Source organism: Callospermophilus lateralis, chromosome 17, assembly GCF_048772815.1.
Source record: "Callospermophilus lateralis isolate mCalLat2 chromosome 17, mCalLat2.hap1, whole genome shotgun sequence".
Classification (NCBI taxonomy): domain Eukaryota; kingdom Metazoa; phylum Chordata; class Mammalia; order Rodentia; family Sciuridae; genus Callospermophilus; species Callospermophilus lateralis.
In genome coordinates, this window is record NC_135321.1 from 13,318,512 (window position 1) to 13,390,600 (window position 72,089).

The following is a 72,089-nucleotide window of genomic DNA, read 5'->3' on the forward strand; positions in this document are numbered from 1 at the left end:
TCTCTAAGAGAGGTGCCTTTTATAGCAACTCCCAAAGTTATCTGTCCACAAAATGAACAGCTCATGGCTGAGGCTCCACAAAACACATTTTGGAAGGTCCTGAACTAGATTCCTGGGTTTCATGGAACCTGCCTGGCCAGTTGAAGTTTTCCAGCTCTGTTACAGTTAAGTGATCTTTAAGAATCACTTAAGATCCTTAAGATCCTGTTTGTTTCCCCACACATGGTTGTGCTTAATGGTACCCTAACTAAGGACCCTTCTTCATCACCACCACCAAACCAAACAAAAAATACCATGGGAAGAATTCTTTGTGAATGATTTCAAAAGGAAGAGAAAACTAGAATATGGACATGTCCATCATGTGTCCAGAATGTATCAATGAGGGCAAAATTGCTAGATTTAGCAAATAAAAAGACAGAATATTCAGTTAAGTTTGAACTTAGGATAAACAAGGAATAATTTTTAGTTTATATGTTGTTCTCATGCAACATTTGTGAGGTACACAAGCCAAAATCTTATATATTGTTTATCTGAAAATGTAACTGGGCAGCCTGTATTTTCCTGGCAACTCTGATGGGAGCTTGCTTTTTAGGGAATGCTGTGAGGTCTTTGGAAGGCAGTTCTGGTGGAAAGTGAATAAATTTTTGAGTCAGATAGTTCTGGTGGGACTAGTTTGAATGCTCAACTAGCAATATGGGTGAGTTACTTTACCTCTCTGACCCTTGATTTTCCCAGCCACAAATAATGCTGGGGGTAATATTTTCTTCATAAGATAGCTGATAGGATTAAATCTGAAGATGCATGAAATCGACTTTACTGCAGTGATTATTAGCACACAGTAGTTGTTTCACTAATATCAGTTCTACTCTCCTCAAACTGTTTCCTTTTGTTTGAGGGACGTATGATCAAACAATTTTGTTGGAGTCCTAAAGGATAAGGTGAATTTGTGGGGCTTCCGTAGTTCTAAGGCAAGGAGCTAATGCACAGCTTCTCGTTACTCCCTGCACAGCCCTTCACACCTGAAGACCTTAAGAGACACACCCAGAAGCCTTTCCAGGGAGACTCAACCAGCCCTGCGTTTCCTAGTAATCCACATGTCCACGAGTTCTACTGGAGACACAATTGACCCAAATCTTCCAGAAGCTTCTGTGTTTCATTTGCAAATGCTGATTTTACAGGCAGTGTTTTGTTCTCTTGGCTTTCCAACACTGCTGGATAACAGGCCGTGGAGGACAGAGGCAGCCTGCCCCAGGTGGTGCTTCTCCTCTGTGTCTTTCTCTGTCACTCTGTTGCTGAACACATTTTCAATTTCCCAAGCTAGTGAAGAAGAACTGCAAAATTGATGCTCCAAAGAGCGGGAGCACTTCAAGCTGTGCGTATTCTTCTCTATCCTGGCTTGTATAATTATTTTGATTACCAAGCTAATTCTCTAATTACGTTGCATTTGGACCAATGCTAATTATTTAACATTAGTTTGTAGCCTGTGTGGACTGACTGGGAAACAAAAATCATTGTCTTGGGCAAATGAGGGGAATTAGAAGGAAATTTGGGGCAACTCACTATGCTAAATCTGTTGTGCATTATTCTAAAAGTAGATAATGGATCATGTAGACAGATAACTTACGAAAACAAAAACAAAAGCAAGCCATTTCCTAGAAGAGAAAGGAGATCAGTCCAAGGCTGCCATCGTTCTAATTATGGCTCTGGTTTTCCCCAGAGCACAGGAATCTTCACATTCTTTTCAAAATGCGGTAAGGAAGCAGAGAGGTTCCTGTTAATGAAAATACAACCTCATTTGAATGTTTAAAAATACCTCTTGAGCATAGGACCAACTGCTATCTTACCTACTGGGTAGATGATAAGGATGTTGTTTGTAACAGTTTTAATTAAGTAATAAGAAGGAAAAAGACATAATTTAAGAGTGTGATTACCCAAATTACCCAGAAGAATACTTTATCTCTCCTTATTGATTTTTTACATAGATCTAAAACCTATAGAACCCTTGCTTTTAGGAAGTAAAACAAAATGAGCAAAACAAACTCTGTTCATCATTAGCTAAACTATTTTTAGAATCAATTTGTGGAAAATTCCAGGGGCTGGCGGGGATGTGGAGTGATCACATTGCTCTGCTGCACACACACACACACACACACACACACACACTATGCCTCAAATTTGTTAAAATCCAACTGCCAAAGTGGGCAATGGTGTTAGGAGGTGGGACCTTTGGGGTGATTAGGCATGAGGGCAGAGCCTTCATGAATGGAGTTATTTTTCTTATAAAAGAGGCCGGGGGTGGGTGTGGAAGAGGGCCAGAGAACAGCCTGGCCCCTCTCACCATGTGAGGACATAGCAATAAGTGGGCCGTCTGGGACCCCAAGGGGCCCTCACCAAAACCCACTGTGCTGGCCCCCTGATCTTACTATTCCAGCCTCCAGGACTGTAAGAAATAGATTTCCATTTTTATGGGCCACTCAATTAAGTGGGTTTTTTTGTTTTTTTTTTTTTAGGGGGTGGGCTATGAAGGGTTTTTGTTTAATACTTCTGAAAAGAATGAATATACAAAGAATTAAAACAGGAAAAAGCATTGGTTAAACACTAATGAATCTACAAGATTAGGATTTGGGGAAGGTGGAAAAGATTACCTAAACATTTTTTAAAAACTGGAAACTGCAATCAAATAAGCTGGGAAAAAAATCCCTATTAACTCTTATGAAGAGTCTCTACAAGACTCTTGCCATGATTTTCATTAGAGAATATCAGTGGGCTAGGGGGCCTCATATGCAAAACAGAAATAAGGGGATTCCCAACTGGTCAGTCCCCTTGTTGGTAAATGTTCTCCCACGCTATCCACATGCCTCAGTTAAGTTTTAATATGGAAAAATTTAATTTCTGGAGCGACCAATATGTATTTTAACTTTCATCATATAAAACCCCTTCAATTTTATGAAAAAGAAAAATAAAACTGCTATTTTGTTATAGCAGCCCAAAGGAACTAAGGCAATATACTTACTATACAATCCAGTTACCTTCCTTGGTGTTTCTCTGAAGGACATAACACCAATGTTCATAAAAATGTTGAGAGTGATTTTATTCATAACTATCTTAAACTAGAAATAACCCAAAGGTAGCTCACTCGTAAATGGATAAACGAGTTATAGTACAATCAGGCAAAAAAAAAAGAACACCATATGAACAAAAAATCCCACCCAAAATGATACTACTCAGAAACAAAGGGAACAAGCAAAAAACACAACTTACGCTAAAGTGAGAGAAGCCAGACCTAAACACCTACACACTGTACCATTCCGTTGATATGACCTTATGGGAAAGAGAGATAGCAGATCAGAGGTAGCCAGGGGCTGCGACAGGGGAGGCATCTGACATCAGAGGAACAGGAGGGAGCTGTGAGCAATGGTGAAGCGTTCTGTTTTGGCTGCGGCAGTTCCAGGACTCCATGCTTTTATCAGAATACAGAGATATAGACCTTTAGATGGTGCATTTCACTGCATGTAAATGATACTGACTCAAACTTATTATTTTAAATGAGTCATTTTGTGTCCTCATAGGTATCATGCCAATGGTGAATAGATTTCCATTAAAACCTGATGCAAGCAAGCTTGGGAAGGAAGGTGGGCAGGTGGCAGGAAGGAGCAGGTCCTCCCCTTTTCTTCAAGTAACTAGCCAGCTGCTGCCCTGCCGCTCCTTTCTCTGTGTGAGCAACAGACAGATGCACTGAGCTGACGGGGCCCGTGTTTGAAGGTAGTGTCTTGGAGAACAGTGGCCACCGTCTGCCCGTGATCGTAGATGTCTTCCATCCTACAGACACCTGCTCATTGTCCACACCATCCATGGATGTCCAGACCTGAAGTGCCAAGTAACTTCTGAGTTTTTATTTGTTTGCTCAGCTTTAGAGACCTCTCAAGCATGTCACAGTGGCTGTTCATTACGGATGCTGTAATGACTGCCATCTTGGATACAGATCTATAGGGCCCTGCAGCCTACAGCTGGTGGGGTGCAATAAGGATAAATGCCCATCAGCTACTGCGAGGGGGTTGCTCACCCTTCTTATATAGCATATCAATATCTGCTTGCCCGAGCTGCTGAAAACAGAATGATCAGTATCATCTCATTTACAGAAAGGAATCTTTTCTGGGGTATAGAGCCAACTAACTTTATGTGAAAGATATTGTACTGGTCCTGAGTTTCCGGAGAAATAGAACCAATAGGATCTATCCATTTATTGACTGGGAGAAATTTATTACACAACTATCAAGGATGAGCAGTCCCACAATCTGCCACAGGAAATTGGAGGCTCAGGAAAGCAGGAGGTGATTAGAGGCCTGAGAGCCAGAGCACTGGGGACAGAAGGCTGAGGCCCAGTGTGAATAGGTATGATGCTGGGGATGGGAGCCTTTGACGAGTGACAGTAGCAATAAAACTGAGCCAAATAGAACGGACACACAGGCAAACCCTGAGCTGGGGGTTTAACCTCAAGGAGAGAGGAGACAGCACTGAGAAAGAGAAGGTTGCTCTTGGAATAAAGAAGGGATGCACCTTTTGTTGGGTAGCTGAGGTGGGCCAGGGTCTGGTTGATCATTATCTCAGTTTGGATTTTGCTAAGTGGATTTTAGCAAAAGATCATTATCTCAGTTTGGATTTTGCTAAGTGGATCTTTTGCTAAGTGAATTCCTTATTGCCTGAGGGGGCAACCTAGTTCCCACCAGATGATTGCTCCTGCTCAGAGGGGTAGCCTCACTCCTGTCCTGGGGTAATCGCTCCCATTTGGGGAGTGATCTCATCATGGGGTGGTCTGTCTAAGGACTCTGCTGTTCCAGGAGGGTGTAGGACAATGACTGACGACTTCTAGGTCTCTCTCCCGGGCATCTGGAACAGGATGTTGTGAAAGCAGGCAGCTGGATGTCCCTGAAAATCTTGAAAATACCTTAGCGATTCTTATCTTGGGGTCCTCGGTTTTGAGGGGGGCGAGATAGGGTGAGTAAACTTAGTGATAATAAACAAACCTTATATTGCCAGTTTTTAGACAGACATTCCTTAAGTTTGACAGGTCTATAGGTGGAAGACCTCGGAGTGCCTCTGTTCTTTGTCCTTGTGTAGTCCCTAATGGTCCCTACTGGGCACAGTGAATTCAACCTTTTTCTACATTTTGTGTACTCAGGCCCTCGTGGTCTGGAAGCTGCCTACCCACCCTGGGAAGGCCATCTGCTTGGCTCAGTCCACTGACTCAAATGCCAGCCTCATCCAGAAACCCTCTCACAGACACACCAGGAATGACGTTTGAGATCCGGCATCCAAGGCCCAGTCAAGTTGACACAGAAATTAACCACCACAGATACAAAATTTCTAGTGCAAAATTGTAGGACTTACTAATTAATTTGGAAAACTAATGAAAAGTTGGAAGTTTAAAAAAAATATTTCCATTGTTGACTCTCTCTACCTAAGTTCAACTCTAGTGTACATCATTTTTTTTATATACCTAAAAGCAGAAAATTTTGGGTATAAACATGACCATTTACCCACATGGTCATTATAATGGCCACTGAAAATTTTGAAGTTTGGGTGCACACCCCACTGCTAGCTTTGTGAACTCGGGAAATTTGTTAACCATCCAAGCCCAAGTCCTCTTTTAAAAAGATAATAATAATCACTCATAGATTTGCTGTGATGATTCAATGAGCAAATATTCATATAGCAATAGGTGCACTGGGAACTGGTAGCTGTTAGCCATGGCTGGCATGAAGGGGGCCCTCTCCTTGTCTTGAGTACACTTTACATTCTTGTTTTCCTCTCTAATAGAGCTGCCAATGGTTGCTGCTGCTGCCCCCTCCCCATCGGCAGCCACCAACAGTGGTTTAGGTCAGGAGCAGAGGCCACCATCAGTGCCAAGAGGTCTGGACTCAACATCAAATGACAGCTTAGTGTCAGTGAAGGTCCTGACCCAGAGCTCAGGGTCCTGGCTCTGTTGCCACACCACACTCCAGTCATGACATCTGAACCCTTGCATGGCCTAAGGTTCGTTTCTTTTATTGTCAGAAATTGTTGTCTTGTCCCTTCTTGACCTTCTGACTCAGAGTCAGCCCGGGGTTAATAGAAGTAGAAGGCAAGAAATAATTTTGGGTATAAACATGACCATTTACCCACATGGTCATTATAATGGCCACTGAAAAATTTGAAGTTTGGGTGCACACCCCACTGCTAGTTTTGTGAACTCGGGAAAAAATACCTGTTTTAAAAGGGGAAGGACATACGAAGAATATTAAAACAGTCCTACTTGCCCCCCAACGTCTTCCCAGAACAACCTTGAATTGCGACCTCTTCTTGCTGTGGCGACCACCTAGAAAAATGTATCTTGAGACATTGCAGATTGTCATGGGTAAGCTGTACCATTAACAGACCAAACACGTTTGTGTCTTTCCACAATGTCAGAACTTATTGAAAAACAATAAATTCACAGGCTATACCACTTTTAGTGATGGCAGTTCACCAGATATTCATGGGTTGCCTGCTAGTCATAAGCTGGGTAAGCACAAGTTTTTTTTATTCCAATTTTAATTACTAATTATCTATAACATTCAAGTCACACATCCCACTTTACACAATGAAATATATAGGTTACAGACAGGCAGATTTTGCTTGCTCTCTCCAGACCCTGACACCATAGATCAAGCCCAACTCAGCAGCTGGAAGGATGGGGGACCATGCACAGAGAGCTCAGGCTTGTCTGGCCCCACCCCCAACTCGCTGCACCTTCAAAAGCAAGCCCCACCCAGCAGGGCCCAGGCCTAAGAACCACCCCAGTTGAGTTGATCCAACTATAGAACCTTGAACTAAGTAAGTAGCAGTTGCTTTAAGTCACTACATCATGGGGTGGGTTGTCACACAGCAAGAATCCTTTCCCTGTTCCATGTATCACATCTGAACTACTCCTGACATTTGCAAGTAAAGAAACTAATTCTTCCTTTTTCTAGCAGCTGAGTAGAACACAAGTAGGAAATAACACATTTCATTTCCCTTTAAACTCTCTCACTAGGTGCCAGGCTGTATTTAAAATAATTTTCTTATGAGATTAACAACAAAGAGTGTTTTCTCTCCCAACCCTGTTGTCAAGGGAACCACCAATAAGACACAATAAAACCAATGTTTGACACCAGAGCACACCATGGAGATCAGGAGGAAGTTGCATCATGATTCTATAAAGAGTCCTGTTTTAGCACGACATGAAAAAGTAACCTTGTGTGGTCAAATATAAGTTTAATAATCTCTTTATCATGTCCCCCAAATAATTTTTCATTATTGTTTTCATTTCCTTCTGATTCCATTTGTCACATACATCTCTATAATTCACAGACACAGACCTATATTTGCTACACATTTCCTATCACTTAATTGCCTGTGGAACAACACAGAATTAGTAGGGATCCATGTGGGAAAGAATGTTACCTTTTTTCTGAAAATAGACTTTTAACATATTTATATAGCACCTCACACTTAAGGAGCTCAAGGCACTTTGGCGTTCACTGTAGCATCCTTTTGATATCTCTGGGTAGGGAAACCATGATAAATTATCATCACTGCCTTTTTATAGAAAGAAAATGAAAGCACAAGAAGGCAAAATCATCTCAGTGAGATGGTGACAGTCACAGTAGAAATGGGTTTTTAGCTCAGCAGCCTACTCTGTAAACTTATAACTTTGTTTAATATATTCCATATCAAAAAGTACAATGGGGAAAAAAGTACAATGGTTTCTTCCATTTGTGTAGCATCTCTCTTTGGATGGACTTTAATTAAAAGAGTAAGACAGATTGTAAATTCCCACCAACACATCATCCTGGCACTGCAGTTATTTCCCACAGTTCTTTCTGCCAGTGAAGGAGCCATTCTCCGCTTCTCCATTAGAAATCACAATCAACTGCCCCCTCCCCATCGCTGGCTGCCCCAGCCTTTCTAGGGGAACTGCAACCAGGAAGGTGAAGCCAGGGAGGGATGGCCATTCTCTTTAGCTGGACACTTGTGGTTGGTAAAGTCTGCACAGCAACCACTACCAGATATGCAAAATAATTTTAATTTGCTTAGGGGCTTTACCTTTTCTTCAGTGTTTGAAGAGAACCAATGCTCATTGGCCACTAAAGTGGGTAAATCCCCAGTTGACTCCTTATGGTCTGACTTACACTGTTTCCTCTCAAGACAACCAATGCCAAGAGACGCACCCGTAGGAAAATAAATTTCCCTGTATTCACAACACAGGGATTTGTTTGTAATTTATATGCACTGAAAAATAGCAAGAATGTTTTCGACTTCTACAAGTCTAAATCAGAGATGCACAGGATTGAGGAGGAAAAGAGGGCCCAGTGCCAAAACACATTTATGGCATTCATATCTAGAAAGAGAAAATGCAAATTAATATGTCAACTTATTCATTTTTTTCTTGAATTTTCCTGGCACCCTCCTTTCACTTTGTATGCAGGCTGGCCTTGTGTCCTTACTCATTTTCTGCATCCTTTCCAGCGAGACATCAGGAATAAGAGTGCCAAGCCACAACAACTCGGATTTTTACATATTTAGTTGCCAAGTACCTGTTACCTCTGCCAGTATGGACAAGTAAATCTGGTAGTGGGCAAGGCCAGGCACTGAACTTAATTCTGCTCAAGGATCTATACAGATTTAAAAACATGGTGTCGGGGAGAGGGCTGGGGGCAGGAGAAATGGAAGTTACTCCCAATTACTCAGGAGGTTGAAGCAGGAGAATTGGAAGTTCGAGGCCAGCCTCAGGGAGACACTTTCCCAAAATAAAAAAGGACAGCGGGTGTAGGTAAGTGGTAGAGCACCTCCTGGGTTCAATCCCCAGGATCAGGGATTGGGGTGGGGGACATTGAGGGAGAACATTTGATTTGCCATTTTCTTCCTTTTAGAAAAAGAGAACATAGAATGTCTCTCTCAGAAAATGCATCCCTCCACTTGTTCCCTGCACCTCATTCTAGGCTTAAAGTGTCTAGCCTTCCCCTCAAAGTGCTTAGAGCCCTCAGGGAACACTGTGAGGAGAGAAGAGATGCGAAAGAAATTATGTAAAGGAGACTGTTACCTCCAGGATAATCTGGGAGAAGAGAGGGCAAAAGTATCAAGAAATATGGTATGAAAGAAAGTGAAATATAAATATGGGGGGGATAGAGATCTGGATGGCATGAGAGAGTCATAAAACATGTCAAAAGGGACAAGTTGCGGATTACAAGATAACAGGTGGCGGAGGGGGAGGAGTCACAAGGTAGTCACAGGTGCCCAGCGCAGATCACAAGGTGCACCTGCGCGGAGAGTGGACCAGCCGCTGTGGGCCTCGGCGAGAAGTCACGATCCATTTACTGTTTTGCAGTCACTGGTTTTCCGAAGACCAAGGTGGGCAGAGGGTGCCAGGTCACTGTGCACAAGTGTACCGATGCGTGGCGGGGGTTCCTGGCTCAGAGCTGCGACCTCAGGTGCCACCGCGCGGCCGGAGGCGACACCGGGCGTCCGCCGCAGGGCTGGCCTCGCTCACGCGGCCGCGCCCTGCTCCTGCACCGGCCGCGAGGCCTTCTCGGGCCCCGGCGCGCCCTGCTCCTGCAGCCCCGCGCCCAGCCGCGCCTCGGCGCCCGCGCACGAGTCCGGGAAGCGCGGCGCGTTCCCCGCGAAGGAGTCGCGTCGCGCCAGCGTCTCTTCCTGCACCGGGCGGCCCACGGGCTCCGCCGCGGCCCCCGGCCCCGCCGCGCCCTCCTGCGACGTCTGGCTGACGTAGACCACGATGATGTCGCCCTTGAAGTTCATCACCTGCCCGCTGGAGATGAACGTGGAGTTGCTGTTTCCAGTCACGTTCCCTGCGGGAGGGGAGACACGGAGAGGTTGAGTCAGCGTCGCCGCTGGGGACGGGCCCCGAGAGAAGGCGCCCCTCGCAGGCTGGCCCGCAGGGTCTCTAGGAGGGAGGCCGGGCACTCCCTCCCTCTGGGGAGGCCCCTGCGCCTAGCGGCCTGCAGAGGCAGAGGAGGGAGGCAGGAGGCAGGAGGCCGCGCTCATGCCCGGCACAGGGACTGAATCTGGATTGCAGAACCTCAGACAAGAACCAAAGGTTACAAAGGCGACGTGGGGGGCGCAGCAAGCACAGCTAATGGCCCAGCCGTGTCACTGGGCAAACCTCAGTCCACCGGAGGCTTCTGTCACCTGGGGGCCTTCATTCCTTCTTCCTTCTATAGAGGTTCCTAGCAGCTCAGTCCTGGAGGACCATGGGGTCAAGTGGGCTCAGTTTTTAGCGGAGGTTAATAAATTTTCTTAACATTAAAAAGAAGAAGTTACTCTAAAAGAATGTTTTTTTTTTCTTCTGTCATGCAAAGGGAAATAAGCCTATTCCCCAAACTAAAGGTCAAGTATTTTCTCTGATACGTGAAGGTAACCCACAATGGGGAAGGGGTGGATTGGACAAAGGGGAATGAAGGGAAGGGAGGGGGAATGGGAAAAGGAAAGAATCTGACATAACTTCCCTTTGTACCTACATGAATATACCACAGTGACTCACCATCGTGTACATCCACAAGAAATTAATTAAAAAAAAAAACAACTATGGGTAAATGGCAGAAAGGTCAATAGGGGGGGGGGTAGGGGAAGGGGAAGAGGAAGGAGAAGTACTGGGGACTGAATTAGAACAAGAAATATTTCATGCTTTTATAATTATATCAAAATGGATTCTATTGTCATATAAAACTAAAAAGAACCAATAAAAAATAATGTTTTTTTCTTTTCTATGACAACATTCTTGCTGGTTCTGTTGTCTTCAATATCATATAAAACTACATAAAGGGTAAATCTAGGCACTGGATGAATGATTTATGATTTTGAATTTCATCACATCTCTTCTTTTTCCTCTTCATATTTAGATGTATCTAGTTGTGTCAGGGTGTATGTGATTTATTCACCATTTAAATTTTTTATTTTCCAACAAATCATCATGAATCCATCATTATTTACTACTTCTTTGTTAGAACCTTAAATTAGTCTAAGCTGAAGTTAAAAAAAAACCAAAAACCTGTTTTGGGGGCATTGTTTTGCACATGAAGATTTGTGTAAAATTTTGCATCTTAAGAATTTCATTCCATGCTGTTGCCCCATGGCAAACAATTCTTTGATAGCCATATCCTAAAATTTCTATAGGACTAATTTTCTTTTCAGTTTTCTATTTTTATTTTCAAAATAGAACTCAAACCCTTTAATTTAAGGGATATATTTTAACATTCAGAATCCTTCAATTTATAGACTGGATAATAATCTTATTCTTGGAGGGCCATAGGGAGGTGGCAGTGGAGTAGACAATATCAAGCTCTTTAAATTCCTGACAATTAAGAAGCTAACTTAACTAGAAAGAGCATGAGACTCTCAAGTTTATTCGTCAAGTGTTTCTTTACTGAAGATATAATTTATGACAAAACAACCTTTGATCAAGTCCATTGTGCTGCCTTTTGTGAAATACAGTTAAACTGGTACAGATTAAACTTTTTTAAAAAAGAGAAGTTGTACTGATTTGCCAACAACAAGTGTCCTCAGGGTGGTCTTCATGGCTGTGTGACCTGCACGGCTGCATGGAGCCTTGAACTCAGAAAGGCCCCAGGATTGTTTGAATGCTCTGCTGTCATCATCTTGAAATTCCTATTAATTTTTGAACAGGAGGGTCTTGCATTTTAATTTTTCACTAGCTCTGCAAATTATATTGCCATTTCTGAGGAACAGGCAAGTGTTAGGAGTATTGATCTGAGTTTGTCTTTAATATAGCATCACTTTTTTGGGAGGTAACATCTCATAGGTTGGACATGTTTTAATTTTGCAGAAGTGTTTGCCAAATGATTTTTTTCTACTGATGAAGTAAATATTCAGCAAAACACTGAATTATAGAGGTTATCCATTGGTGCTCTTAAGATACAGACTCAATTTTGTGTTTTCTGGATATCAAGCCTCCTACCACTTGCTGGAATCTCGTGATGAGATACGTGGACTCTCAGGAGAGAGGAAAAGAGACCCTTAGTAGACTCAGATCTACAGGCAAGAACTACTCATGCTTGTTCCTTTAGTTAGATGAACAAAGCTTCCAGCGTATGCTTGTAACACATCAACTAGGACAAAAACAAATCAATTTAAATGTCACCAGATTCAAAGACTTATACAAATGTGCCCACAGATGATCTATAGTCAGACTGCTTAGCCAAAAAGAAACATTCTAATCCCCAAATATCAAATTATTTTCTTGGAACTTAATTCTCAAGAAAAAGCTTGTCTGGGAACCTGCACTTTTTTGGGGGAGGGGGATACCAGGGATTGAATCCAGGGGCACTTAACCACCAAGCCACATCCCCAACCCTTTATTATATTTTATTAGAGACAGGGTCTCGCTGAGTTAATGAGGCTGGGTTTGAACTCACAATCCTCCTGCCTCAGCCTCCCGAGACACAGGGATTACAGGTGTGTGCCACTGCACCCAGCTCCAGGAAAATCTTATATGTAATCAGAGAGTTCAAGCTTGGGGCATCACTTGTCTACTCCTCTCTGAGACAAGGGGTGCCCACACCCTGCTTTTGGGGTATGTACATCTTCTCTGTCCCTAAATAAATCCTTGTGTGTGCCTTATTTTTGACATGTACTGGGATTCTTTCAAAAGTCAAGAACCCCCAGGCTGAATTGAGGTTCATTCTCCTCTTTGGAGGGACCTTTTCAGACCCCGATCTAGTGACATGGATGCCAACTTTTTGACACAGAAGTGAGTCCTGTCCCTTGGAGACTGGACTGGTTTTCTGACTATATCTATGATACCTTTAATGTCAAAATAGAACAAAAACAAAGTCACTTGCCAAACAGGCTACATGCACAATTCTCCTAGAGTGGTATTTCCCCAATTTCTCATATAGGTCTCTTCCACCTCAACTTTAATAGCAAAATATTTTCAACAACTCATTCTTTGAATCATCCAAAAACATTCAACAATTTTCATAGAAATGATCCTCATGCTTATCAAACTCATTTTTTTGCCAGTTTATATAATAATGAAAGTTTTAAAATGACACCAAGGTCAATTTACACCCACAGGACTGGGCACACCCAGGCATTATGGAAAGCATGATCATTCATCAGTGGGGGCAGAGGGCCCGGGAATCCTAGGGTAGCCAAAAAGTTGTGAGTAATCAGTGTGCCAAGGGCTTTGGAGGACCTCATTCACAGAGAGGAGAGTGAGGGTTAATCTGAGCCTTAAATGGAGATAGATCAAGAGCATCCACTCCAATAATAAAGGTGATAGAAACATTACTCCAAATCCAGACTTTTCTGCATGCTCTCTCCAGGCTGTTGGCTGTATTCGGACACCTGCCTGCAGATGCTTTGCATGTGAGCACTCCTGGTGGTTGGCTGGCTCATCCCTCTACTAATTGACATTGTTTTCAGGGTGAAAACTGTCTTACAGCCTTCTTTTTCCTTGGCTTCTCATAACCCAGACTCACCTGAATAATCTAATAACATCAATATCATTGTGGGGTTTCCATCTCTGGGGATCAGAGGGGAGGAAGTTTGACAACAGGCATAGGTGTATTAATGGTGCCTGAGTACAGGAGTGTAAGAAATTGGGTAAAAAATAGGAGAGAGCAGGAGTCCAAAACATATTGGTTCTTGTCCCAGCTTGGCCCTCATTGGTGGTGAGAATTTGAGACAAACTACCTAAAAACTACCTAAAAACTCTTCAGGTTTGCTCATGTACAAAATGAGCATCAATGACCAAGTCATGCTAGCTTGGCATGTGCAGGCATGTCATATATATTTGTTAAATAAATGAACTCATAAATGTGGCAATCTGGTGGGATGGCACAGGGTTAAACAAGATGGTGGGTTTGAAAATGCTTGGGAAATGGCACAAAATTAGTCACAGATACAATGACAGCCCTGCTGTAGCTATTAAGTAGCATTAGCACTCACAAAACCCCAAAAGGCACAGAAATTTGTGAAACAGAGACTGAGTGGTAATGTCCTTTCCATCCATCTGGTTGGAGGCTCTGCATGTGTCTTAGAGATTGAAAGGGTGCTTTCCTCTGGAAATCTAGCCAACGTTTGTTTTCTTTTCTGAAATCATCAATCATGATTGCCTCTGGTGAGAACACTCATCTATATAAATCTACGCCAAGTCCACAGTCTCAATTCTTGTAGCACCAGTCAGCTGTGAGTTGAATGTTTGCTAGATTAGAGAGAGGCTCAGAATGAACTGGTGATAGCCTCACCCTTAAGTACAGCTCAGTCCTGAACTGTCCCTGCTAAAAGCAACAATTTGCATCCTACATCTCTGCACAGAAAGTTTCCATGGTTACGTTAGCTGATCTGAGAGGGCAGGACTCTGGGATGGCAGCCTCCTTAAGACACCATGTGGGTGACCTGCCTAATCTGGGGTGTTGTGGAACTGCCTCTCCAGCACAGTGGCCATGGTTTCTGCAGTGGCTAAGTGCCCTTGAAGGGTAACTCTTTACACCAAGGGCCCGGGAGCTACTTTCCCCAGGATGCTGTGTTGTCAGAGTAGACCTCTCCTTTGTTGGGGCCAGTAAGGGAGAATGTAAAAGGGGAAGGAAGATTTGGATGAGGCTTACCCATGATGGCCTAAGAATGATGTGAGGATTAAGAGATTGAGAAGATAAGCCACAGAGTGGGCAAAAGTATTTGAAAAGCCATGTCGAGTAAAGGACACTTACTCAAACTATTCAATGAACTCTTGAAACTCAATTTAAAAAAAGAAAACAACCTAATTCAAAAAATGGGCCAAAGACCTTAACAGACTCATCAAAGAAGATATATTCAGATGACAAATAGGTGTGTGTGTGCATGAAAAGATGCTACACGTCAAATGTATTGAAGGAAGTGAACATTAGACCAACAATTAGATTCCACTACACACTTACCAGAATGGCCTAAATCCAGAACACCAATGCCACCAATACTGGTAAAGGTGGGGAGCAACGAGAACTCATTCTGTGCTGGTAGGAATGCAAAATGGTACAGACACTTTGGAAGTGAATGGGCAGCTTCTAACACAACTAGATGTTACAAGCCCAGGATCTTCCTCTTTGGTATTTACCCAAAGGGTAAAACCTTATGTCCATAAAACAATCTGCAAGTGAATGATTATAGCAGCTTTACTCATAACTGCCTAAGATGTCCTTCAGTAGATGAATGCACAAATATTAACTGTGGTAATCCAGACTATAGAATATTATTTAGTGACAAAAAGAAATGAGCTATCAAGTCATGAGAAGACATGGAGGAAACTTCAATGCATGTTACTAAGTAAAAGAACCCAACCTGAAAGTGCTGTGTGCTGTTCAATTCCAGCTAGATGACATTGTGGAAAAACTATGGAAACAGTAAAAATATCAATGGTTGCCAGAGGCTGGGAGAGGGGGAAGGAGGGATACACAGTCAGCATACAGAGGATTTTTAGGGCAGTGAAATTACTCTATGCTACTGCAATGTGCCCTTATAATTTGTCAAAACACAACACCATGAATGAATCTTAATGTAAACCATGGACCTTGGGTGATAATGATTCACGGTAGGATCATTAATTGTATTAAACGTGCCCACTCTGGTTGGGATGTTGGTAATGGGGGAGGTCATGCATGATCATGCATGTGTTGGGGCAGAAGCCATATGGGAAATCTCTTCTTCTCCTACATTTTTTTTTTCCTTTCATGAGTCTCAAAAAGTAAAGTCCGTAGTTTTTAAAAGGCCCGAGGCCCATCTATGTGCCATTAGGCCACAGAGCCTTTAGGAACTGGCAAAGCCAAGGGCCTGTCACTCTCTCTCAGCCGCTCTCCTCAGGCTGCCTTTCCCACAGTTTTCTCCTTCAAGGCCACCCCTCACATGTATTTTATTTCACTTGAGAAATAAAAGATGGAGCCTTTTGAGAGAACTTTCCCAACAAAAGAATCAGTGATGGTTAAAACAGAAACTTCCAGAGGCAACTGGCAGCAGACAAGAGTCTCATTATAAGACAAGGAACTGTCCCTTACTGCACATCTCAGTGTCCCTTCCTGCAGAAACTTCTGGATCTGGCCTGGCCTGGCCACTGCCCCTCACTCAGCCAGAGTAGCCATTTATCCCAGGCCTATAGAAACTGAGGATTCCCCAAGACACAGTGATCCAAGGAAATCAGTATCCATTCAGGAGGAGATGGGTGGTGGCTGAAAGGACAGGCATCATCCCTGTCAGCTACTCGAATCCTGGCTTCGTTGCTTCCTAGCCCTGTGATACTGGGCAAGGACTTTGCCCCACAGGAGTTCTGGGGGGTAATTAAAAGGCTCATCACAAAGCACTTCATCGGTGGCTGGTAACTAATAACTAGAATACCACAGATGAAACTGTCATCTTCAGGATAGCAAAACCACCTTGCGGTCTCTGCATGCCACGTAACAGTAGAAAGCTACTTGAAGGCTACCCAAAAGTTGATCCGAAAACCAGAATGACACGGGGATTTTTTTATAAAGTCGGGGATTTGAACATTTAGAATGGATGAGCTGACTGAACATTAGTATTTAATGAGATTTAACTAGAAAAATGTTCTGGTAACTTGAGAGTGTTAAAAATAGCATCTAAGTCAACAGAAACAATAAACAAATGATGTGTCCCATTATGATCAGAAAGATTTATACGTTGCTAAACCCATGCTTTATATAGCAGGCTCTGTGGAATCTGTTTTTTCTCGGGCAGAAAGAACAAGCTTAGGTTTAAGAACACAATCCCTGACAGAATTTACATTTTTTAACAAGGTAATGCACACTTTGCTTCTCAAAAGCTCATTACAGTTGTTTAAAATGCATAACATATGAATATTGAATCACCAGAACTATGCCAAATAATACCACCAAATTGTCATGTAGGTTTTCTTCCAAGTAACAGAACTAAAAATATACACAAATACACTCAGATTACCCAGGCTACATTGGGTTCTTTGGGAATTAAAATAAAATAACATAATATATTTAACCCATATGCTTCTCATGTGATTTTCCTTTTTATGGAAATGCAAGCTCTGTTTTAGGTTTGGAAGAAACTGGGTATATGAAGATAAGGGAAAGGAAGCAATACTTAATAATTCCATTCTGAATCATGCTTGAAAATTACTTAGAAGATCTTAAGACCAAATCCTTCCAAAATGAGCTCTAATAATACAGAAAGAAGGGAGGTGGCACAAAATTAAACAAGGTGTATACAGTGGACAATTTAAAAATATATTTTGAAATAATGCATTGACTTTTGGCACCAATGAATGCTGAGCAATTATGACCAAGTAAGCAAATTATGAAATATTGATTTTAACTTAAAGATTCAGGACCAGTGGACTAATTAGTACCCGCCTTACAACACTTAGCTAAAAGTGAAAAGTTGGTGCATGGCATTTATTCTAAGGAGAGTGAAGAAAGTAAAGGCTAGAGGCCTGTCCACTGCTGGGGGGCAGTAAAGGGAAGGGAGGAAAATTCAGATAGGAAAACCTTTTCCTGTCCTTCTAGGATGGAAATGGATGGTCAAGAGCAGTCATTCCCAAAGCAGGTGGGCCCAGGGATGGGACTGAGGATGGGGGAGCAGCGGTGAGTCAGACAGGTGTGTTCACCCTCCAGTCATCATGGCCACCAGGAAGCTCTGGAAGAGTCTGTGCCACTCCGATGGATTGGCCCATCTTTGCTCTGTGGATTTTGCCTCCTCTGCTCAGGACAGCACAGTGTGCCCAGGGTGGTCACTGCCAGTCCTTCCATCCTCTGCTTCTCACCCAGCCTCTAAGAGCAGACCAAAGAAGTGGGGGCCTAAGAGCCCACTGGGAATGAATGAGGAACTATGGTGCTTTTGGTTGCCTGCCTACTTTGACTGGTGGGATGACTGTGCATATCCATATTGATTCCCTGAACATACCACGAAGCCACCTTTGAGATACTAGAAAGACCAGGCATGACAAGATTTTAGAAATCCCTACTGACTGTTTATGGCTACTAAGACTGGGTTGTGTGATAGACTCTAGGCTCAGTTAGAAAATGTCCAAGACTCATTGCCAGAAAAAACAGTGAACAGTGCGTGGGGCAGGCTGGGGAAGGATCCATACTTTGGAACGTATGGATTCTTTTTGAGTTTCTTCATTCTCTAACATCAATCCCTACTTGTATTCCAAGATCTTCCAAGTCACTGTAGCTCAAGAGACCTTCAATAAAGGTTTTATAGAAAAGCAAATATGTCACCAGAGTTCATCAAGAATTGCTGGGGGCCCTGTAAATAAGCAACTCTCCCCAGCTCAGAAGTAGCAGAACCTAGCGACTAACCAGAAGCTAATGCCAACTTGTTGGCCAACCATAAACACATTAATTATAAGCAGTTGCTATTTTTTCCATATGAAGTTACCATTCTCTAGTGGCACAGTAAGAATTCTAACTCCACGTGAGGAGCTTATAACCAAGATAACCATCCTGTTATCAGGATCAGGCATCATCAAAGACCTAAATTAAGGCAGGGCTGTTTAAGACATAACCAAAAGCAGGTATTTCCCCCTTCATTGGTCTTTGCTAATAATTCTCACTATTCCTTAAGATTTAGCATCAATAAAATAGCCTTAACAACTTTGGGTATTTTTTTAAAGTTGTCTACACTTGTAGGTGCTGGCACAACGGAGAAACAATTTCCTGTGGAAATGCCCAGACCTTGTCATCAGAAAGCACTTGGTTTGGTTGTAAGTTTAAATAAACAAATAAACAAAATAATACCTGGGTGTTAAAAAAACAGAATAAAACAACAACAACAACACACACACACACACACACACACACACACAAAATAAACCAAAACAGTGGAAGAGGCCACCTCGCTCTGGTCTTGAGAGCACGAGATGGAAGGGGATCAGGCCCTTCTCTCATGTCTCCTACAAGTGCCATCTTCTTTCATGCATTCTATAGGACATAAATTATAACAATTAAACAAAAAAGAACGGAAATGTGGTGTTTTGACCAGAAACCAGCCTGTTCATGTAGACATAATTGTAGAGAGAATAAAACACAGCCTCTAAAATCAGTCTGGCTGCCGCTTCTTCTCAGGCAAAAAGGAATTTGGCCCAGTGGCTGGTGAGACACAGCAGAATCTCCATGGATGCCGTGCGTGGCCAAGCACCAACTGAAGATGGAAAAAGCAGAGTACACTCTTTGCAAATTAACACCACTCGGTTGATGACACCCTATTTATTTCTTTCCTCTGAGCCTCAGTGTTTAGCACTGGAGAAATAAAAGAAGCAGAGGAGGACACTGTTTTTCACTCCTTCTCAGGACAGCAAACAATTTGGCTTTTGGCTTCATGACACTGAGTGTGTGTGTGTGTGTGTGTGTGTGTGTGAGAGAGAGAGAGAGAGAGAGAGAGAGAAGAGAGGAGAGAGAGAGAATCTTTAAATTTGCCCAAGAACTGATGATGTTTCTCCCACAGTAGCAAATGCCATCTCCTGGTGTCACCAATTGAAAAACTGGTCTGTCCTCGGTACTGCCAGGACCCAGCTGCTGCCACAGACTGAGCTGCAGCCTTCTCGCTCCCCACAGCCTGAAGAACTAGTGCTCAGTGTCTGTCCAGAGCCAACAGAACCAAAACAAATGGCTAGAAAGATGCAGAACAATGCAAACAGACAGCAGAACCGGATTCTTCGTCATGGAAATTCCTTAAAATCTTCAAAATATATTCTAAAGTCTTCAGAAGGAAAATTCTACCAGTTCTTTTAAAAATATTCTCAAATGTTATCTTCTTTCAGTTTGACTGGTAATTGATACGACAGAATTTTTAAATCAGTGCATTTGAGTAGCTGCAGTCACAATGCTTGGGAAACACCAGCACAGCTGTTTGGCCAAGGAGCCTGCAGCCATTGTTACCGGGAGGCAGAGCAGCCTCTGCGCTAGGCTGGGATCTCACAGGCAGCTCTAGCGCCACTTACAGTCTAGATCAAGAGACCTGAAAGAAAAAAGCATCTCTGGAGAGGGGTGGCCTGTAAATGAGCTATTTTTTTTTTTTCTTCTTAGAGTTGGAAGATTTTGTGAAGTCCCTTAAATAGTATGCACCATATATTCATTTTTTTTTTCTGGAAAGAGTGTCTGTAGCTTTCAGAAGACTCTTAATGAGATCCCTGACTCCTTATAGGGCTAAGGATTCCCAGAGCCAGAGGAAGCCCTCCCTGTTGGTCGCAAAGTCCTTTGTAACTACATAATAAAACAGATGGTGTTTTACCCTCAGGAAAAAGAGTCATAATGTTATCATTGGTGCCTTGTTCCTGCTCAAGCAGTGTTGCAGTGATAAATTTCCATAATGATGCTAAATTGTAAATCATCCTCCCATTCCATAACCATATTACACGTAGTGGTGATAAAGGGCCTGGTCCTAAAAAGCATTAAAAGACACTTCTCCTGCATCATTAATTTGGTACAGAACCAGAATGCTGCTCAATAAATATTAGTTAATTGAGGATCAATTAAACAATTTTGTTTGTCCTCCTGAAATTTATAAGAGCCTGAGATTTATAAGAGCTTCCCTGGGGGACCTTTAAGAGGCCTAAGTTGCTTTTTAAACAAAACCCCCCCAAAAAACAGAAATCGGGGTGGGGGGCTGGGGTTGTGGCTCAGTGGTAGAGCGCTTGCCTAGCACATGTGAGGCACTGGGTTCAATCCTCAGCACCACCACATAAAAATAAATAAAGGCATTGTGTTCATCTACAACTAAAATAATAATAAATAATAATAATAATAATAATAAACCCCATAAATCTAAAGGAACACCTTGATTTAGCCAGTCCCGAGGTCAGCGTTGACTTTGTCCTTCAGCGGTCAATGCTGGGGTTTGAGGAATACTCTGACCATAAGAAGCCTGATACTAACGTGTACTGGATATTCATAGGTGCCGTAATAGCCCAGTAGTAGAAGATGAAGCCACAGAGCAGTGGGCACAGCCTACAAGCCCACACACAGGTGCATCAAACCGAAACCCCTCTGGAAAAACACTAATTAAGAGAAAATGGTCAGGCGGAATTTTCCCATGCCAATTTCCTTTTCCCTAAATGGCCCCATAACTGCCCCCAAACCTTAGCCCAAGAACAGGGGCTTTTGCTTACTGTGGGAGACCAGGAGAATTACTTACCGGTGGCAGGTGGCAGGTCACTGGGGGCGGTTCCAGACCCAGCGCTTCCCCTTGCTGAGCTGGGAAGCCTTACACCAGCCCCGTCCTCAGGCTTGTCTCCCCACTCTGCGCCACCAGCCACTTCTTCAGAGGGAGGGCCCATGCCGTGCGCACACTGGGGCAAAGGTCCGTGTTTCAGGGAACCCATAAGGGGCTCCTGGTCCTCCCCAGGAGGGCTCCCACAGCCTGTGTAGCTGGCATAACTGCCACCCTCCACCTCTTTTTGCAAGTACTTTTCGGGGGACACGGGGATCCAATCAGTTCTGCACGGGGGCTCCGTGAAGTGGCAGCTTTCTGAGTCCACTGTGCTCTCGGTCCCGGTGAAGCACTGGCTTAAACTGTCATTCTCCCCCACCTCCAGGGGTTCAGGGAAAGGGGGTGCGGATTTGCTTCCAGCCTGGGTCAGGAGCTGTGAACACTCTGGGGGCTGCGGGGGCCTGTCCATGTACTCGTCCTCCATGGGAACCTGCCTGCTGCAGTCCGCCTTGATCTCCACCTCGCTGACCAAGGAGAACAGCCCTGCATCTTCGCCCTGTGCACCGGGCTCACCTCCGACACACGCACCCCCACAGACACCAGCTCCATCTGCACAGCACATAGCTTCTGGAACCATCTTCTCCAGCGTCAGCAGTAAGACACCTTCACACACTTCACACTGACTGGAGGCTGCCGAGGGAGCGCTGAGACAGCTGTCGCCTGAGGACGCCTGCGGGTACAAATTCAGAAGGCAGAGGCGTTAATACCCAGAGTTATTAGAACATGTTCAGCTAAACACTGCTGAAAACAGTGTTTATACTAATTATTTCCACCATAACAAGTACAGATGGCACATCCACGCGATACTTTATTTGTGCTATTCAAAATTATCGAGTGTAGGAGAATCCTAAAATGGAACACAACCAGAAATGAATGGATCTTACTGCATTTCAAAGGAATAGCATATCCACACCGAAGGGAGAAAAGAGCTAACCCACATAATGTTTCAACACAGTATTTTGACTCTATACCCTCAATATAAATATACGAAAATGACATCATACTGGATACTGTAGTTGGTTGCTATACTGGAAGCTCCAGTCGGTAGCTCTGTGCTTTGCTGTGGTATAGGTTAGTAATTCTAAACCTACTTTCTGCGTGTTCTAGAACTGAGCAAATGAGTGAACACACTAAGAACAAGTGGAACCAGGTGTCCTACTGTAGAGACAGAAGATCCAAATATGAGAAACGTGAGACAGGAAGGACCCTGGATCCCAAGTTCCAGATCCTTGATCCAGAGAGGTCAGCATAGGGCTTAAAGTTGGTAGATTTTTATACCTAAGAAAATAAATCTAAAGGACAAAATGGAATTTGAATATTCAATATGGACTGGGAGATAGTATCACACCACTGTAATACTACCTTGATTTTGATAAAGGTACCATGGTTATATATGAGAGTGTCCTTGTTCTTAGAAAATACACACTGATGTGTTTAAGGATATGGGGACACACTGCCTTTATTCACTCTACAGGGATTCAAGAAAAAAAAATGTGCATTTTTATAGGCATGCACAGAGAAAGAAAAAGAATAAAGCAATGTGATAAAATGTAAACACTTGTGAATCTGGGCTGTGGACATTGGTTGTAATATTCTATTTTGTTTAATTTTGAAATCATGTCAAAATAAAAAGTTACCAAAATAATTGCAAAGTAAATGACAGTGGTAGCTCATTCCTCCTAAGAATCTATTCTAGGCAATCAAGATTTATACTAAAAAATAACATATGCACAGAGGTGACAGAGAGGAATGAGGACTGGAGTGTGGTCCAGTGGAGAGCGCTTGCCTAGCATGTGCCTTGGGTTTGATCCTCAGCAGCACTAAACAAAACAAAACAAAAAAATTAAAGGAAGTGCTGGGGCGCTAAGGCACATGCCTATAATCCCAGCGATTGGGGAGGCTGAGGCAGGAGGATCACAAGATCCAGGCCAGCCTCAAAATAAAATGCAAAAGGGCTAGGGATGCAGCTCAGTGGCAGATGTCTCTGGGTTCAGTCCACAGTACAAAAAAAAAAAAAAAGCAGAATAAAACATAAAGAAAAAGAGGCATTTAGAACGAAGAATGATGGGTTATGCAGTAGGGATCAGTGGTGGGATTTGAGGTTTGCACATCATGTATGCAGTTACTAAATAAGCAATGGGGCTCAATGTTTGATGAGTTAGAGTTGAAGCAGTCTAACTGTTCCAAGGACCTAAGGAAGACCCCAAAGAATTTTAACTTTACCTTATTTCCACCTATGTGACGGCAAGCATCATTGATCCAGTGCCACAAATTAGCTAGAAAAACAAAGCAAGGATAAGGATTTCATATTATAATTTCCTATTTCTTTATCTTAAAAACAAAAATTTTTTGATAACTTTGATGTTATAGGACAAATGTAGGTCTCAAAAAGTTTCTAGAGGGGCTGGGGTTGTGGCTCAGGAATAGAGCCCTCCCCTAGCACGCGTGAGGCCCTGGGTTCGATCCTTAGCACCACATAAAAATAAATAAATAAAATGAAAGTATTGTGTCTAACTACAACTAAAAAATATTTACCAAAAAAAAAAAAAAAGTTTCTAGAGTGAAGCAAATTAACTTATCCATCATATCACAGTGACCCATTTTGGGGGGTGTGTGTAACAGGAGCTGATATGGACTCATTTCACAAAAATCCTAAATACAATATTGTTCTCTGGACTTGTTCACCCTACATATCTGCTATTTTGTATCCTTGATGTACAACTCCCCATTTCCTGTAGATGGAACTTTCGGTTCTTTTCTTTTATGAGTCCACATGTAAGTGAGGTCAGCAATACTTTTCTGTTTGCGTGGCTCACTATTAAAGATCACAAGTCAGTTCAATATTATCTTTACACATCCTTCACTGCAAGTGTTTCAGTGACCATTCCTGGGTGTAAAAGCACTTAAAAAATAAATCATCTGGGGCTGGGGGCACATAGGCTAGGGGTAGAGGGCTTGCCTGGAGCATACAGGCTCTGGGTTCCATCCTTAGCACCATATATATAAGAAAATAAATAAATAAACAATTAAGTAAATATATAAATGAATGAACTGCTCTAAAGGCTACAAAGGCATCTTACTCCTATTAAAAACAGAGCTTCCTGTCTTGTGTAAAGCAAACCATGAACCACTAGTGTTCTGCTAAATACCTGTGGGCACACCTGGCGCTCCCAGAGCTGCTGTGATGTCTACAGGTGTTCTCATTCCTTTAACACATTTTCTTTGACTTTGAGGCATGGTAAGGTAAAAAGAAGATGTCCAGGAGCTCAAATATATGTACAATAAAAGGGAGGTGCCTGCTAGAGAGCTAAGCATCAGACGCACTGAGTTCTGATGGGTCCCCCTTTTCTACTATGCCTTCTTGCTTCTCAGAATATGTTCTGTGGCATATGGAAAGGACACTGCCATTAACTTTTATAAAATAGAAGTGATAAAGTCTAAAAAGTCAGATCCATGAATTTTTTTTAAAAAAAACTATGAATTCATATTATACAAAGATAAAATTTTATCCCACCTCAATGAATATTCCATTTTAGATTAGCAATTAAAATTGAAGCGGAGTCATCAGTTCTTTGGTGGAAGATAACTGCAGTTCATAAAGATGCTAATCATCTCATACCTACTGAGCCCTGAAACGTGCCCGCATGGTGCTAAGCAGAGCATACACGTTATCTCGTCTATGCTGTAGACTATTATGTGACCTTACACAGTTTATCTAACCTCTCTGGGCCTCAGTTTCCTCAGCAGTACAGGAGGAAACAGTAGTGCCTGCCTCGTGTAGTGCTTTGTGAAGATTCCCTGAGCACGTGTAAAAATGCATGAAACCATGTGGCGCACAGTCAATAGCCAACACATGTCAGTTATCACTCTCATCACCACCATTAGTCTTCTTTCTTTCCTATAATTTTGAAATTCAATCAAAATAAAATTACCCCTCAATAAAAGGACAGTCGCAGCTCTTTCCTTGCAGGATTCAGTTTTAGACAAGCACAAAGGGTACTAAAAATAATACTTGTGCACAGATCCACCATGATCGTCTCTCCCCTGGAAAATGGACAGCAACAGCTTTCCAAGATGGTGCACCTGCATCCACTCTTACTGCACCCCCAAATTTGTTTTCTACACTAAAGCAAGAGTGTTGTCCTTGATGTCCTTGGCTAAGAATAAGGAGAGAACTTCTTAGCGGGTCTGAAGGGCTGTGGCATCTGGCTCATCTTGCTCCGGGTCCCCAACTTTCTGCTCCAGCTTCATGACTCTTCCACCCCCCTCTCACCATGCTCCCCTTCCCACAGACCTCTCAGTGGGTGTGCTTGGGCTCCTCCTTGACTCCCTTCAGGCTAGTAGATTCCAGCTGGTCTTTCTGGTCTTAGCTCACCTGTTTCCTCCTCTGAGGAAACTGGACAGACCCTCCGCCACCTCTACCTGGAGCTCCACTCCTACCATTTCGGTCTCAGTTTCACTCTGAGAGCCCAACATGTACCTTGCCTCTGCCAGGAGTGCACTGGTCTGGGGTGCTCCACACTGAGGCCCAGCGCCAGTCCAGTCCTTGGTGGCCAATAAACATGTGGAATGAATGGATGAGGACAAAGCTAAGAATCATAATTCCCCAAGTCACTGATAGGTCTATTGTTTTCTCAATAAGATAGGGTGGGAAATGTTATTAAAAGTAACAACAAAAAACAAAATATCAGGAAGTCTGTCCTCTTGCCTCAACACGACTGTTCAAGTGGTCCTCATCATCTGAACAATGGGGCCTCACCATCCAAACCCCCAGCTATGACGTCAAGGAAGTAAAATTGCATCACTTCCCAGGCCACCCTGGGCAGCATTTCTGCTATTTCATCTAAGACACAGTGTGGACTCTACCATTTCCTTCATCTCTCCTCCATCACTTCATTGCTAAAACCTTAATACCATGAACCGTTGGTTTCCCTGGACTCTGGCCTTTCCTCTCCTCACTTTTTGACAATAACCTTTAATTCCCACAGTAATGAATGGCCTCTTTAAAAGGGTGGGCCCCACTCAAACACTGCTTTCTGCTTAACAGTGGCATCTTCAATTCCCATCTGGTTTTTTAATTAATATTTTGACTGCCGGTGTTATATTAGGCAATGCAAATAGTAATAAAAATAGCAAGACATACAGGGATCCACGAAGTTCACGGAGAGCAGAAGTGGACGAGGTAAATAGGTGAGCACCAGGAGTGGAAAGGAAGGGGGAAAGTCAGGTGCTCCAGAAGAGAATGATCTGAGCAGTGAAGTACTAAGAAGCATCTTTAGCAAACCTAGGGGAGCCGTGAGTCCTTGAATAAAAATGATTCTTTTAGTTTTGTCGAATAAAAGCCAAATACGATGTGATGTTTAAAGATACCATCCAAATTAACACTTGATTTTCCATTCTAAGAAGGAGCACGTCATTTTGACTAAATGTAAGGTAAGTCATTTTCATAATTTTAGATTCACATTTCAAGATAACACCCTAATCAAAACCTCACCTGCCATTTATCTGCACATTCTGTTTCACATGGGTCCATGGAAAATGGATACATTCCAGGATAAAAGCAAGCAACCCCCTGCATGTGTGCTGCTGCATGATCTACAGCTTAAACACAAGCTCACAAGTCATCAGTTTCCTGATGGGATTTTCTTGTTAGCGTTTATACAAATAGGCACAATGTTGGCTTCTTGTTTTGCTTTTATTTTATTTTGCTAGAGAACAATGATTATGATACAAAGGGTGTTTTGTCTTTAAGTACAGTCATCTCAAGGCACTTATTTAAGCAGGTCCCATAGACAGTCAGTGGACAATGTACTCCTATTCCAAAGCATTTGCCTAGAACTGTATCTATTTCCTTGAAGACTATGTCTCAAGCACCAGCATAGACACAATACCTGTTAGCGCTTTCCCTTTTTTCCTATGGTAAATGCCAAAGACGACGATGGCAATTAAGGCCACAGATATGAAGAGAAGCAGAATAATTAAACTGGGCAAGTAAATCCGTGGTTCTGCATTGGAAGAAAGTGAGAAATATGGCATTAAAGATTATGTAATTTTATTACATTTAAAAACAAAACCTTATAAATCTAATCCCAGGATCAAAGATGTGGGTGTAGGATATCAGAAGTAGGAAGCTCCCCACCCCGAACTGCATTTGCCAGGGAGCACTCACAGTCTGAAGGGTTGACTCCCCACCTCGCCCACCCTGCTGGTCTGGCTTCACTGCACTGGAGGCTACCCCAGCGCATCATTATGTCTCCATGATTACGTTCTTAAGAACAACTCTAGTCACATGCACCCACGATCCTGCTTCATCTCTGCTTGCCTCCAGAACCCCTCACTGACCAGCTGGAAGACCTCATCACACTGCTGTCCAAATACCAACATGGCACCAGGGTTTTGCTGGCTATGAGAACACAACAGCCCCTCTAGGAAGCATTTCTGCTATTTCTCTATGATACAATGTGGATGCCTCCACTTCCTTCATTCCTCCCTCCTCCATCGCTTCATTGCTAGCACCTCTATATCCCACACCTTTGGTTTCCTGGACCATGATCTTTCCTTTCCTTCTCTCATTTCAGAATAACTTTTAGTTCCCTCCGTTATTTTTCATGCTATCTTCACAATGGTCTTTTAAAAAAACTCTCCTCTGAGTGTGTAACTCCATATCCAGATACTTTAGTGCCCTTCTGCTCCTGTTCCCTAGGATGTCAAATCTAGACCTCTGATTTTCTGGACCACAACCTGTTAGCTGTATTGTCCTGTAGCTGGCATTCTCTTGATTTAGTAGAAAGGTCTTCTTGCCACTTCTGCTGTCTCTTCCAGTGTGCAGACTCACTGGCACACTGACCCACTCACCCAGAGTAACTGGCATCTTTCTGTCCGTCTTTAAAATTGTATAAGATTTATTGGTTCCACAAATAATGTTCCACAAATAATGACTGCTGGATTCTCAGAAATTGCTTCGTCTGGTTGATGACCAGTTTCCCCATGGATACTCTCACTGTGACCACCACCACCCTTCCATGTCTGGGCATTTTCATTTATGTTTGCAGCTCTTTCTTTTCTTTTCTTTGTACACTAATATATTATCAGTTATTCCATTGTAAAAAAAAATGATCAAGTAGCCTAGTAGGCACAAAGTCCTGGGTTCAGTCTCAGCACTGCAATCCATCAATCAATCAAATAAAAATCAACATATCTGGAATTGAAATACTGATACAAATGAAATATTGAGCTGACCGTGGTCAGGATGAAATGAAAAGGGACAGCTGAACCCCTGCACTTGCAGCCTGGGATTCTGGAGAGAGCGAGACAGCTGACCATGCTGGGCACGTCTACCCTCCCACAGACTCTGTCAAGCATACCCTTCGGTGGTTTTCTAGACGGCAGGGAAGAACTGCAAACCACGTCTGATTTCTCTGTTCCGGGATATTCCTCTATCTTTCCAAGGATGGTACAGCTGCGGAAAGAAAAGCAGTTAAGTGCTTTGGTTTAATATTCTTGTTTAAAACACCAAACAATCTACTGCAGTAGATTGCCAGTTCCTTCAGGAGGGGACTCGCATCTTCCTGCAATTCCAAATCCCAGGACCTTCCTCAAGGAAGTGGAATATCACAGAGGAGGACAAATTTCTGAGGACTCCTGAGGACATGGTCAGCAAGGGCATAGATGGGGCTCCGATAAAGTACAACCAAATGCTTCAATTCCTGTGGCTCAGTGATAAACGTTAGACAAATACTCTTTTGAAGTTGAAAAACACTTTTCAACATAAAACTTGGATAAATGGATCAGAAAATTAACATTTAATCAGAATATATGAGAAAGTGAAAGAATCACTACATTGATTATTAGTATTCAACAACAAGTATGCAATGACCCAGGACCCAGAAATTCCACTACAGACAGACTCACAAAAGGGTGCCACTAAATATACAGATTGAGCATTCCTAACGTCTGAACTGCTTGAAAATCTAAAATTTTTTGAGCACTGATATGACACCACAAAGAGAAAATCCCAAACCACTAAATTTAGGTTTACTCACAAAAATAATTGAAAATATTGCAAAATATTACCTCCGGACTATATGTATAAGGTATATGTCAAACATAAATGAAGTTTGTGTTTAGACTTGGATCCTCTCCCCAAGACAAACTCATTATGTAGATATATATAGCTGAAATCAGAAATAATTCTGGCTCCAAGCATATTGGATAGGAGGTTCTTAAACTATTTATGGGATTATTCATTACAAAATTAGTTAGTACTGTAAGAGACTAAGAACAGTGCAAATCCCTCTCAGTTCCTACTGAAATTCTCTATTTATTAAACAAATTATGGTACATTTCTACGATGAAACACTATTCAGAGCTGGGCATGGTGGTGCACTCCTGTAAATCCAGTGTCTAAGGAGGCTGAGGTAGGAGGATCATGAGTTCAAAGCTAGCCTCAGCAACTTAGCAAGGCCCTGAGCAATTTGGTGAGGCCCTGTGTCAAAACAAAATATAAAAAGGGCTGGGGATGTGGCTCAGTGGTTAAGCACCCCCGGATTCAATATTTAATTCCTGGTACCCCCCAAAAAAGAGCAAGAAAGAAACACTATTTAGCTATAAACACACACACACACACACACACACACACACACACACACAAACTGTGAATAAATATAGAAAGTGCTTAAAAAAATAAGTGAAAAAACTCAAGGTGAAACATTTATATAGCTAGAAAGTTTCTATACGTATACACACAACACATACCCACAGGTTTCTGGATGAATAAACCATGATGACATTGGGAAGTTTGGAAAAGCAGTGGTGGTAAGTGAATAATAATAAATGTCACAAATTGGGCTGGAGGTGCGGCTCAGTTGAATGCCTGCAGAGCATGCTGGAGGCCCTGGGTTCAACCCTCAGCACCACACACACAAACACAAGTTATAAAATTATAAATCATTTTCAACCAAACAAGGTTAGAAAAAGGAAAAAAGAAACTGCAACCATAAGTTACTATTGAATCTAAAAAGGGGCATGAAGTGCCCATACACACCCGGATGAAGAATTGGCTTGACTGGTTTGTTTTTCCCACATTGAATTGACAAGACAGTGGAGGTTGGATTGTTTAAAACTTAAAAATTCCTTTGGTCCCTTTGTGGTCACTTACTTGGTCCAGGGTTTGCATTTGTCCGTGGAAGAAAAGGCATCTGAGAAGTAGCCTACGGGGCAAGGCTTGCACACCGTGTCCATGTTGAGCTGCACTGTCACAAAAACCAACAGAAACAAGCAAGGACACTTAGAGATCAGTCAGATGTTCCAGAAGAGCCGCTGCCCCCTGCTCCCTTCTCCCCTCGGGGCCTTGCCACGGGTGTCTAATGGCTCTAACTCCCCCTCCCCCCAAGCCCCTTTCTTGGGCCTAGGAAGCAGTTCTGATACCAGGGGTGAGCTGCAGAATTGTGTTCAGAAAGGCAGGGGTCAGTACTGCCACTCTCTGAAGTCCAGGTCCAGGCGACTCTGGTCCTGAGCCTCTACTGCTCAGAAGACCATCCTGAGCACCCCGTGCTGTTTCCTGGCCTGGGAGCCTGTGTCTCCTGTTTTTGCCCTCTGGCTCTGTTTTAGGCAGGCACCTCTGCTATCCCCTTTCTGCCTTGACAGATGGCTAACCCAGCCTTCTTCTGCAGGGGATGTCAATTCTATTACTGCTTTTAAGGGAAATTTATTGTTCTGATTCCTTCTTGTAAGCTTAATCTCACATGTTCAAATATTACTGAAGTGTCAAAAAAGGTTTCTAAAACAAAACAAAACCCTGTGGGTCTCTCTTTTAAAACAAAAGTTTTTGGTGTCCAACTTTTGCTGCAAAGGGCTGCACAGTGGAGCCCTTGTGGTCTCTGCTGCAACTACTCATAGCACAAAAGCAATCATAGACAAGATGTAAAACAAATGGATATTGCTAATTTCCAATAAAACTTTATTTATAAGCACAAATGGTGGGAGGGATTTGGACCCCTCCTTAATCCACAGAGCTCAAAGCAGGGGTTGATCCTTGTTAGTAAACTTGACTTGACTCACTCCTAGTCCTCATAAACTGCATTATTAAAATGAGAAGTGCCTCAGATTTCCTCAATTACCTTTACTGCAATTGGCACATGACGAGACGACCCTTTGGTGGCTATTATAAATCATAATCGGGCAACTGGTGGTACCAAAACCACAAATTACTCTTGAAATTAGTAGCACTTCTGTGATTTATTTTCATGAACATAACATGAAAAATAAGGAATTAAACTTTCTTTGTCCAAAGTCAAATAGAAAGTACATTCTTAACTTCTGCAATTTGGCTCAGTAGGCAAAGCAACCTGTCCCTGGATTTGGCAATATAATTTGCCTTGATATTGATTCAATAAAGGCCAGTTAACATCTAGTAGGTCACATTAATTCAAATGTGAATTAATTCAAATTAAAAGATGAATACAATCTAGAAGATTCTGAGAATCCCTCAAAAACAAAGAGGGTTCCCAAGGCATTTCCAGGAATATAAAGTTTTGAGGGTATTGATTCCCACACACTGGACTTGGTAAGACTGACAGGCCAGAAGCATCCTGCAGACTGCTCTTTCCTTCTCCCTCTTACAATCATGCTTTTCCTACCTACAAAGGAAGGCATGCTTTGCATCTACCCCAAATCCTGCCTGGTGCCAAGCTTCAGACATGTTGGACAGAGCAAAAAAGTAAAAATACTGGTGATGGAAAATTTTCTGTAGCCCGTCCAGCGTCTGTCTTTCCCTATCTATTCAGAACAAAAGTATGGTCATACAAATGGAGAATTGGGGACCAGGTTGAGCCTGAATTTAAATGTGTGCAAGGTGGGGCAGAAAGGAAATTTTCATTCATCCACTTTGGTCCCTCTATTTTCTACTGTCAAATATACATTATTCCCAAAGGTGAAAGGCAGACAACGTGGACCAGGAACCTGCAGGTGGCAGCACCTGTTTCAGGCAGGTGACAAACTTGTGCAAAGGCTCTGGGCTTCTTCTGAGAATCAGAATTCAGAGGGAACTAACTGTGATAGGAAGGTATATTTTAATAACTTAAAAATTAGGCTTTTTCTAAGAGAAAGTATATGTGGGTTAGTCAATGTATTTGAAAATAAGGGCTGACTGTGCCAGCTGAACTCAGTGATAAGCCCTTTTTTATTTTTTATTTTGAGACAGGGTCTTGCTAATTTGCTTAGGGTCTTGTTAAATTGCTGAGGCTGGCGGCTTTGACATTTTGATCCTCCTACTTCAGCCTCTGGAGCCTCTGGGATTATGGGTGTGCACCCCTGCATCCAGCAAGCATTTTGGTTTTTAAAAAAGTGCCTCTGAGTTACAGATGAACAGTCATAAATAATCATCTGTTACATCTTGAAAAAACTACTTTGTTATGTTTCCTAGAAACAAGGAAAGCAAATGATTCTAAGAAATACTTTTATAAGTCTAAAGGATCTCTATTTCTTTTAACAAAAGTGAAGGACTCAATTGAGTTCTCAAATGATAGATCATTAAGGATAACTTAGGTCATGTCACTTTATGATAGTGGACACTCCTATAACATAACTCTTTCTTTCTAAAACAACAAAAAGTGGAAACAGAATTGATGTTCAATTCTGTTGCATTTTAGCAATAAGTAAATAATATTCAACTGTGAATATATAATTGGGAAAAAAGCCCACTTGTGAAGTTCAAAAGCTTTTGACTTCTTTTTAATATGCATATACTAAGAGTTTAACCCACCTGTGCTTTACCATTGAGCTACATCCCAGTCCTTTCCTTTTTTTTTTTTTTAATTTTTTTTTTATTTTGAGAAAATAAATTGCTAAATTGCTGAGGCTGACCTTGAACTTCAGATCCTATGGCCTCAGTCACTGGGATTACAGGTGTGTGCCACTGCTCCCAGCAAAAAGTTTTTACTTTTATGACTATAACATAGCAAAACATATTCATTTTTGACTAATTGTATAATAGTAAATGTGGTGACAATCAGTGTGGGGTGGAGGGAATGTTTTTAACACTGAGAAGTTTGTCCCAATAGTTTTTTTAATTGAGATTTTTAAATATGCACCAATTTTTTAATGTAAAGGAATATAATAGGGTGATTAGTGTAAGCCCTCCAAGCACAAGAATATACTAGGATAAAATTCTGTAGGGAAGGTGGCGTGGCTATCAAGGAAAGAAAGGAGCTTTCAAATTCCCAACAGTTAAGTAGACTAGGGCCTGTTTAATTGGATGATGGTGGGTATCAAATTGCTGTTTTGTTTACATTCCAAGGACTGTTTAAAAAAGCATTGTTGCAGTTGTAATTCCCTGAAAAGTCACTCTTGAAATTTGTAACAAAAATTGTAGATGTCAACCTCAAAACGTGCCCAGAGGAGCATGTTTGTTTTAAATTTCTTCTAAGGATGTGCACAATTAAAAAATGTTGGAGGATCCCTGCGCTATCCTGTTTGTCCCTATGTGGGACAACCCGGAGTGCCACAGTGGCTGCTCACATTCTCGCTGGGAACCCGAGCTGGGGATCCATTCCCAGGTCTTGCGTGCGCCTACAGCTCCTGGAAGATCAAAGCACCGCCCTCCCTTCCCGCTCCTCCGTTCCCCCCGGCTCCCTGGAGCCTTAGTGACAGGTGTCAGAGCTGCCTGGGGCTCCCTTTGCCCGGTGTAGCCGTGCCCTAGTGGCCGCGGTGCGCGCGTTCTGCAACCGTACAGGGGTGCTGGGCGCCGAAGCCCGGCGCGCACTCGGCGTTGCGGCGGCAGCACTCGCAGTCCTGGCTCCAGTGGTACCCGGCGGTGCAGGCGCAGCGCCGCGGGGCCGTGCGGTTGCCGGGGTCCACCGCCACCAGGGCCTTGCCTGCGGGAGACAAGAGACAGGTCAGCAGCCCCCAAGCGCCACCAGGGCCTTGCCTGTGGGAGACAAGAGACAGGTCAGCAGCCCCCTGAGCGCAGGAAGGCTCTGACGCCCGCCCCTGTCACCCAGCTGTCACCCAGCCCGAGCCACCCCAGCAGGCCGCCTGGCTGGCTTACAGTGATTCATCAGGACACGGTTTAAGGAAGTCCCCAGTTCCTCCTCGCACTTCCTGTGTGCCAGCAGGTCCCCCCCCTTTTCCTCTCCCTAATAACCACCAGTTTTGTGAGCTGTCTAAAAAGTCAGTTTTCATGTTAGTAGCAAGATTTAGGACTCCTAGCAAGATTGAGCACAGCGTCTTGATTTTTAGTGCACTCAAATATCATCAATATTGGTGGAATGAGACGGACATTCCTACCCTGTGTATGGGTGTGATTGCACCAAGGGTGACTCTAGGTCAGGTACAACCAGAGAAATGAAAAGTTGTGCTCCATTTGTATAAAAAAATTTTTTAAAAAATCATCAATATTATTAATAGCAAGGCTAGTCTGGACCCAAGAGAACAGGGTTCCTAGAGATTCAGGACTCATCCTGAGTTCCTAAAGGGGGTTAGGTAAGTGGAGAAAGTACAGAGGTAAGTGGGAAGCTAACACATTTTTCTCTTTTTTTTCACAACACAAAAAGTGCTTGTCTTTTTACTCCAAATCTCCTGGCCCCTTCCAGTTTTTCTGGAATACAGTCACATGGGAATTTATCTGTTATAAACTACACGCACACACCTAAACACACACACACCTACACACACACACACACACACACATACACACACACTATCTTCTTTATAGATTTGTACTTGTGAATACACCTATTTGCTAAAATGTATTTGTAACCCCCAAATCAATACTCAGCACTTCTGCAGTAATCTGTGGATGTGCGCAGAACCATGTAAATCTCTGAGTCACTCCACACACAGGTTCCCAGCAGAGGTCAGAGGAGGGTGCCCAGCCTTCTCATTGCAGCTCTCCCACTGGAAATGAGAGTCTCTCTGTTTTCAGTCTGCCACGTTTTATCCATTTTTGTGTGCTTTTTGTTGGTGATTTCCCTGTTTAACATGGCCCTAGGTAGTGCTGAAGTTCTGTCTAGTGTTCCTCAGTGCCAGAAGGCTGTGGCGGGCCTGACAGAGAAGACACATGTGTTGGATAACCGTATGGCATGCGTCGTGCTGTTGGCCATGAGTGCAATGCTAACGGTCAACAACACATCAAATAAACAGTGACACACATAAAGCCAGGTTGCACGTTGGTCAGTGGATGAAAGTGGGTTTCAGGGACCCAACCCTATACTTCCCCCAGGGGCAGTGTTTCAGGATTACCCATTCAGTGTTTATGGTGACTGTAGATCGTAACTGCTTTGACTAGAGACTCAATGTACCACGCACGTGCGCGTGGGCACACACCCACATACACCCACACACTAAAGAGATATAACATCATTTAAAACAGACCTGGAACCCCTGTATGACTCCACTCACTTGGATTCTTCAAATGGCCTTTGTACCTTATATTCCTGAATACATATAGGAATTCCCAGGGAAAAAGAGATGAACAATCCATTCCTTGTCTCAAGTTATACCAGCAAGTCGGGGACACTCTGTTTCCATTCTTTTTAGACTTAAGTGTGGTGAATCCAGAGAAGTTCTCATTGCCTTCTGTGCTCACTTGGTACTCACTTGGGTCCACTGTGCAGTACCAAGGCCAATATGCAGAAACATGTACATAATATATGGGAACATATATGGACACATACCACCTCTCTGGAAAATTCTAAGTACTCCCAGTCTTGTACTCAACTGTAAAAATGTAAATCTGTGGGGTGGTGAATAATTTTGAAATATATTAAAATATTTTCATGCACCCAGTTTTAGGTTTTAATCAATTTTGGCAGTAGACAGAATGAATCTGTATTTCCAGGAGACAGCAGTGAGTCAAAGTCATTACTAAGCAGTGGGAAATAAAAGACTTGATCAGATGCTTCTGCTCAGTGGAGTTTCCATGTTACCTTCTCCAACCCCAAGTGTGACAGCTGCCTCTAGCACACTAGAAAAATCATGGTTTTTAAAAGTACTGTTAATTTTTTTTCCCAATGGCAGGGGGAAACCTGTAAACAAGAATTAACCCAGTAGCAATGGATTCTTAGCAACTGCACTGAAGTCACTAAATAAAATGTTGCACTAAAAACAATCAGGAATCCTTGGAGAAATGACTGTTCACAGCTCTGGCAAGAAATGTCCAAGATAAACCTGGAATCAACAGAGCCCTTGACCATGCCTGGAGTTGTACCAGAAAACATAGGGCCACCTCAAAGAGGTGGGGTACTTTGAGCACCACCAAAATTAACAGTGACTGGAATGGGGTGAAACACCTCAAATATGTTTAAATTCACAAGTTCATAATACTAACACGAATCCCTGGAAGAAAGCTCAATGATGGAGTCATCGTTCTGAAAAGTGATAAGAAGTTACATGCACGTGTTCCACCTTTCCTAAATGTACTGGACTAACAAATAGTTGAGGAGGAAAATGGAGAAGGAAATGAATAAAGGAAGAAGGGAGGGCAGAATTAGAACACCACCTTTCTGCAGCTCCTGATGAAAAGGGATCTAGGCCCGGTTCCGCAGCAGCTGGCAATGTCACAAAAGGAGAGAGAAGCTGCTGTTTTGTGATCCCGATATCATATTATGAACATGAACTATACCATGTATGAAAGGGTTTTGCCAACAAAAGAAAAAGCAAATCAGAATCTGATCAACCTCTAGATCTAGCAGCCAATTTACAGGGAACATGGGGGACAGAAGAGGAGGTTAAATGGCATTGAGGGGGTATGAGCAGCCAAATCCAGACTGGAAGCTCCATGGGCAATAGAGAATCACAGATTCTTCACATGAAAACAGACTAGAAAAAAAGGAGACCTGAGAGACATAGTTTGATCCTGATTATTACAAATTATAACTTTTTTTAAAAAAAGGAGGCAAAAAAATTAAAGTTGCATGGTAAGGAGATCAAGCTCCAGAGCTAATCAAACATTTATGATGTAGGAAAAAGGTTTATGAGTCCAAAAACGGGTTTTGAGTCCTGCTTCTCATCTGTTAAGTTTGGAGAAGTCATTCAACCTGAGCCTCAGTTTCCCCATTTTTAAAATGAGACGGGCATGGCTACCTTCCAGGGTTCAAAGGGGTTAGGGAGAATCCAATGGTTCAACTGTGGGAATATCATGAATACATTTGGTCCCCTGTAAAATGTGTTCATGATTAAATGCAGCATAAACATATTCCTGAACATGAGGGTTCTCAATGAAGAGCTTTAACCTGGGCTTTGGAAATCTAAAACCCGGGGGTCCACGGTCATAACTTCTTCCTGTGCCCTTCAAAAGAAAAGCATTGGATATATCTTAAAAAGCTTATATAGAAGAGGAGACTTGAAGGACAGAGATGAACACTGGGTTTGCACACTTGCCACTGACACACCCATGTGACGAACCCACCTGTATCGCAAACCTTATGCAGCAAGCATTTATCTTCCTCATTCCAGGTATCCAAATATTCATCCGGGCCACAGGGCAGACACACACTGTCAGAGGTAGTAGTGCATTTGGAAGACATGTACTTTCCTTAAATTGGAAGGAGGAAAAATGCACCAATCAAAAACAACAATCACAGCCCAACACAAAACAACATCCCAAAACACGTCAACCAAAACCAAAACAAAAGAACACACTGGCCGGGGGTGTATGTAGCTCAAGGAAAGAGCATGTACCTAGCATGTGTGTGGCCCTCAACACCAAGTAAATCAATAAATAGAGCATCAATCTATTGGTGTAATCTAAATGATCATGATCCCAAGATGACCCCTGAGATAATGCTACACATGGGATGAGGCTACACTGCACCATGAGCCCTGTAGCTGGGGCTCTGCTCAAACACCCTGTCCCAAGTTTGCTATGCCTCCTTGGGTCCCCTCCTGGGTTTGCTGTGGTCATGGCAGTCCCTTACCCATGTAAAGGTAAGACTAGTCACATGTTGTACCCCATAACGCTGCCTATGAGTAGAACTAAAGCTTTAAATTGGGCTCTAAAAACTCGAAGGTTGCTGGAACCCACTTGGAATAAAGTGTATAAGCAAAAGGAACTTTGTTATCCCCTCCCTGCTCCCATCTTCAAACTCCCCTCTGGGTGGTCGACGTCTTGTGGGCTCATGGTTAACTCAGTTTGACCAACACCCATGCATGTGAGCCCACTCTTAAAAATCACTGGACTTGGGTATGCACATCCGGGGAATATTTGAAGCTGAAACACCCACAGGGTTTTGTTATAATGTGATGTGACTCCCCACCTCTCCCCAAAACAATGAAAGAGGGAGGGCCCAGTGGCCCGGGACTCCTTGGGAGTGTAGAAAGGCTTGGCTGCACTCTGACGGATCAGTTGGGAAGGTGGCAGCGAGTCCCTGTCTGCCCCTGGACAGGTAAATGGGAGAAGGTCTAACAAGGATTGGGTGATTCAGTACTGACCATTCCAGCACGGTCATTCCAAAACAAAATTTCTGTGAAAACAATTTAAAATTATTTTCTCATAAAGTGCTAAAATATGGTCTTGTCAACCTTTCTGTTTCAAGAAAAAGTGTTTTGGAAAATTGTGTTTCAGCATAAATTGAGTACCAGTTTTTGAAAGTTTTTTTTTTTTTTTTAAGGAGATTTTATCTATTGAAGAAAGTCTATCCAAGTACTTTTTTCATCTGGTGGAAAAACAAAACAAAACGGAAAACAGCAAAAGCATCCACTTTGGCAGATGCTGGAATGTACCGGAAGCTGGCATACCTGGTTCACATCTGTTGCAGCACCGCCCAAGATGCTCGTAATGCCTGTCACTGGTGCATGGAGGAGTGACCTGGAAGGTCACCTGAAAAGAAAAATTGACATTGGGTAGACATTACGCACAAGTTCTTTCTGGATAACACAAAAAGTGAATCGCCAAATGCACTTCTAAAAGAATCATAAGAAATACCACAAGCTACTTGTATTGTCACCTCCAAAAATGTCACTTCCCTAATCTAGCCTATGTGCCCCCCCAGGAAACTATAAAACCAATCTTTTAGCTTGAGACCTGTTTAAACATTTTAAAACATTTCACTGATGCTCACAGTGGTATGGTGCTTTACACAGCCACATACAAAACTGGCCCTAATTCTCTGAAGTCAGATGGTGGACAATATATTCAGTCAGTTCTGGTCATGAAACTACAAGAACATAATGAGGCCCCTTCATATGATTATTGCAGGGGATGTCAAATTTGGTCTTATAAGCTACTTATGAATTTTAAAAGATGTTTAATATGGCTGAGCTTTCAAATGTTATACAGGTAGAGAATTTTTTAAATGGACACAGCAAGGTGTTGTAAGAACTCCTCTGGTTATCCCAACCCTTGGCCACTTGCTGCCTCAAGTACTCTGGATAAGGTCAATGAGGCATTTTTGAGCCACTGTTTCTTTCTGGTCAAAAACAGTATGATTCTGATATAGTTACTGTTTGGATAGGAGGTATCCCCCCAAAGTTCATGTGTGACAATACAAGAATGTTCAGAGGTAAAATGATCGGATTATGAGAGTTAGAACCTGATCAGTAGATCAATCTACTGATGTGGATTAACTAGGAGGTAACTGCAGGTAGGTGGGGTGTGGTTGGAGGAGGTGGGTCACTGGGGGCAAGACTTTGGGGTTTATATTTTGTCCCTGGTTGGGAAGATCTCTCTATCTCTCTCTGTTTGCTTCCTGGTTGTCATGTCCTGAGCTGCTTTCTTCCGCCACTCTCTTCCGCCATGATGTTTTGCCTCACCTTTGGCCCAGAGCTATGGAACCCAAATACTTTGTGAACCAAAATACACTTTTCCTCTTCAAAGTGATTTAATCACAGCAATGGAAAAGCTAACTAAAACAAATGAAAATAATCATCTCTGAATCTGCCTGTCTCAGTAAAACAAAAGAAAGCCACAAACAAAAGGGCCAAGTCCCCTGTAGTCCCCAGGGAGTCTGGCAGGTCTTGGCAGGAAAGCTCCCTTCTCACCACCTTTCTTGGAATTGGTAGGTGGGGGTCACACAGGGGGCAAGGAAGACTCTGTAGACCAGGTGAACAGTCCAGACAGACAAAGCGAGGTCTGAAATGGGGTCGGAGACAACATGAGACCATCATTCTGTCCATAGCCCAATGTCAGCAGAGGGTGCGGGGAGAGGAGAGTTAAGGCTCAGAGCTCCGTCAGGATCAAGGAGGGCACCATCTGCATATTGGGAAGGTTGGAGGGAAAGTACAGAAACGATATGGCTTGGATGAAGCCATGAATCTTCAAAATACCTCAATGATGGGAGGAAGGTTTTTATAAAGAGAGCATCAACCCACGGCTGGGGTTATGGCTCAGTGGTAGAGCGCTCGCCTAGCATGATGAGGCACGGGGTTCGATCCTCAGCACCACATAAAAACAAAATAATGTGTCTGCCTAAAACTAAAGATACATACATAAATAAATGTTTTTAAAAAAAAAGAAAAGAAAAGAAAGCATCAACCCAGGAAACCCAAGGCCAGTTGAGTTGTTTCGGGGAGGGACCTGTTTACTTCCCCTGGCCTGGCAAGTGGGGGCAGGAACACAATGACTTTGAGGTCCATAAGGTCCCCACAGGTGACTGGGACCAGGTGTGCTGGGAGGGTACTAAATTGGCTTGCTTCCTGGGCCCAGCTATTACACCTCATGGAAACCAGATAATGTACACTGAAGGCTCCCCAAGCATTCGCCAGGTGACAGACAGCCCAGTGGGAACTGGGAAGAATGACCAAAGTGGTCATCACCCCTCTCCCTCCTGCTCTTTCTTTTACAGGAAGCCATTCCCCGTAGGAGCTGCGTCCTTCTCCAGCCTTGCATGGCGATGGACACTCGCAGGGGAGAGACAAGCAGAGGCAAATGGTAAAACTGAATGTGGCTGATGAGGACTGTGTCTGACAAGCAGGATGAGCGCGTGGGCGGCAGGTTTCAGACAACAAAGGTTATCGATTGCTTCTGGCCCAGGAGAGATCTACAGCGGGGTCTGTGTGATGTGCACGTACTCTGTCTCTGTGACACACACACTAAGGTGCTTTTTAGGGGAATTCGGGGAAAGGGCTGGAATGGCCACTTAGGAGCAGTGTCAGAGGCCACTGGCTCTGTCCTGGGCTCCAGGCCTGGTGCCTGTTGAACGTCATTTGACTGAACACATGGACACTTCTCCTCCACCTTCGGGATCGTGGCTGTGATTCATGCACCCATCCAGTGCCAGACCCAGGAGCCACAGAAGTGAGGATTCACTACTTTCTAGATGGACCAGCTGTCCCAAGGCTCAAACAGACTTTAGACAGCTTAATGCCTTCAAACCCACTTCTCCCTCCCAAGCTTCTTACCATGACTTTACATCCAGACATGTCTCTCCCCACCAAAGAACAGCAACAACAATAAAAACTGAGATATAATTCACATACCACAAATTTAGTAAAGTGCCATTAAGTGTCTTTAGTACATTCACATGATTGTACAACCAGAACATTTTCACCATCCCAAAGCCAGCATGTTGACCTGACAGAGCTATAGGGTTACAGATCTTTTAAGGAACAGCAGAAATTTTGCATTGGGAAAATTTGGGATGGTGAAGCAGAAAATTATGGTGTTAATCTCTTTTAAGCAATGGCTTCACCAGAAACCTACTCTGCTCTCTGGTTACACGATGCGCTTTGAAGCACACCTTCCAACCTTCACACCAGTCACACACACACAACTTAAAAGGCAACATTTGTACATCCATATATTTAAGGAAATGTGGTTTGGGGATAAATTTTTAAGAATTTAAAAAAATCTGGAGAACTCTCAACGATGCCACGCATCCTCCTGTGCCTTTACTGTCCCTTCTCCTCTCCCTTCCTGGCTCTCTGCCTGCCACTTTCCTTCCCTGCACTCTAGTGACCTGTTCTAGAAGGACCCCTTCTTAGGGGACTTCAGGCTCCCAAGCCCCGTGCAGCGTCTGCAGCCTGTCGTGGGCTAGCCTCAGTCAGATCCCTGGCTCGGGTCCCAGAAATAGGCTCTCTATTGCTCTCTGCACGACAGATTCTGTGTTGGTGACAACTAGGAAACTGGTTCTCACCCTCCAACGGGTCTCTGTGGGTCCAGGGCACTGAGGGACCTGTGCCTGGATGCTGCAGGTCAGATTGGCTCTCTCCTTGCTCCCAAGTCCCAGATGGTCTCCTGAGTCCCACCTGCTTGGGCTTGGTTTCCTGTTATTCTGCATGGGATCTCCTTAAGCTGGTCTCCCCCTGTCCAGATGGCCTCTCAGACACACCCTCTGGATGTCATCTTTTTGTGTGAATGAACAGATGTTCTTCAGCCACATGGGTGGGTCCCTGCCCCACACAGCCAGACTCCTCCTCTGGCCTACAGGATTCTAGTTTCCAGGTCCACCCGCTCACCCTTGGCTGTCCTGCCCACTAGCTAGTGCTGAGAGCCCCCAGGCTCCCAAGACCTTCAAGCAGCCCTGCCCTGCCCTGCCCTCCAGCTGCCCAGAATTAGGACCTGCTTCACCTTCTAAGACCAAGTTCCCTCTGGTTGCCAGGTGATGGCTATTATCACAGTAAAGTGATAAACCTAACAAAAGCCTGTTCCTGCCAATGCTTCTGAAGGGCCTCAGCAGGGGCGGGAAGGCTGCAGGTGTTCAGCTCCTGGGGTGAGGGTGTCAGCCACCTGCAGTGGCCTCTTTCTCCAAGATGTAGAACAGAAGGCCCTGGATCGCCAAGATGAGATGTACAAATCTGTGATTATCTAGAATTTTTTCTGGCTCTTCTCTACGATGGACTTGTTTCCTTCTGAGACAGTCAAAGCTTCTGAACCATAGCTGTCTTCATGAAGCAAATAAAGTAGAACCAACTCTTCTCTTGGGAATTTAGTCACATGATACAAAATTCGGAAAGTATCACAGCCTACTTAGGGACACCTCCCTCTACCTTTGTCCGAGATATGTTCCTAATGTGACTTGCCTCTCTCCCCCACCTTGCATGTCTTTCTGCAACTGTGAAGAGAACTGATCTGGGACCCACCTGGGAGACCATTCTTTATATTACTGACTCAGAGGCCGGCAGGGACCAAGTCTCCTTCCAGGACTTGTGTTTGGAGGAAATATAAGTTGACTCATGGAAATCAGAAGTCTTATACAAAGTATCCCTGTACTGACAGAGCCTTACTATAGTTTTTAATCAATAAACTACAAAAATTCAATCAGGGCTGGGGTTGTAGCTCAGTGGTAGAGTGCTTGCCTAGCATGTGTGAGGCACTGGGTTCAATTCTCAGCACTGCATATAAATAAGTAAAATAAAGGTTCATTGACAACTAAAAAAAAAAAAATTAAAAATAAATTCAATTTGACTCACAGAATTTACACCAACTAACCTTTGTTCTCTAATAGACCACTCCTGAATCAAAGAGTAATATTAGTCTGTTCAAACATCTTCCACACATTCAAATCCCCCCTACAGATTTCTACAAAGTTGGATAATGATGCAGTTGATTTATTTGATCTTTTTCGCCTCCCTTTCAAGTGTCTTTTTTGTGTGTCTTGGGGACATCTGTTTCAGGGCATACAGGCTGGGGTTTATCTCAGTGGCTGACAGAATCTTCTAGATAAGCATGTCCACAGTCTGTGTGAGGCTTTAGGAGGGATGGGAGATGACCAATTGTAAATTTAAATTCTCCTTATAAGCTCTGTGGATTTATTTCACTACACAAAGCCGTGTTGGAGCTCGTTCTGAAAAACCGTACGCTGTGGGAAACACGTGATTTCTGCCAGTGGAGCCACAGGGACCATGGCTCTGTACTTAGGGTCCTATAGAGCAGGTTGACTTCAACAGCTATTTTTCATGCTGCTAATGAGCCTGGCTGTAGGGAAAGCCATTATGGACACGAAGATTACTTTCTTGCTCCACTGAAAATTCCTGCTGACACAGAACAAAGCAGAGAGACTTGGCCTCTTCTGTCAAATCAAGAGGGAAAGAACCTCACCCAGAAGGACAAGTGAGGGATTTTCCACCGATTTTATAAAACATCACTCATGACTATATTTGAGAATTTGGCTATAATTTCAGAAAGGATGGTATCAAATTTCTGAATGTTACAGTAGAGTTGAACTCTGTGGTTTTGTTAAGAGAGACTATTAAATGTGAAAATAGCACTTTACTTGATAGTCCTGCCACCCTTGAAAAATAAAAAAACCCTTCAAGAAAATCAAAGAAAATCACTACTGAAGCTGACCCCAGCCAGGAGAGAATACAAAAAAAATTACTAGTGACCTGGGTCCCCAGAACACCAAGGCAGCTTCCTTTCCATGAGAGTCTCACGCTAAGAAGTCAATGCTCTCGGAGGCCTTAGAAGTAAACAAACAGCCAACCAACAAAGGGTAGCATCAAAGACCCAAGTGACCTGCAACCCATGCCCTGTTTTTTCTCCACTCCTTTGAATGTTGTTTTTCTCAGTCTGTTGAGAAGACAGGTCGGAGAGAAGGTCTAAGTTTCTCCCCTCACAAATGTGGCAATCAGGGAGTCACAGAGTCACCCTTTCCATTGGGAGTTCCGGGAGAGCTTTTCAGCTTTCCTGCAGAAGTTTCCTGATGCCCTCCTGAAGCTTTGGGGCAGGGGTATTTGTTTTGTGGTGCTGGGGATGGAACCCAGGGCCTTGCGCGTGCTAGGGAGCGCTCCCCCACTGAGCAGCTCTAGTCGCCTGTTCTTGAGCATATGCAGAGTCATGTCTGTGAAGGGAAAGAATGTATCCAACACCATGCTTCTTGGTTCTATAACAGAGAGTAGAAATGATACAGAGATCATTCGTGGCTCAGAAGTTCGGGCAGTTTTCTTTTCTTTTTTCTTTTGGTACCAGGGATTGAACCTAAGGGCACTTAACTATTGGACCACCTCCCCAGACAGGGTCTCACTAGGTTGCTTCTAGCCTTGCTAGAACCTGTGATCCTCCTGCCTCAGCCTCCTAAGTTACTGTGATTACAAGTATGCACCACAGCACCCAACTAGATAGGATTGTTTTCTCCAGGAAAAAAAAAAAAAAAGCATAATTAAATATTTTTTTTTAACTAAAGTCAAGTTGGATCAGACACAATATAGGAATTGTAGTGAACAAGGACGGCGCCCAAAAGAGCTCAGTTGGAGGAGAGGACATGATACAGGTGACCTGCCAGGACAGAATGAAGCCTGGCCAGATAGCTGTACAGGCCAGACAGGGTGGGCTTCAGTGCAGGGCGATTTTTCTACTTGGGTCTGTGATTGCAATTGGGCTTCCAGTTTGCTCTGGACAAAAGAAGGCTTGGCATTTCTGTAACAAAACTGTCTACACTTCTACTCTTTGAGGATGAAAAGGCGCAAGACAAAAAGCCAATTCTAAAGTTTAGTCCCCTCACTGTATAAGGGGCTGATAATTGTGCCCCATCCCCTTGCACTGAGACTCAGATGTGATAATTGATATAAACGACTCTGCCTTGGCGTGTGACACTACTCCACCAATATTAAGGCTCTGCTTTGTCACTTTGAAGCTGAATACCTTCCTCGTGGGTTGCTGGGAGAAGTGAGGGATGCCCCCAGTGTGAGGTCTGCAGTCTGGGGGGAACTGGGGGGAGTAGTCACGTGTACACCTGAGCAGAATTAAGTAGAAATCACTTACAGTCAGTCACTCTCTGAGGGATACGGGAAGGAGAAAGAAGACTGTATCAGAGACTCAGAAAGATCCCAAAGGCTGGGTTTCCCTGAGCATACCATCTTTCTTTTACTTTTACTTTACTTTTTTTGCGGCCATGGCAAACCAAGGCTCAGGACCCAGCATTGCAGCATGGCTCGGGGGAAGTGCATGCATTAGGAAAGCGTTTTGGGTTTCAAATTTAAAAATGCTTTTTCATGGCATAAAAAACTTGAAGCATTGCTCAGAATCACTGACAAGTGATCCAAGTCACTTCCGTGGTTTTGTGTCTGGGGTTCGGCCGGTTGTGTGAGCCACCTGGGTGCACGCAGGGACAGTCTTCGCAGTGTGTCTGCTGATAAAGCTCCTGCTAGATGTTATCTGTGGGTGACTTCTGTTAAATTAGACGTTAACCAAGTTATGACCGAATGTCCTCCTAGACAGTCTCATTTCAGATGAAGTTAGAATTTCAACCTTACAGATACACAGAGGAAAAGAGCAGACTCATTTTTCTTTTGTACAAACCCAAACTTTGCATTTCGTACTTCGGAACATTGTGGAGGCACCTAGCAAGATGCTATGTTATAAGTGAAAGACACAAACAGAATAAGGGCAGCATTTTGGGGAGATACCTGTGCACCCCAATGTACCACCTGGCAAAGTCCCTGGGGTGTGTTCACTCCACGTGGAGACCAGTGTACTAAAGAAGCTATGGGAAACTTGGAGAGCCCAGGTTACACCAGCCAGGTATGTGGTTTGAGGCATGACGGAAGTGGACCCAGAGAATCGCAAGCTTTAGCAGAAAACTCCCTGAGTATTTAAAATAGAATTGATTTCAGGGGAAAAAAAAAAAAAAAAAAAAAAACCTGTCAAAAGTGAGACTCAAGTGATTAGTATGATTCAAAAAGATCTGTTTAGTTTGTTTGAGAAGATTATGAAGAAAATTGACTGTCACAAAAACTACCATTGGCCTGCCACTAAAGGATGTGGGGCACTGTGAAGTGTGAATGTGTCCAGTGAGATAAACGAGTTTTCAAAACTCCCACCCAAAGGCACTCGTCCCAGGTGGTCATCTCCTGCTGGTGCCATTGAAAGTCACACTGTGAATCAACCCCTCCCTGCATGACACCAGCCTCCCACAGCGCTTTCGAGTAAATTTACTCAGTGTACAAATAATAAAGCCGGTCATTCCGTTGCCAAACTCATTCACCTTCACCTCAAAAAACAATCTGTCTCGTAACTTGGACCAGAAAACAAGGTTTGGTCTAGTTTAGGGCATAACAACACAGAGCCTGGATCTTTTTAAAAAGCTTTGCTACAGTGACACCATCAAAGTCATCTTTGCCTCTCATTTTCTTGCACAAGGCATTGGCTGGGAGCAAGACTGAAGGATGGCCCCGTCTGTGACCTTTGAAGTTTTCTTTTCCTGTGGGTTTTCATTTCCCCCCTGTGGCACTGGGGGTCAAACCCACTGAGCTACATCCCTAATGCTGTTTTATTTTGAGACAGCATCTCACTAAGTTGCTGAGGTTGGTCTAGAACTCACGATTCTCAGCCTCCCCAGCTGCCAGGATCACAGGCTGACGCCTGCCCATGCGCCTGCTTTTCAAGCTTTTCATACGGGGGGTTGGGTTGGGGGACTGACAGCCACAGAAATGGAGAGGAAAGCAAGCGACGCTCCAGTTCAACAGTCCACGCACTGGTGCATTGGAAAGATCCCTGAGCTCAGCCCTCGATGATGGCAGACAGGAAAGGAGATCATGGCCCGGGACCCTCTAACTGGTGCCCAGACCTTCTGATGGGCTTCTGATGTGCTGGGTGCAGGGGGAGGGAAAGGGCTGTTGGTGGTGAAGGATGCACGGGAGGAGGAGCCCTGAAGGAGGAGGAGAAGGAGGGGGAAGGGCAGAGACGGGGTGGGGGGGTGGGGGGGAGGACGGGGATTGTGGGGGGAGGCAGAGGAGCCTCAGGAAGGTCTGTGGGATCCAGGGAAGGGCAGAGGCTGTGGAGGAGGAAAGGAAGGGTCTTTATTTAAGCAGCCTCAGGAACCCTTTTGCAAAGACTGTGAGATTCAGAAAGGGCACAAATCAGAACGGGGATCCTGGCTCACACTCAGAGAGGGAAGGGTCAGGAGAGAGCTGGCCTGAGCACAGCACAGAGAGACACCGCGATACCTGGGAGGCCCAGGGAGCGCTCAGCCCGGCCTCAGGTTGCCTTCTGCTGGAGATACCAACGTCATCTCCTTTTTGTGCTTATCCTTTGCCATTTTTTCTTAACTTTAGGGTAATTGAACTTAATAAAGTGTTGACTGTGGTAAAAGACATGTAAGACACCATTTGCCGCTTTACCCATGTTAAGTGTACAACTCAACAACCTCCTGCAGCCTTCTGTTTCCAGAACACTTCTGTCACTCCCAACAGAAGCTCTGCCACCATTAAGTAATAGCTCCCAGTCCTCCTCCTCCAAGCCCTGGCCACCACCATTTTGCTGACTCCTCTGTGTGCCCCACCTATGAGTGGAGTCACACAGCATCTGTCCTTTTGTGTCTGGTTTATGTCACTGGGCAAAATGTCTTCAAGGCTCATTCATGTTGCATCATGTACCTGAACTTCCCTCTTCTTTATGGCTGAATAATACTTCATTATGTTTTCATCACCACGGAGTTTGATGAATGGTTTGAATGTGGTGTGTCCCCACCAAAATTGGAGTGGAGGTGTGATTCCCTAATGCGGTGGTATTGAAAGGTGCGGCTCAGTGGGGAGTGATGGAATCATGACTGCCCTTGTGAAGCAACAGGTGCCGATCTCCTGAGTGTACTGGGTCTCAGAGGAGCGGATCAGTTCACAAGAGAGCAGGTCATTATAAAGGAGTGATCCTGGCCCCTCCTGGGTCTTTTGCTTCATCTCTGAACACATAACTTCTTCCAAACTCATTTGATGCTTGCAGTTCTTGGGAACACTCTGGTCATGTTATGCCACCTGCCATGTAACACAGCCAGAGAGCCCTCACCAGATGCCAGCACCATTTTGTTTGGTCTTTGTAGTCATCAGAATTGTGAACCAAATAAACCTTTTTTTTTTCTTTATAAAGTGTCCAGTTTCAGGTGTTTTGTCATAGCAATATGAAACAGACTAAGACAATTTGCCACAAAGACTTTTAAAAATTATTATCGTGATAAAACACACATAACATAAAACTTGTTATCTTAACCATTTTTTCAAATGATATGTTTTGAAATAGATATCAACACAGAAAAAGATGACTTGGGTCAGGTTTGACTAAACAAACAAACAAAAAAACCTTAAAAATATGGAGCAATGGTAGTCTATTAGAAGTTTTGACATATTCACCTTTATTTAGCAAATATTAGATAACTAACTTTATATACTATCTTAGAAGTTGCTTTTTACTTCCAAAGCTGATGGGCCCATCTGCATTCCCCCCCACCACCACCACCTTGATTCCAGATATGCTCCTTAAAGAAGAAAGAGAAAGATCTGCTTCGGACTTATCAAAGCTCTTTGCTTTTTGCCCACCCTCTTTCTTACTTTCCTCACGATGCATTGATATTATGCTCCACTCCTTGAAGAGAAAACATGTGTCCCAAGTGAAAATGGAGAAATCACTTTTCATTTCAATAGTTTCATGGCAAGTTTCTTTGTTTTCTAGAGAGAGAAAGTGAAAAAGCTTGCAGCTGTGAGCTACTTGAAAAGAAGTGCAGGGAAGGTTTGTTTCCTGAACACAATGGTCACAATGACCGTCCGGCTGCTCTGCATGACTCCACAGGCTCTGCTGAGTGCTCCTTTTTTCTCCCTGGTGAAAGCCCTTTTTTTTTTTTTTTTTTTTAAAAGTTCTTACTCATTCGAGATAAGATCTGTTTCCTGTAGTAAAAGTCAGCCCTCTCTGTGCACGTCTTCCAAGAGCACACTGGTGTGCCAGAGGCCCAGGACCCTTCCAGGCTGCTTCTCCATTCTGTGGATGCCAACTGCTAAGGCCACGAGCCCCTAAAGTGGCCAAAGAAGGAATTACCCCTCTTATCTGCACCTCCCCTTCTATCACGTCTCCTGATCCACTGCTTCTCTCACGTGCCACAGAATCACAAGGAAGTCTTATAAAATGCAGATTCTGATTCATCAGATTCTGATTCAGTCCGGGGCCTGGGGAGGGGCCGGAGACTCTGCATTTCTAACCAGCTCCCACGGTCTTTGAGTAGCCAGGTCAGAGATTATGTGAAAGGCCAATCTGTGGTCCGGCTGCAGTGCAAGGTGCACAAGGCCCCCAAACACCTCAGTTTCACCTCCTGCCACTTTTCCTGCTTTCTCCTCAGCTGCTGGACCCAGGCTCCTTGGCCTGGACATCCTGCAGCCCACTGCTCCCAGTGGCTGCCGCCCTGCTGCTCAACCTCTGAGGCTCATGTCAACTATTAAGCTGAAATGCAAAATACTGATTTTGCCTGTCTTGGTTTAACCCAAGACCCCCCTCACACAGCCCTAGACTGTGGGGCTACGGGGTCTCATGCTGCTTGAACTCTCTCCTACCCCAGTCACTTTGACACTCCATAATAATGTTGTATTCGTTTGCTCTTCTTGGTAGATTGAGAGTTGTGACCAGGTCCTTAGCACACCCTCCCCATCTTCCCCAATGTTTGCAGTAAGATATCTCCAAAGTGCTCCCACGGGGTACTTCAGGCTCAGTGTGCCCAGTCACCCCATGCTCAATGGCATACCAAGGCCCTGGCACCTGGCTCTGTGTGTGCCTGCTGATGTCAAAGACCAGAGCCAGAACCTTCTCACATTCTCAAACACTATCACCTTCTCAATAATAAGCACTGAGAATCCCTCCTCCCATCACTGAACACAGACACCATGGACCCCTAGGAAACACCTACTATGTGCCAGGCACCAGGTGGGAGGCTTGGCTTTCCTTTAGGCCTGCATCCTCCCAGCAGACTGGGGCAGTGCTGGGTGGGCAGCAGAGCTCCAGAACCAAGCCAGTGAGTGCTTTTCCCCAAAGGACCATGTGACCTCACTACTTCCCTTTACAGGAGACGCTAACAGTTTCCAACTAGTTCTGAATCAAATTCACATTCCCAAGCATGACGTGGAAAGACTGTGCCAATTGGGGGCAAAATCAGATACCCCGTGGAGAGGGGATCACCACATCAAGATGCAAAATCTCTTCCAGGACTTGAAGTCTCGCTTTTAATGGGGACGCAACACAGAGCTGCCCACCCACAGTGCAGCTGCTCTGGCCTCTCGGTGCCTGACCCTCTGGGGACATCTCTCTGGAGGTGGCTCTTGCCCTGGATCCATTCCGGGCACAGAGTCGCCAAGTACCATCACTTCTGCACTCCCACACCTGAGTGTTTCTCTGCACAGCTAGAGGATGGGTGTGCATCCTGGTGCTTTGGTCATTTGTAATTTTACACATAAAGTGGACCCCCATGGCCTGGTCACAGGGACTCTGACTGGAACATGGAAAACCTGGCCATCAAAAGGGGGCGACTTTTTATGATCCCACCTTTTCACTTTTAAACCTGGTGCCCATTAGAAATTAGTGGGTTTGCTGGGTATTGGGCACAGGCCTGGGTATTGGCACAGGCCTGTAGTCCCCACAACTCGGGAGGCTGAGGCAGGAGGATTGCAAGTTCAAGGACAGCCTAGGCAACTTAGTGAGACCCTGTCTCAAAACAAAAAAAATAAAAAGACTGGAGATGAGGGAGCTGAGGCTGTGGCTCAATGGTAGAACGCTTGCCTAACATGTGCACAGCACTGGGTTTGATCCTCAGTACCACATAAAAATAAATAAATAAAATAAAGGTATTGTGTCCAAGTGCAACATATATATTTTTATTTATTTTAAAGGACTAGAGATGTATCTCAGTGGTACTGCAGTATCCCCTGCATTCAATCACTAGGAAGAACAAAGAAAATACAAAGAAAGGAAGGTAGATATCAGGATTCAAGACGAAGTTGTGTTCCAGTGCACACATGTCCCCACTGAACACTTAGTTGCCCTGTCTCAGCTTCCATTGCCGTAGGTCTGGGTTCCGTTTCTAGATTTCTGGGCACTGTGCCTGAGCAGCACCAGATTGTCCTCAACCTGTCCTTGGGGCATCCCCCTATCTCACTGCAAGCCAAAGCTCTAGGCTGACAGTGGACCCAGAAGGCTCAGTGTGTTCTGACCCTTTTCTTATTTGACCTGTCCCCTACTATTTAGGGTACAGCTTTTAAGGAATTGAAAAAAAAAAAAAAGTCAATAACAGAAAATGGTCTTGATAGGTACCATGGCAAAGACATCAAAAATAAGAGTCTAGGACACTTGGGTCAAGGCAGGTGCCTCCAGATTCACTGTAATTAGAGTAAAACTACGACGACATAAAGAATCTTGAAAAATGTCGTGGAATTGTCTCCCAAAGCTTATGAGACCAAACTGACTCTAGGCTGCTCGGCTGCCCTAGATCCAGCCCCCAAGCCCGACAGGCAGCTGGCAGGACAGGAGTGGGATAAATGTCAGCGGAGGGAACCTGGACCTCTGTGGGCAGCTGAGGTCCAGGCGGAGGCCCTCAAGTCTGGGCCCTTTGTTGAGGGTGGGGGAGCGGGGGTGGGGTGGGGGCAGAGAGGAGCCGAGGTGCCTTGCTTCGGGAAGTGGCAGGAATGACTCAGCGTGTCACACTTGTTTTCCTCCTGAGTCAGGGATCACTGGCACACACAGCCAGTGCTGAAGATGCTCCTGGGGTCCGTCCTTTATCTCTAGTAGCCTTAAAGACACAACACTTTCTTTTCTTCCTAACAATGGCTGTAGAAAGCCCTCAATGGATACGTCCCCTCGTAGACAGCACAAATGCAGACGGGTTATCTCGCTCCCCACCACCATTCCAAGAGGTCCCTTTCTGTACCAGGTTGGCTCCATCACAGAGCAACTGTGCAAAGCTCTTCTACAGAGAGGTTAAGGGCCGGGGCTGGGGGCTTGGCTCAGTGCAGCACATGCTGAACAAATACCCAAAACACAGGGGTTAAGACCATGGCCACTAGCGCAGGCATTTGGGAGGAGTTCCATCTCTCTCCTGCTAGCTGTGCCAACGCAGGCAAGTTACGTGGCCCCCCTGCCTTTGTGTCCTTGTCTTCCCCCACGGTGACATGAGCATGAGAGAGAAAGCACCTAGCACATCCTGGCACACAGGAAGGGTTCAATAAATGGAAGGGACTTTAAATATATTAACCAGATTCCTTGTTAACTTAGAGCTGGGGTCAAAACCTTTCCACAGAATCCCAAGGTCTCTGGCAGCAGTTCTGAGCTTATTCGGAATTGCCCGGAGAAGGCATTAAAGCACAGATTGCTAATGCCCACCCCCAGCGCTTCTGATTCAGTAGGTGTGGGTTCCTGACGGTGCTGATGCTCTGCCCAGGGACCACAGCGGGAGAGCTGCTGGCCTACAGCGCAGTCCCACTTCCTGGGCTGTGTTTGCCCAGCCCTTTGGGCTCAGAGCTGCAGTTCTTCCAGCTGGTCTTGTCCTGCCCAGGCCCCCCCACTGGCCCTGGCGTTAGGCAGGTCAGGATTTTCTCAGGTATGCTCTGCTTGCCCCACCTGTGCCTCTTCTCTCCCCCATCTCGCTGCCCCTCAGAATCTACCCTTCCAGGACCAGGTGGAACACCACCCACCGACCCTCCCCTTCAAGGTCATCGTCCCACCTGTTCGCCACATCTTGCCTGCCTTTCTTTAGCAGAGCTTTGGAAGGAAAGAAGAATGGGAGATCCCGAGCCCCCAGGCCAGAGGGGGCAGGTCCTGACCCTGATGCTGGGGGTGGGGCAGGTCCTGACCCCGATGCTTTCCACCATGCCCTGTGGGGTCTTATTTGATTAAGATTATATTTTGCCAGTACATATAAAACAACTATCCCCTGTGTTGGAAGGAGAAAAGTCTCACAAAGATGTTAAAGGAATTGGCATGAATAACCCCGGAGAAAGGGAAGTTGTGGGTTAACAATCTTCAGCAATAGAAATACTAAAATAAAGAAGACATTGACCAACCAGTCTTTATCCTATTAAAGAACAAATTTGAGGAAACGAGGTCAAATTGTGACATGTTAGATTCAGGTCTGCTTTGAGGAAGTTCCTGACATTAGGAATTATTAGACAATGACATGGGTTAGCAAGGGCGGATGTGAATAATCTCTTTCAAACAGATTGCCAGTCCCTGTAAGTTTTAGGATCTATCTTGGGTCTAAGTAGCACATGGGTTTGGCAGCTGCTTGAGCCACCAAGTGGCACCCTTTCAAGTGAGATGCTAATTACAATGGAAAAAGTAATAAATATGGATTATATACTAATATATTTTATACATATTTGTGTGTATATATGTATGTATATATATATATATATATATATATATATATATATATATATATATATATATTAACATATATGCATATGCATTCATTTCCCTCTTGGGAGATGTGCCAGAACCCAGGCCAGAGGGCACGGCAGCACTCACGGGACCCTCGGCAATACCACACGCCTCTTCCCCACTCGCCCTGTTTAGCCGTCACATTCACCAAAAGCTAGAGTTTTTCTTCCTCATTTTTAATGGAAAGTCTTCAAATTTCTGATGGCATAAGGAAGTGGCTCTTGCACTCTCAATGCTCTGCACAGGAAATGTAATCAGTTATTATTACTCTGATGAACTGAAAGTCTAGTTTGGGCAGTCTTTCTTCCGGCCACTTGGAAACCTGGCAGCTCTGTTTTTGCTTGTACCAGACAGGCCTCCGTGTCACCTGCTGGGTTAGGACTCTGTGTGGTGGGCAGTCTAACAGGGGCCAGTCCACGAGGAAGGGAAACACTCACTTGGGCAACAGTGGCCTCCAGGAAAACAAGACTCGCAAGCTCGGAGTTTTTGCCAAGCTGTGGGTCCAACACAAACACTGCTTCCTACGGGGGCAGGTGACCTATCTGAGGCCAGAGCACGGGAGACCAGGGGTCAGGTCACACCTGCTGTAACGCTGGGCCCGGTGGGGATCACTGGCTGCTTATCTCTGTTCGGTGACAGTTTTAGCTCCGGCTTCCACCCTGAAGTCCTCATGCTGAGGCACCCTGGGCCAGGAAATGGCTCTCTGAATTCCAGGACACACAAATATCCTGTGTGTCCAATGCCTCGGTGGCTTTTAGCTTGTTTTCCTTGACATTAAGGAACTCAGCCTTTGCCTCCCAGCAAGATGACCAGGAGGGGCTGCAGAGGTGGCGTCCCCCTCTCCTGTGTGCCTGGGGAGGAAGTCCTCCTTCCCTTGAACCGGAACAACACTGCGATCTGGACTAAGAGAGCAGCTTCCTTAATAAGCTACGAAAAACATAATCCAAATGGTCACCTACTAGCAAATGCTATGTCTTTTTTTTTTTTTTTCCCAAATAGGTCTAAAGAGCCACATTCTTGTACACGGGCTGTGGGCACCTAGCACCTCTGAAGTCACCCTGCACTCAGCTTCTTCTCACACCATGGCCCTGACCTGATTTGAGCCTTTTCTAGCCCTTCCACAAACCAAGGCAGTGGCCTCCTTACTGGCCTCGGGCCCCACCCTCGATGCTCCTCCCCATAACACACAAATCTGATCCTGTCCCTCCTGGGCCCGAGGGCAGCAAGATTACATCTGAACTATTTTGCTTGCACATGAAGCCTTGAGCGCAGGCTTCTGCCTTCCTCTGCTGCATTCTCTAAAGCTCCCTGAAAACACTCCACTGTTAGGCCCCCTGCCATTCCCACCATCACGTGAAGCACCCTGGAAGCCCAGCCCAGCTGTCGCTCTTCTGCACTTTCTGCAGTGCTTTGGACACGCACAACTACGAGGAAGGAGGACTGGGAGATCTGTGACACTTCACGTCACTGTTCCTTGTCCTGTGTGCCCACCACACTTTGATGTGCTCCCAGGAACAGTGTTCTGTGTATTCACTGTCTGCAGTCTGAATCTCCTGGGGCCAGGGGATGTGGTCCTTAGTCTGTGTCTCCTAGCCTTTTGCAGAGTGTCACATAGACAGAGGTGTTTAACTTGTTGCATTGAACACACCTGCAGTCTTACAGCTCTGAACTGAAAGCCACGTCTTGCATGTGGCAACCCCCAACAATCAAAGGTCGAAGGTTAATGGTGGCCAACGAAACAAATAGAAATATAAAGTTATCATCACAGCTAAAAACGACGTGATTTCCGCCTGCTGAGGGGCCCCTTTGGGCTTCTAGTCTGAAAGCACATTGCAATTGGAACGTGCTGCTGTGAGAACAGCGGCCTGGGGCCAGCCCTCTGGTGACAGAGATAGACAGGGAGCTGCCCGGGGAACACTGGCAGGAAACAGACTCAGAGAATCTCTCAGAATCAGGACAGAAAACACAGCTGTGCGGAACCTCCCTCAACACCCACGCGGCTTCCAACCTCAGAAGAAAGAACTTCAGAGGGACCAAGCCTGTTGGGTGAAGCCCATACTCCATCCTGGTCTCCTCAGGCTTGTGCTTGGAAGCAAAAACCTAAACTGTGTCTAGCAGTGGATATTCAAGAAAGCCCACACATTGTCCTAGTGGGAAACAGAGAAAGGCCTTCCTATAATCAGGAAGAGTACAGAATGGTGCCCGGGGAAAAACTACCCACGGGGCAGAAGCTTACCCATCCAGGTCTGGGGCACACCAAGCCAGGGGCCCGTGGGCTCAGGGGCAGGTATGATGCCCTTGTGGATGGGGGCAGGAGACAGCAGACAGGCCATCAGCTTTACTGGGGTGGCCACCTGGCCAGTGGATAGATGCCCCAGGGTGTGAATCACCTGGATAGCTGAGGACCATCAGGGCAGGATACAGATCTACAGGGGGCGTGGGGGGGGAGCCCAGACAACGTCCTAGAATCCACTGGACACACCAGGTGAGAAAGCACTATTTCTTTTTTCCTCATGCACTCCCCAAATAGGCAAATAGAATGAGGGAAACTTTTTTACTACTATATGGCAGATAAAGTTCTCACTAGAACAACATTCTTCCTAGAATGTTCTTCCTAGAACAACATTCTGCAAAGGAGGCCCAGGTTTGGAACTCCCCTTTCCATGGTCCCATAAAACACTGATTTATTGACCTTCAGGGACACATCTTTATTGTTTCAGTTTTCCTGGTGTAAGGACTGGTAGATAACTAAAAAGGCAGACTCATAGTTCCTTATCATCACAGACTGGGAACTCCTCCTATCACAGACTGGCCATTTGGGGGGAGGTGGTGGAAAGGAAATAACAGGGGAGGCATCTGAAATATTTATCAGCCAAATGCACTAAAATCCCACATTTAAGCATGTGTGTTCTCAAGCGGGAATTCATCCGTATCCAAGTCACCTCTAGGATGGGCTGGGCAGCAGGAAGAAAAATGGCCTGGAGCACCCACCTGCCTGCGGCCCAGCCCCACCCTAGGGGATTTCCTCCAGGGCTTGCCCCACGGGCCTTGGCAGAGACCTTGGCCTATCTGCTTTTTATTTGTCTCCCCTACCACCTCAATAAGGACCATACAGGAGTTATCAAGAGTTATCGCAGAACTGTAAAAGTGTAACGCCCCAGCTGTTTGCTGGGTGCCCCTGAATGAAGAGCTCTGTGCAGCCCAGAGGTCAGAACATAAGTGGCTTCCTTCTAGCAGGATTCCCTTGGAATCAGGACCCCTGGACCACTCTCACTGTCCTCCCCACCTGGAAAGCCTTCCTCCTCGGCCACCTCTCCAACCACTTCTTCCCTGAGCCTGACTCCCTCCCCACCCACCCTTCACTCCCGACCTCCATCTGCACACACTGGGCCTTCCCGCCCTGCCCTCTGCCCTCCTGCCACCGCAGGCTGCTTTATTACATTGGCAGTTTCCCTCTTCTTGTGCTCTCCACACACTGTGGCACGTGGCACCTGTGAAGACACAATGATGTCTTCGTCCTGTTTCTCACCAGTGCAGTGTTTTACACTCTTTAAGTGTCCAGGGAACTCGGGCATCTGCCCTTAGGTCTGCGCATCGTCAATTATCTTAAGGAAGAGTGCGTGTCTGTCCTTACTTGAAACCCATCGGAACGATCGACATGAAAACCCACTTAAAGGTAAATACTCTTATAACATCTGAAAAAAATTTCAGTCATAAATACAGAGATATATAATCACAGGAATGTTTTTTTGAAATATTTTTCCAGTTGTCGGTGGACCTTCAATTACTTAATTAATTGATTATATGTGGTCCTGAGAATCAAACAGTGCCTCACATGTGCTAGGCAAGTGCTCTACCACTGAGCCACAAACCCAGCCCTATAGAAATGTTTTAAAAGGTAACTTAAAACCTTCTAGGTGGGTTTGAATCTAATGTAACATAAATGTACAATGCTTGCACAAAATGCACTTTCTTTCTTTTTTTTGTGATACTGGGGATTGATCTCAGGGGTACTTTACCACTGATTTACATGTCCAGCCCTTTATATTTTTTATTTTTAAAAATAGTTTTTAATTGTTGAAGGACCTTTATTTTATTTATTTGTATGTGGTGTTGAGACTCGAACCCAGTGCCTCACACGTGCTAGGGTCTTGCTAAGGCTGGCCTCGAACTTTTGATTCTCCCCTGCCTTAGCCACCTGAAGAGCTGGAATCACAGGTGCGTGCCACTGTGCCCAACATAATTCACTTTCCAGAGGCTGTTTTTGCCAGCTTTACTTTGTACAATCAATTCCCCAACTAAGCAGTTCCTCAAGACCTGCCCAGGGTGTGATCACTAACAACTTCCCTGGATTGCCAGTGAAGTTCCCGAGTTTTGGGATTAAAAGAGCAGGTTGACCAAAGTGCAGTAATAGGGAATGCCTGTAACCAACAGTGTCTTTGGGGGATAATATTGTAACGCTGTATCTAGCCCCACTTTCCAGAGAGAATGCATTTCCCCAGGTGACCTTGTGTACAAACTGAAAAAAGCGGAAAACCATCCCTGTGTTGTTTGATTGGGACTGACCAATGCCGAAGTTTAGGTATGCTTACAAATGCATATCCTAATTATCTATGGTATCATCTGAGTTATAACCTGCATTTTAGCAGCACCTGTTCCCAATTGATTTCTTGGGAGTCTTAATAAAATATGCCTCCTGTTACAAGAAAGAGTACATAATTAAACAGCTTAAAGGAAAACACAGGGTAAATAGCACTTGTTGAAAATTCACTCTGAAAATTAAACTTCTTTTGATAGAACTTGCTATCAACATTAGAACCTAGAGCGTGTCATACGCTTAGGTACGAATGTAGTTTTTCAAAAGCAATAGGAGATGCCTTTTGGCTGCGAGGTCAGGCGAGTTTTTCTCAGATGGCTAGCTGTTCACTGAAGCCCTAGTCCTTTAGTTCACATAAGGTAGCACCCTGTTCAACCTGTTGAACACTTAATTAAGCAACACCTGAAAGGCTTAAAATGAAAAAATTCCATTAGGTTTTTCCTCCTCCTTTTCCTTCAACCATCCTAAGAGACCCATATGATTAGGAAATGACAATGAATCATCCTTAGAACTTTCTGCTTCCGTCTTCACCACATTCCCACTATTTTTGCCAAGGCTTTCACCTAAACTGGCTTTTTCCTCTCTTCTCACTCCAAACGTAGGTCTCCAAGTACACAGGACTCAGTGCCCTGCTATGGACAGATATTAACAGAAGCCTAAGCCAATTTGAATCAAGAAGGGAAATCTCAAACTGCTGAAACCAAGAAAACCACCAACATTCACCCTTCCTTCTGAGTAACTTTCAGGAATAAATGATTTTTCTAGTACAGTATTTGGTGTGCCAGATTTTCTGCACTATAGAGCTCTCCTCCAGGACAGAAAATCAGTACCTACTTGATAACTGTAGGGAGAAATCTTCTGAAAATCCTGGATGGCAGGAAACGTCTGGGAAGCTGCTACTCAATATCAAGCAGCCTAGGCAAGAGCTCTGCCACTGAGTCCCAGCCCCAGCCCAAGGGACTGAAGCTCTTTATCAGTCATGAGGTGCTCCTAAGTATGGGGGTAAGGGTGGCCCTAGGGGGTTCCACAAAAGGCAACCCACCCCTGGATTCAAGGATCAAAGGATTCAGGGTTCTTTCTGGATTCCTATCTGGCTGCGTGGTGGATGGGTTCTCAGAACTGATTTGCCTACTCCCGGGAGCTGCAGTTGGACATCAGGGAGGCCCTGTGCATCCCGGACTTGGGAATCTCAGAAGGGCCTTGGCCACCGTGAGATTAGCCTCTGTGGGCCTCTATGCATTCCTGCGCAGCTCCAGCCCAGTCCCAGATTGAGATCATGGAGAGCGGGGCTCCCTGTTTCTGGCACCAATATTGTCTTGAAGCAGATCGTGGTACCCTGATTTCTCCAATTGCAAAAAGGATTTTGCCTAAACTTGGTCAGAGAGTTTCCGAGAACAAGTGATTCTATGGTTATTCAGGACCAGAAGCTGAACTGGTGGACCCGATGTTTGGAGGACACAAAAAAGTAAGTTCGCCAGTTTTTCTGAAGAACCTTCTAAATTCTGTCCCTGTTCACTCCCTGTTCACTCTGTTCTTTAGTGTAAAGGTAACTGAGATAAGGAAGGGTGTGTAACCCAAGTTAGTGACCCAGTAGTTCTGAAGGGCTCAAAGGGTCTGAAAGCAGAACCCTGAGAGATGTCCTCTTTAATATCAGAAGCGGTGGTTGTCCGGACCCTGGATTTTCATCACACGCATTCTCTGTTCCCACCGGATGTCTTTCTATACCTGTGTGTCTCTGCAGGATCTGTTTGCCCCAGGCGCTTAGTAGGTGCTCAAGAAGAGTTTGGATGACATCAAAAGGAACCATCAAAGTCTGAGATTTAGTGAGGCGTCCAGAAGAGCCGGTGCCCTAGTGTTTGGGTCCAGGCCACCTCCTCCTTCTGCGCCCCAGTAGTCTCCACTCGCCTTCCCTCCTTCCACCGTCCACCTCCATTAACCTCCAGGAAAACCCAAGTTTCCGCCGTCTCCACCCCCCAAAACCTTAGCTTTTGCTTCTGGAGGCAGAGGAGCCAGAGTGCCACGCACGATCCCCTGGTGTCAGGGGCGTCGCCGCCCGGCTCCCGGTTCTTGCCCTGAGCTCCCGAGAGGGCGTGGGGCCGCGCGAGCGCGGCGCGGCTCCTTACCTGCAGCGCGGTGAACAGCGCGCAGAGCGCCAGCAGCGCAGGCAGCGGGCCGCGCCGCCGGGCGCGCAGGGCCATGGCGCGGTGCAGGCGGGCTGGGCGCCGCGGCCTCTGCGGCCTGAGGCCCCACGGCGCTTCGGTCCTCGGCTCCAGTCGGCACGCCCCGCCGCGCCCCGCCCCGCTCCGCACCTGCCCGGCGCCGCCGCTGGCCCTGCGCCCTCCACCGGCCGCGCCGAGCGGTGCCGGTCAGTGGTGCCCGAGCGCGGAGCGTGTGCGGCGGCACCCAGGGCGCTGGCAGGGGAGGGCAGGGAAGGCAGGGCGCCCTGGGAGTGATGACCGTGCTCAATGTCTCCTTTGGTTCCTTCGCTGATGGCCCAGGTGGTCAGTCGCCGAGAGTGCACGAGTTAGCCCAGGAAACCCCTACCCTCGGCTCTCCTGGTGGCGCGTCGACCCGGCCATCCGCCCTAATCGTCTTTCACCTTTACCAGACCCTGCCTGCCTGCGCCCCCGGCCTTGCGGGCTGGGTCCGGTCCAGAGCGCCCATCCCTTCCTGGCTAAGCTTTGCGAAGGTGGGCGCACCACCACCGAGGCACGAGATTTCAGTGACTACGGTTAACGGATCAACACCATACACCGTCCACAAGGCTTCATAAAGTCCTCCTTCACATAGCTGGTCTTCCCTTCACAGTGGCTTTGTCCAGAGCCACTTCCTCTTGCCTCTCCCGCCTCTCCTTCTCCGGCTGTCAGTCACCACACCTGCCTCGGCCCCGCCTCCTCCTAGCTCAGGTGGGTCCCAGGCACCAGTCTTGACACTTTCCTTTGGTCTGACAGCCAGGGCATTCCTTTCTGATGTAGAACTAGTCAGATGTTGGGTTCTGAAGTCTATTAATTGTATAGTCGCATCATCTTTCTTATGAATAATACTTACGTGGTATATCCGATTCTTTTTAATTTATGCCTGTTTACAGTGACAGCATATAATTGAGTCTTGCTTTTCATTTTGTCCAGTTTTCCGATTTTATTGGAGCATTTATTTATATCACTCACATTTAATGTGATTCTATATGGTGAAATTTAAGTCTACCATATTGCTTTTTTTTCTCTTTCATCTTTTGCTCCTTTTCTTTTTTTCCTACTTTGTTTTGGATTATTATTTAGGATTCCATTTTCTCTCCACTGGTGGCCCATTTTATCCATATCTTGTCTTGCTTTTGTGTTTTAGTGGTAGCTCTGGATTCACAATCTGCATCTAAAAGTTATCTGCCACTTTATGTGTGCTGTAAGAACTTATATCTTTCCATCTCTGTCTCCTCCACCTGTGTCACCGTGGTCACACCACTGCTGGCTTTTCAGCTCCTTACTGTGCAGGTTGGTTGGTGCACTGCCCAGTTTCCAAAAGCTTTTTGGAAACTAATCTGGGAGTGTTGACTTAAAAAATTTAAAATGCCAATATCCTTTGATGAAGCAATTCCATATCTTGGAATCTAACGTGTCAGTCTCTAAAGGGAGAGGCACAAGGATGTTTACTGTCAGATTTTTATAAAACCACAAAAGGAAAATAATGTGCTTGTCTGTTAATAGAGAAATGGTTGAAAATATGGTTCATCATAATATTAGAATAGAATGCAACTATTGAAGAAAATTAAGTCATTTTGGAAAGATGATATATATAGTAAGTAAAAGAAGCAAGTTACAGAACAGTATCATCCCATGTTTGTAAACAACAACCATAAATGTGATTTTATTATGCAAATAACAAAGAAGTTTCCGGAAAGCAAAGACTAACAGCATATTTAAGAGTCACATATGACCATCACTACTTTGTGAAGAATATGTTACTCTCATTTAACAGATAAAGACTGAGGCACTGAGAGGTTGATAACTTGCCAAGGGTCACTTGTCAATGAATGGCAGAGCTGGCACTCGCGTCTTGGTTGTCTGACTCTAGAGGGTCAGTCCTGCCTCACTAAGCACCCAAATTTTAACACTGGGTAAGTTGCAGAAGGAAAAGAAGAAGGTGCTGTTCTTATTTTTGATGTTTCTAAATTGTAAATGCTCCTTGAGGCATGCTGTGGTTACATCAAAATATACTTAAGTTAGGAATAGTGTAAGTTGAAATGCATTGACTGTACCTAATCCACTGAATGTCATAGTTAAGCAACGCAGTACACTGCAGAGTGTTGGTTGTTTACCTTCTTGATCTGGTGGCTCACTGGGAGCTGCAGCTTGGTGCCTCTGCCCAGCACAGCAAGAGAAGATTGTATTGTATACTGCTAGCTGTAGAAACTGTAGAAAAGAACAAAATTCAAAATTCCCAGTACAGTTTATATTGAATGCTGTCACTTTTACAACATGATGAAGCTAAAAGGTCATAAGCCTAACCATTTTAAGTCAGGAAGATCTACATTGAGGAAAAAGTACTTTTGCATTTTTTTTAAGAGAGAAAGAGAGAGAGAGAGAGAAAATTTTTTAATATTTATTTTATTTTTTTTAGTTTTCGGTGGACACAACATCTTTATTTTATTTTTTATGTGGTGCTGGGGATCGAACCCAGCGCCCCGCGCATGCCAGGCGAGCAGGCTACCGTTTGAGCCACATCCCCAGCCCAATACTTTTGCATTTTTAACTAAGAGTTGTGTACTAGGTAAGTGAATGTTAAAACTCTCAACAAAGGAGTTGGGGATGTGGCTCAGAGGTTGATCCCCTGCTTGCCAAGCTGGAGCCTCAGCACTGCAAACAACCAAAAACCTCTAGGTGAAGAATGTATAGGAATGATCCTAAGTACAGATGAAATAGCATGGCTGTGTTCTGTGGAGACAGGCTTGCTGGGAAAAGCAGTGGTTAGGAGAGCTGGAGGAGATGTGATTTTGCTAAAAGGAACTGACTTGAGAGAGAAGGTACTTTCACTGTGGTACTTCATGAGAAGTACCAAGGCTTACTTCTGGCGCTTTTCCAATATTACCCCCTTCTGTTTTCAAAAGAGATTAGAGTACTTAAAACTTCTGCTTGGAAAGCCCCAGAGGTGAGTGTGCTGGTTTTGGAAGCACTTTTGAACAGCAGAACTAAATTACTTTTTAAAGATTCTATCTGTATCATTCTATCAAATCATTCAAATATTTTATAAATATTAATGTAGAATACCACTTGTTAATAACATTCATTAAATGGGCATGAAGGTATCCTCTTTCCTATACATGTTAGATTATTATGGGAAACATGGAAGCAGATCATCTCCAATATTACTTCTCTGTATGAACTGAAGAATGCATACAATTACAGCTCAGGTGGTTGCTCATCATTTACAGATACTACTATAAATGTTATTTGTGATTAAAGAGACCCACACTTATAACCATATACACAATTAAATTTTGGTTGCATGTGATAAATGCTTATTAAAATTAAAGCATTTCCAATTTTTAAAGAGTAATCAGTTGACAATGAACTTTCTTATTTGTACTGGGGAGAAACAAAGCACAGTATGCCTATACAGGAATCACAGATTTATACTGAAAAGGACTTAAGGACAGTGTGCACCTCAACCTGGAAATCCCCATTTATCCTCACTTCTGCATTAATTCTAGTTTTCAGAATTAAAAAGGTAAAATAAAAATGTGGTTATCATTTTTTTTTGTTTCTGGTGGATGGCTTGCATGTATTATATTACATTTTCACAGGTCTTATTGAAGCACCTGAAAACAGGCACAGTCTTGTAAATGAAATGTTTATATAATGTCAAGTTGGATAAGAAGTAATCAGTTTATATATTTTTCACATGACAATATTTAAAAGAGTTGTTATTGGGCACAAAGCTAAAGAGAATACATAAAAGACAATGTTATTAAATAAACATAGGACTTCATAAGTTTTCCATATAGTGAATTGTTTTTTCTACCCACTCTGTAATGTTTTACTCTTCCTTTCATAGCTCCCTTTATTTTTCGGGGGCACCAGGGGTTGAACTCAGGGGCACTCAAGCCACATCCCCTGCCCAATTTTGTATTTTATTAAGAGACAGGGTTTCAATAAGTTGCTTAGTGCCTCGTTTTTGCTAAGGCTGGCTTTGAACTCGCAATCCTTCTGTCTCAGCCTTTTGAGTTGCTAGGGTTACAGGTGTGTGCTACTGCTCCCGGCTCTGGAACAATTTTCAAATGAAAGTAAACCATTGATAAATCAGTGTTGACCCAGAGATAAATCAAGGTGCACAATGAAACCCAAACATAAGAGGAAAACTTTTGAATTGTATACATAGGGTCCTTTCTTGCTTACTTTGGTATGAATTTTTTTTAAAAAAAACTTTTAGTTCTATAGATTTGGTATTCAACATAAATGAGTTTTGAAATTATGAGTAAAACCAGTAGTTATGACATACTTTTTGGTTATCTTGTTACAGATAACATAACTTCGAATGGAATCAATCAAATCATCATTTACAGATACTACTTTAAATGTTATTTATGATTAAAGAGACCCACATTTATAAGCATATACACAATTAAATTTTGGTTGCATGTGATAAATATAATTTGCATCTTCTCTATTCCCCCTCCCCCTTAACTCTTTAATGATTTGATGCTGCATTTGGAGAAGGTGGCTGTGCATTCCTTACTCATGTACAGAAGCACTTGTGTTACCCTATATGCTGATGGCAAAGTTCTACTTCCAGAATGGTCAGGCTAACACTGGTCTCAATGAATGACTGATATTCCTATCCAGGGTAAGAGAGAGTGACCATTTTTAATAATATTTTTTATTGACATACAACAAAATATAGAGCTGAGAATTACCAGAAAGTGAAAATATACATGTAGCCAACACACAAATCATGTACTATAATATTACTAGCATTCAAACCTGTTTATGCCTACTTTAGTTATTACTACTCATTTTTCTAGATTAGATTTAAATTTATAATATCATTTTTACAATAGAGACTCCATTTATAGAAAGCTCAAAAGGAGACAAACTAGTTTATTTTCAAAACTATTATTTTGTGTACAACTGTTGTTCAGTGTCATGTTTGTGAACTGCATGCCTGTTATTACTCTCCGGTGCTGCACTGTATGAATATGGGACAATTTATTCATCATTTTACTATTGAGGGGGTATTAAGGTTAACTTCAGTTTGGGGCTCTTAAGAATCATGCTGTTAATGAACATTCACGGGTGTCTTTTGGTGAATACAGGAATAGTCCTACAGATTCTGTCAGAATGAAATTGTTAGGTCATAGGAGGCTTATGTTCAATTTTAGTAGGTACTACTTTTCCAAAGTGTGGTACAAAGTGGTTGACTCCTACCAGGAGAGTGTGCTGAGTTCCATCTGCTCCACATCCTTGTCAGCACATGGTTTTAACAGCCTTTAAATTTTGGCTCTTCTAGTAGATGTTTAGTGTTATCGTAGTGTCAGTTCATTTTGATGATTTATTATTATGTGATGCATCATCTTAATGACAAGCCATCACATCTAATGATGTATCATTAGTATCTTTTTATTTCCTGATGACTAATGATTAATTTACTGGCCTTTGTATACTTTTCTAGGGTTGCTTGTTCAAGTCTGTGGCCTCTTTTTCCATTTGTTCTTGTCTTCCTTATGGGTCTGTGGGAATTCTGCATAGAGTGTGGATATGACTCCTTTGTTGCTCATGTGTTTTAGAAATACATTCTCCTGCTTTGTGGATTTTCTTTTAAATCTCTGAATAGTGTCCTTTGAGGATAACTTCTCCAATTTATCAATAGTTTCCCTTATAATCAATGACTTTTTCTGTTATGTAAATGTTATATCCTTAACCTAAGAATAAAGATATTGTCTCATGTTATCATTTTAGAAGCTTGACTGCTGTGCTGTTGGAATTTACATTCACAATCCACCAGGGTCCATTTTTTCTCCATATGTATATTATTTGACAGAGTAACGTTTATTGAAAAAGACCATTCCTTTCTGACCACTTTGCTGTTTCTGCCATAAGTGTCCATTCACCTGTGGGTCTGTTTCTGGATTATTTTGTCTGTCCCTTTTATCTATTTGTTTATATCTTACCACACTATTTTGTGTAGCTTTTTAAGAACTCTCACTAAAAGTTTGTTTTTCATGATTAGTTTGTTCTTATTGGCCCTTTGAACTTCCAAATATATCTTGAAACATTTTGTTAATTTCCACAAAAACATGAATGGGATTTTGTTATTGGATTGTACAACTTGATCTATAATTAGATCAAATGGAGTCTCTCAGTGTAATAACATGGTATCTTCCATCAATGTAGACCTCTAAATTCTCTTAAGTCTTGGGGTTCTCTGTGCAGAGGTTTTTACTCATCTTTCATTAGATTTATTCTAGGATTTAAGATATTTTAAATGGTATTTCTCATATGAATAGTCTCACATACAACTAGCTGTTTATTGCTGTTATATATGAATACAACTAATGTTTCCAAATCGACTTTATATCTGGCAACTTTGTATTTATTAATTTCTTGTGTAATTTAAAAAATTTATTTATTGACTTTTTAAATATTTTAAACAAATATTTATTCGTTAGTTGTAGTTGGACACAACACTTCCATTTTATCTATTTATATGTGAAAAATCATACCACTCACATGGACTATAGAAACAAGCAGGGTTTCTATCCTCATATCAAATAAAGTATATTTCAAGGCAAAGTTAATCAAAAGGGATAAAGAAGGACACTACTCAATAATACAATCAATAATTTAGACTTAACTGACATATATACAATACTGCATCCTTCAATGAGAAAATGCACTTTCTTCTCTGCAGCATATGGATCCTTCTCCAAAATAGACCATATACTATGCCACAAAGCAACTCTTAGCAAATATAAAAAAGTGGAGATACAACCCAGCATTCTTTCAGATCACATGGAATGAAATTAAAAATCAATGATAAAATAAGACATAAAAGCTACTCCAACACCTGGAGACTAAATAATATGCCACTGAATGAACAATAGGTTGCAGAAGACATCAAGGAGGAGATTAAAAAATTTTTAGAGGTGAATGAGAAATCAAATACAACGTACTGAAATCTCTGGGACACTATGAAGGCAGTACTAAGAGGAAAGTTAATTGCATGAAGTTCATTCCTTAAAAGAAGAAAAAAGTCAACAAATAAATGACTTAACATTACATCTCTTGTGTTATAGGAGTCTTATTAAGGAAGTTGGGGCCTAATCCCACACGATGAAGATTAGGGCCTACTTTTTCTTCTATTAGATGCAGAGTTTCTGGTTTAATTCCTAGTTCCTTGATCCATTTTGGGATAAGTTTTGTGCATGGTGAGAGATAGGGGTTTAATTTCATTTTGTTGCATATGGATTTCTAGTTTTCCCAGCACCATTTGTTGAAGAGGCTATCTTTTCTCCAGTGCATGTTTTTTTGCATCTCTAATATAATTGTAATTTTGTGGGTTAGTCTCTGTGTCCTCTATTCTGTACCACTGGTCTACCATTCTGTTTTGGTGCCAATACCATGCTGTTTTTGTTCCTATTGCTTCTATAAGTATAGTTTAAGGTCTGGTATAGCGATGCTACCTGCTTCACTTTTTCTGCTAAGGATTGCTTTAGCTATTCTGGGTCTCTTATTTTTCCAGATGAATTTCATGATTGCTTTTTCTATTTCTAGGAGAAATGCCATTGAAATTTTGATCAAAATTGTAATAAATCTGTATAGTGCTTTTGGTAGTATGGTCATTTTAATAATATTAATTCTGTCTATCTAAGAGCAAGGTAGATCTTTCCACCTTTTAAGGTCTTCTTTGATTTCTCTCTTTAGGGTTCTGTAGTTTTCATTGTATAGATATTTCACTTCTTTCATTAAGTTGATTCCCAAGTATTTTTTTTTTTTTTTTGAGGTTATTGTGAATGGGGTAGTTTTCCTCATTTCCTTCTCAGAGGCTTTGTCACTGATATACAGTGAAACAAAGGCTGAATGTTCTGATATGTGGATGCTAACACACACACACAAATAAGAAGCAGGGTGGAGAACAGAAGTTCATTGGATGAGACAAAGGGGAATGAAAGGAAGAGGGGGATGGGAATAAGAAAGTAGAATAAATCGGACGTGACTTTCATATGTTCATATATGAATACACACCAGTGAAATTCTACATCATGTATAACCACAAGAATGGGATCCTAAGTTATATTTCATGCATAATAATATGTCAAAATATACTCTACTGCCATGTATATCTAAACAGAACTTAAAAAGAAATACATTGTTTACATTTCTAATATTTGTTATTGATTTAACTTAATTCCTCTGTGGTCAGAGAACACATTTAGTAGAATATCAATACTTTGAAACCCGTTGAAATTTATTTGGTGGCCCAGCATATAGTTAGTTTTAGTAAATAGTCCATATTCATTTGAAAATAGTATTTTGCAGTTGTTGGGTACACAATTCTTTTAAAAAAATTTTTTTTTGTAGTGGTAGATAAACAGAATGCCTTTGTTTATTTTTATTTGGTGCTAAGGCTTGAACCCAGTGCCTCATACATGCTAGGCAAGTGCTTTGCCATTCAGCTACAGCCTCAGCCCCTACATAATTCTTTATAAGAAAATCATGTCAAATTTAAAACTGTTGTTCAAATACTTTATATCATTACTGATTTTTAACCTGCTGTTTTTCGATTTCTGAGTGGGTTAAAATTAAGACTCAAAAATGCATGATGATTCTTCCTTTCAGTTGTCAATTTTGTTTCAATATATTCTGAAGCTAATTAAGTGCAAAAATATTGAGTTTTTTTTTAAATTGTATTTTCCCCCTCTAGAAGATTCTCATTCTTCTACTGGTTACCTACTCTAACATATATCCTTAACTTATTAAGGCCTTACACAAAGTATTATTTTTATTACTTCTTAGGGCAACCAAGAACTTTAGGCTACTTTAATTCATCAATCCATCCCCACCTTGTGTGCTATTTTGGGTCAGTATGTATATTCTAGATCCCATGTAATTAACCCTTCCATTGCTACTTATTCCTTTACCTAGGTGACTATCTAGGATCCTTTTCCTTAAATAACTTCTTTTGTTTCTTCATTTAGTGTGGTCTTTCATTTAACTAGTGATACATGCTGTTTTGTTTGGGGGATTTTTTTTGGTCTAAAATTATCTTAATTTCTTTCATTTTAAAAGGTCTTATTTTCTGAATATAGAATTTGAGACTGTCTTAATTCTTGGTATTTTCCTTGGATCTATTGTGCCAGTTCATCAACTCTCTCTTCAGTTATATCAAATCTGCTGTAAACCTCTCATTTAGTTCTGATTTTTCAGTTACTATGTTTTTCATTTAAAGAATTTCCATTGATTCATTTTTAGTTTTCAGCTTTTTGTTGAAATTTTCACTTTATTTCCCTGAACACATAATCATATTAAAGTTTGTATATAATTCGAGCATCTGGCTCCTGTGTAAGTTGGTTTCTATGTTTTCCCTCCCCTAAATAGTTTTCAGTTAATTGGTTTTATCTTGTGGCATAATTGGCAATTTTTCACTGACTGAAGATGTTCAGTACAAAAACCTGAATTGAGCCTGGAATGATGTTTTCTTCCCTGAAAGAAGATATGCATTGTTTCTGGCAGACAGTAGGATCAAGAGAAGATGATGTTAATAGGGACTGAAATGATTCACAGGTAGACTGAGACGAGTACGGTTACTCCATTTCATGAAGACTCATGGGAAAAAATTCTGTTGGGTTTCAGTATCAATGAAGGCTATCAGGACCACAAGTTTCACCCTGCTTGCAAGCTGGCAAGTTGGCCTGATTCACGAGTGCTAGCAGAAAACTCAAGGCTTCTAAGGATGAAGAAAAAGGATAGTCTGATATTCATTTCAATAGCAATAACCAGACTATTGACATTTTCTTCAGTTCCCTGAACTCTAGTCTGCAGAGGGTGATGCAAATAGAGGCACATGACACCTGAAATTGTACAACTGAAATTGCCTTAGAGGAGTCCTGAGCTTAGAGACACCGAGTTGTTAAAAACAGGTGGTCAATCTGCATGACCTGGAAGGAGAGATTATAGTGGGCAGAAAACAAATAATTTCTTTTGTTTGAGAGAGAGATACTGAATCTTCCAGTGTTGTCTAAAAAACTAAAGCAGTTGGGGGCTCTGTTTTTAGACCTGCAGTTTTCTCCTGACATCGAATACACAAAGGTCCCAGTTTGCTTCTTATTTGACTCTTAAATATGAACAAATAACTAAAGGTGACTAGATGTTTGAGGGACTATTCAATATAAGACAGAAAATATGAACAAACAGAAAAATCACACTGAAGCCTGAAGCAAATGAATAATGTAATAAAGCAGAAAATTTGACATAATTTAATTAGTATTCCCAAGATTAAAGAAGCTTTTGCATCACTGACACAAGAACGCAATCCTAACAAAAAGGATCAGAGAACACAAATGAACTCTTGGAATAAATATAAATATGCCAAAAGACTCCCCCCTGTAAAAATGTAAGAGTGGGAAGATAAAGTTCAGAAACTGTTTCAGAAAAAAAAAGTAGAAAATATTAAAGATAAAAAGTGACACTGTGGAACAGCTAGTTTCTCCCCAATATATGCATTCGTGTGTGTGTGTGTGTGTGTGTGTGTGAGATGTATGTGTGTGTGCATAAATACACAATTTCTTATCAAACACCTTATTAACAGGGCAGAAAGCTTACAGGAATAGAGACAAGTTTCAGACTGAGTTAAAAATAGCCTTATTAGTACTACATTATTTTGATATTTCAGAACACAAAGATTAAAGATCCTAAAGTTCCAAAGGAAAACAACCAAGACATTTACACAGGAAAAACACAGAACGGAAACAGGATCTTGGGACTCCAGGGAGGCCCAACACACCTACACTTCTAGTTTAAAGGAGCCATGAAGTTTCTCAGATTATCAAGTATAATCTTGACACAAACCTGGTTACCAGTGAGTGAAGTCAATAGTTTTTTTTTTTTTTTTTTTTTTAACCTGAGTTCTTATTCCTGAGCCACTCTGAACATTCCTAAAAGTAATTTAATCTCTCCCTCTTCCCTAGAC

General features: G+C 43.4%; 1 protein-coding gene across 1 annotated transcript; it reads right to left on the reverse strand.

The window, feature by feature from the left end:
- Positions 1 to 9,543: 9,543 nt before the first annotated feature.
- Tnfrsf11a (TNF receptor superfamily member 11a) lies at positions 9,544 to 57,888 on the reverse strand. Its single transcript, XM_076837332.2, has 10 exons — positions 57,754 to 57,888; positions 38,998 to 39,079; positions 37,670 to 37,795; positions 33,993 to 34,136; positions 30,422 to 30,515; positions 28,629 to 28,723; positions 27,156 to 27,269; positions 23,488 to 23,540; positions 21,190 to 21,934; positions 9,544 to 9,863 (listed from the first exon to the last, which is right to left on the reverse strand). Exons 1-10 carry the CDS (start codon positions 57,886 to 57,888, stop codon positions 9,544 to 9,546), a joined length of 1,908 nt encoding a protein of 635 aa, XP_076693447.1.
- Positions 57,889 to 72,089: the final 14,201 nt, after the last annotated feature.

Bases quoted from the DNA above. Each gene is read 5' to 3' on its own strand.
- Tnfrsf11a (XM_076837332.2), bottom strand. From the start codon at position 57,888: ATGCCCGAGTTCCCTGGACACTTAAAGAGTGTAAAACACTGCACTGGT. The intron at 39,080-57,753 runs GTAATAAAGCAG...TTTTCTTTTCAG, and splicing joins AGAAGAGGGAAACTGCCAAT to GTGACCTTCCAGGTCACTCC. The intron at 30,516-33,992 runs GTACGGTTGCAG...TTTTTGTGACAG, and splicing joins CTTCGGCGCCCAGCACCCCT to TGCAGCTCAACATGGACACG.